This window comes from Nansenia antarctica, assembly GCF_963989245.1.
Source record: "Nansenia antarctica genome assembly, chromosome: 11".
In the NCBI taxonomy this organism is placed as follows: Eukaryota; Metazoa; Chordata; class Actinopteri; order Argentiniformes; family Microstomatidae; genus Nansenia; species Nansenia antarctica.
In genome coordinates this window covers 21846263-21918351 of record NC_137681.1, presented here as the reverse complement: position 1 = coordinate 21918351, position 72089 = coordinate 21846263, and the positions used below count along the sequence as shown (strand labels likewise).

Here is a 72089-nt window from a genome sequence, read left to right as displayed (position 1 = left end):
GGGGCCAGGCAGAGGGTTGCTAGGGCCAGGCAGAGGGTTGCTGGGGCCAGGCAGAGGGTTGCTAGGGCCAGGCAGAGGGTTGCTGGAGCCAGGCCTGGCTCTCTTGCGGTTTGGTTGGACCACTGGTCCATCTACCCAGTCCCTGCCTCTCGTGTGTTGGTTGGGCCGAGCACTGCTGGGGCCAGGCTGAGGGTTGCTGGGGCCAGGCAGAGGGTCCGCTCTAGGTCGATCTGAGAGAGAAAGTTCAGAGAGCCGGGATAGAAGAAGGGTGATCTCCAAAAGCAAATGGTCTCTCTGGCTGCTAGCAGGGCTCCCTACTCTTGGCCCAGCAGGAGAGAAGCCCCAAGCTGCAGACCAAACAGGACAGGCATGTAGAGTATGAATAATTTGCTTACACAAACAAAACCAAATAACAAAGATTAGCAGATAAGGGAGAAAATAAAGGTTAGCCCTTACCTGATAAGTCGTCAGAGTCAGAGTCACTTTGGGGCTCCTCGCCACTGGCAACAGTGGAGTAGAGGCCTGAAAGAGCAGTCTGAGACTTGTAGAACTGGAAGGCGTTGGAATTCATAGTATTGCACGACTGCATTTCACCAGCAAGGTTTGTGGTTTGAATGTAACTTTTCTGTCTTTCCTGAAAAGAACACAGTTGGAGTTGAAGTTTCAGTGCAATGACTTTCATCATTGAAGGTTGTTTTCAAAAACTTAAAAGATGCACTTTGTCTATGAAATATTGTTTTAGCAACCACCCATTCCATCAGCATGATGACCATATAAGGCAAAGAATGTATGTCACAATTTTAAAAATAAATAAATAGCGGAATTTCAATCCCCTCTGTAATGCAGGTTATAATATAATATAATTATATATGATATTATAATTATGAACAAATAATATAATTTGTTATGTCTGTTGAAGTATATCCTATTAAAAAAAACATGTTATTAGTGTTAATTGTCCAAATCCCCTCTGTTAAAAAACAAACATATCAGCAAGCCTTAACACTAGACGCGCAATGTTTCTTTACCTACTTTTAGCGCGACGAGGTGTCGAATCACACGACCACTCTTCACAATTATTATGAAAAAAATAAATTATAATATTGACCTCATACAGGGCCGGCCAGGGACAGCCATACCATACAATGCCCAGGTCTGTATTAACCCTTCCTTGATATACATACAAAATCAGGGGTTGTCATTTATGTTATTCGTAAGCAATTAGACCTAATGTTATTTAGACGCAGGATGGAATTGAATTGGTGTCGGCCAATTCTTATTTTATTATTACTTTATACTTTTATTTGTATAGCACTTTTCCTGCAAACGTTGCAGCTCAAAGTGCCTTAATCATTATAATCATAATTTCATTATTTAGTCATTTAAAGGCAATATTAAAAATATTTTTTGGGGAGAAGGTTTTTTGTCTTAACTTATTGAAATTTGCTGAGGTTGCATCCCTAATGTAAACTGGCAGTGCATTGGCAGAATGCAGCCTCACCAAATCTTCTTCTTTTGTACATGTGGTACACAGAGCAAGCCAGCATCAGAAGACCTGAGAGCTCTATTGGGCTGATATACTAGCAAAAGGTCTTTCAGATATTCTGGTGCTGTGCCAGTGAGAGCTTTATAAACAAGCAGAAGGATCTTAACATCTATTCTGAACTTAACAGGAAGCCAGTGTAGAGTCTCTAAAATAGGAGTTATACGAGCTCTTCTGCTTGTTTTGGTTAAACTCTCGCTGCTGCATTTTGGACTAATTGCAGCTGGCCAATAGTTTTCTATGGAAGACCAGAAAGGAGACCGTTACAATAGTCCAAACGGGTAATAACAAAAGCATGTATCTCGAGGGGGACGAGGCGGCGTACAGGGATGAGGTAGAGCAACTGAGCAAGCTGTGCAAGGTTAACAACCTGCTGCTAAACAAGTCAAAGACCCAGGAATTCATCGTAGACTTCAGGAGGAAAAAGTCCGAGATCCAGCCCCTGCTCATCGACGGAGAGAGCGTGGAGAGAGTCTCAACCCTCCGATTCCTGGGACATCACATGCGGGATGACCTGGCCTGGAAGGACAACACAAAAGGCACCATCAAGAGGGCACAACAGCGGCTATACACCCTGAGATGCCTCAGGAAAGAACACAACAAGCAGGAGATACTGGTGGCCTTCTACCGCGGCGCAGTGGAGAGCATCCTCACCTACGGCATCTGCAACTGGTTCTACAGCTGCACAACAGCGGAGAGAAACGCGCTACAGAGAGTCGTGAGAACAGCACAGAAGATCACCGGCGCCCCCCTCCCCTCTCTGGAAGAGCTGTACAACACACGCTGTCTCAGGAAGGCCTCCAAGATCTCCAGGGACCCGACCCACCCTGGGCACGTACACTTTATCAGGCTGCCCTCGAAAAGGAGGTACAGGACCCCGGCCACTAAGACAAACAGACTGAAGAACTGCTTCTACCACAGGGCCGTCAAGGCCCTGAACACAGCAAAGGCCTAAGTTCTGGGCCCAGGACAGTCTGGACGGATTGTATGGCAGCTAGTGCTGAGGCACAAACATGTAAATTTCAAGCCTGCAAACTGTGACACTTTAAATAACGTGAAAAAATACTTTTGTGCAATATGACAACCCTAGTTGACTATCTGTGCAGTATAGTACAGTGGATTGTGTACATAGCCTTTATTTATGTAAACCAGCTCCTTACCTTCTTGTGATTTTATTCTTTTTCTAAAAGTTTTTTTTTTTTTTTTTCCTTTCCTAACACCAGGGGAGCCACCCCTCCTAAATTTCGTTGTTTGGTACCTGTACTGTAGCAATGACAATAAAGTCCATTCATTCATGCATTAACCCTTCTGCATCAGCTTACCTTTACTTATCAAATGTACATTTTGTGATATAAAAGCAGTGCACACACACCGACAATGCATGTCTAGCATAGGCACGGCACATCGCCATAATAGCGATCTATGATGCATTGAAATGACTATGATGCATTGAAATGACATTAAACTAAGATAATAAGATGGTTATCATAATTTTTCAAATCTTTATTAATAAGTTATTACAGAAACAGTAAGTGACATTTTCCGAGAGCGAAATCTGTTGTGGTATTTAAAAATGGCGGTTGAGGATGAACTCTGAACATGGAATGACGATGTTGTGACGATTTTCATTGACCAATCAACAATCTGCAGCGTCACACGTCACACACAGCCTGGCAAAAAGTACCTCTCGCTACCCCTCTGAAACGAGAACTAAAACGGCTCGGCCCTGCTCGGTTGGCAGTGGAGAAAGCAAAACAAACCGGTACGGCACGGGTCGGCACGGTAGTGGAAAAGCGCCATAACATAGTCACGCACGCACATACGTAAATTGAAAATAAAATTGTCGCCTTCAAAATAAAAGCAATGCAATTGTTCTGGACGCATTGCCTACACTTATTTACGTTATTTCTATTATTATGAAAACACTTTTTTTTTTACCTCACACAGAGCCAGCCAGGGACAGCCATAGGGCCGCATGCAATGCCTAGGTCTAGGCTAGATGGTCAGTCAACTTGATTGATTGATTGAAAACTTTATTAGAAGATTTGCAGAAGTAGGTACATGAAAGTACATAATACATACAAGGTCAACTAACAGGATAAAACCCCAAGAAAGCCACTGGCTTATTTCAATTGGGGTCCTTGATTCTCAATTCATCGTTACATGTAAGACAGACAAAAAAACTAGAACTATCTACAAGATAATACAGACAAATAACTAGTACTATCTACAAGATAAACATACATCCATCATGGGAAGAACAATACAACAAAACATAAGGTATGTACAGCGGGTAGGACAGGTGGGGACATACACCACAGGTGGGGGCGGGGGACAAAACACAAAGTATGTACAGTGGGTAGTTCGGGTCTTTTAATCTGATTTTTGATTTAGAGGGTCCAGTTACGGATTGCAGCCTCCTGTAAATGTTTTTTGAGAGTGGTTTTGAAGGTGGGCAGTGTTTTGCACTCCTTTAAGATTATAGGAAGGGCGTTCCACATTTTTACTGCATAGTTTGCAAACGAGTTTAACCCCTTGTTTGTGGTGCAACGCGGTTGAACGTGGTTCGTGGAGCTTCCTCTGGTATTGTATGTGTGGACGTTGTTCACTTTTTGGAAGTATGTTGACAGGTACTTGGGTGTCTTTGTGGTGTAGCGTATCTTGAAGACCAGGCCCAGTGCAAGCTGCTGCACTCTGTCAACTACTCGTAGCCAATCAAGGCTCAAAAAATGAGCAGCGGTTAGATGTGTCCTAGGGTTGAGGCCTAGCAGAAGCCTAACCAGTTTATTTTGGGCTGTCTGGAGTCTTGTTTTTTGGGCCTTTGTGGTTCTATAGTACCATGATGTTACGGCATAGTCGAAGTGACATTGAATGAGAGCTCCTGATAGGGTCCTCAGTGTGTTTTTACTGACAAGTGAGGATATCCTGTACAAGAATCTAGTTCTATGGTTCACTTTTTTGATTACTTTTGCTGCCATTTTATCTCCGGAAAGATTTGCCTCTAAGATGGAGCCCAGGTATGTAATATCCTCTTTTCTTGTGATATTAATGTTACCCACTTTTATTTTGAAATGTACAGCCTTTCTGAGTTTAGATGGGGATCCGTATAGGATGGTTTCAGTTTTACCTAGGTGTATTGATAGTTTATTGTCAGCTAGCCAGATGCAGATTCTACTCAGTTCAGTGCTTAGCGCTTTTTCCACCTGCAATATGTCCCTGTCAGAGACCAGCAGAGCCGAGTCATCCGCGAACAGGAACAAATTGCAATCACATGCTGATGACATGTCATTCACATATATTAGGAACAGTAAAGGTCCCAATATGCTTCCTTGTGGAACGCCGCAGGTCACTGGGAGGGGGGGGGACAGTGTTCCGTTCACACTAACCACCTGTTCCCTCCCCTCTAAGTAGGATTGCATCCAGCTCACCGATGTTCTATCGAACCCAATTGCTTTCAGTTTATCTAACAATATGTGGTGATCTACTGTGTCGAAGGCCTTCTGGAGGTCCAGCATGACCATGCCGCAGTACTTGCCCGAGTCCACCTCATGGTTGATGTGGTCGTTCAAATAGAGAAGGCATGTGTCAGTGGAATGGGATGTTCTGAATCCTGATTGAAATTCATACATCAGATTTTTTTCGGTAAGGTACCTATCAACCTGTTCATAAACTATTTTTTCCATAAGTTTCGAGATGGAATTAAGAATAGAAACAGGTCGGTAGTTGCCTGGGTCTAATTTGCTTCCTTTTTTATACAGTGGGGTTACCCTTGCTATTTTAAAGTCAAGGGGGACGTGTCCCTGTTTGATGGAGAGGTTTATTATGTGGGTGATGATTGGGGTAATGGAGGCAGCTGAGTCTTTTAGAAATCTGGCTGGAATATTGTCATGGCCCGTGGCCTTTTCTGAGTGTAGAGCGCCCAGTTTTTTAAACACCTCATCGTTTGACACCATGGAGAGTTTAAAATCATCTTTGCGTACACCCAGTTTATTGTAGAACGCACGGATGTGCTCTACACCATAACGCCCTGAGTGGGGTGGTAGATTGTTAACTAATTTAGTGGCTATGGTTGTAAAGAAAGTGTTTAAGCACTTAGCCACATCCAGCTTGTCTGTAAAGAGAGAATCTCCAGATTTTATGCTGATGTTTGTACACCTGGTTTTGAGTTTTTGACTGCAACCTAGTTGGCTATTAAGTAGCTTCCAAAGGTCACGTGGTTTGTTTAAGTTTTCTTCGATTTTGTTATCGAGGTATCGAGGTACGATTACATGCGTAATTAGTGCAGAGGCAACTGTAGCGCTTACTAACGTAAGACAATGAGGGAAAGCAGCATCCACCAGCAGTGAATGAAATGTAAATGTATTTGACCTTTACATTATGTGATCTTCATAACTGAATTAAGTATTTAAGCAACAGTAAGTGCTCCCTCGTCTTTTTATGGGTAAAATTACTTAATTGAAATATTATAGTTTATAATAGTATAATTTAAGCAAAAAATACTTAAGGGTAAGTGGGAATAAAATGGAGTGTCCTACTCATTGACTCACAAATGTCACCTTTTTTGTATCTGGTAGCTTCCTCTTCAAATCGTGTGCATATGCAGAAACACAACAGCTAATGTCTGACAATGCAAGTCTATTATAATATTATGTATAATTACTTTTGGGAGGAAGTTGTTGTTTGGAACTTCAAAATGAATTTCGCCGCACGGCCAGAGGGGGCAGTGTTCCAACAAAGTTACGCCTTGCTCCTTTAAATAGCAGAATTTCAATCCCCTCTGTAATGCAGGTTATAATATAATATAATTATATATTATATTATAATTATGAACAAATAATATTATTTGTTATGTCTGTTGAAATATATCCTATAAAAAACACGTTATTAGTAGTTGTCCATACTCCCCTCTGCTAAAAAACAAACATATCAGCAAGCCTTACGTGGAGAACATATTCGTTTTACTATGTCATGTGTGGAGTACGGCACTATCGATGTGCAATTCCATATTGCAAGACGCTTGTGACACTCACTCAATACAAAATAATATTACACTATACAGCACTTCAAATTAGACATTCCGAACTTATAGAAAATATGTGTAATTCAGGTTTTCCACAGCAATATAGATAGATGGATTTTTATGAATTAATACACTTGTTTATTGGTGTTTGCTTTACCTGAGTGCCTACTGAAATAGCTGAATTTAGCAAAGTTATCTAGTTGAACTGCAGTCAATTAGCACCGTTTCTATCTAAAGGATGTTGACTGAAGAGTTATTCTGCATAATGAGACACACAGTAAGGTATTAAAATGACAATCTCCTCAGAGAAACTTCAAATACAGTTTAGTAGCGGCTATTAGGCTAGGGCTGCACAATATATTGTATGACTATCGATATTGCAATCTCAATAATACAAAAAGTAATGGACACAGTACATTATGTAACAAAAACAGCAGTCAGTGATCATTTAAAATGTTTATTTAGAATTCAAACATTACATTTATAACACTACTTTAAAATACTACAACAAATACTTACTTATGTTTCTAAAAGAGCCAACACAAAGTCAATAATATTGCAATTTAAATATAACAAATTAATTCTTAAATTAAATTGAATGATACATTGAAAGATAAATGGGATGTTTAAGTCCTCATGTCCTAATTGAGTTCTTGAGACATGGGGCCCTATTATGCACTTCATCAATAAGACGAGGCGGTAGATCTAAACTTAAGACGTGGAGGCGTGGTCAAGGCCACTTTGCTATTATGCGTGCTGTAGTGGGCACCTAAAACCCGGCGCTAAGCAAAGAAATTAGTCATGGGTGTGTTTTGGGCGTCTTCTCAATCAACCCAATCAGCGTGCCAGGTGCCATTCCCTTTAAGAACCGGCTGCGTTGAGTCATTAGCGCTATGCTATTATGGAAGTCCTAATAATAGGGCCCATGGTCTCATATCCTGAGTAGCTTGCAGTTTGGGTGGACCACTGGTCCGTCTCCCCGGTCCCTGCCTATCTTTTTGTGGTTGGGAAGAGGGTTGCTGGGGCCAGGCAGAGGGTTGCTGGGGCCAGGCAGAGGGTTGCTAGGGCCAGGCAGAGGGTTGCTGGGGCCAGGCAGAGGGTTGCTAGGGCCAGGCAGAGGGTTGCTGGGGCCAGGCAGAGGGTTGCTGGGGCCAGGCCTGGCTCTCTTGCGGTTTGGTTGGACCACTGGTCCGTCTCCCCGGTCCCTGCCTCTCTTGTTGTGGTTGGGAAGAGGGTTGCTGGGGCCAGGCAGAGGGTTGCTAGGGCCAGGCAGAGGGTTGCTGGGGCCAGGCCTGGCTCTTTTGCGGTTTGGGTGGACCACTGGTCCGTCTCCCCGGTCCCTGCCTCTCTTGTTGTGGTTGGGAAGAGGGTTGCTGGGGCCAGGCAGAGGGTTGCTAGGGCCAGGCAGAGGGTTGCTGGGGCCAGGCAGAGGGTTGCTAGGGCCAGGCAGAGGGTTGCTGGAGCCAGGCCTGGCTCTCTTGCGGTTTGGTTGGACCACTGGTCCATCTACCCAGTCCCTGCCTCTCGTGTGTTGGTTGGGCCGAGCACTGCTGGGGCCAGGCTGAGGGTTGCTGGGGCCAGGCAGAGGGTCCGCTCTAGGTCGATCTGAGAGAGAAAGTTCAGAGAGCCGGGATAGAAGAAGGGTGATCTCCAAAAGCAAATGGTCTCTCTGGCTGCTAGCAGGGCTCCCTACTCTTGGCCCAGCAGGAGAGAAGCCCCAAGCTGCAGACCAAACAGGACAGGCATGTAGAGTATGAATAATTTGCTTACACAAACAAAACCAAATAACAAAGATTAGCAGATAAGGGAGAAAATAAAGGTTAGCCCTTACCTGATAAGTCGTCAGAGTCAGAGTCACTTTGGGGCTCCTCGCCACTGGCAACAGTGGAGTAGAGGCCTGAAAGAGCAGTCTGAGACTTGTAGAACTGGAAGGCGTTGGAATTCATAGTATTGCACGACTGCATTTCACCAGCAAGGTTTGTGGTTTGAATGTAACTTTTCTGTCTTTCCTGAAAAGAACACAGTTGGAGTTGAAGTTTCAGTGCAATGACTTTCATCATTGAAGGTTGTTTTCAAAAACTTAAAAGATGCACTTTGTCTATGAAATATTGTTTTAGCAACCACCCATTCCATCAGCATGATGACCATATAAGGCAAAGAATGTATGTCACAATTTTAAAAATAAATAAATAGCGGAATTTCAATCCCCTCTGTAATGCAGGTTATAATATAATATAATTATATATGATATTATAATTATGAACAAATAATATAATTTGTTATGTCTGTTGAAGTATATCCTATTAAAAAAAACATGTTATTAGTGTTAATTGTCCAAATCCCCTCTGTTAAAAAACAAACATATCAGCAAGCCTTAACACTAGACGCGCAATGTTTCTTTACCTACTTTTAGCGCGACGAGGTGTCGAATCACACGACCACTCTTCACAATTATTATGAAAAAAATAAATTATAATATTGACCTCATACAGGGCCGGCCAGGGACAGCCATACCATACAATGCCCAGGTCTGTATTAACCCTTCCTTGATATACATACAAAATCAGGGGTTGTCATTTATGTTATTCGTAAGCAATTAGACCTAATGTTATTTAGACGCAGGATGGAATTGAATTGGTGTCGGCCAATTCTTATTTTATTATTACTTTATACTTTTATTTGTATAGCACTTTTCCTGCAAACGTTGCAGCTCAAAGTGCCTTAATCATTATAATCACAATTTCATTATTTAGTCATTTAAAGGCAATATTAAAAATATTTTTTGGGGAGAAGGTTTTTTGTCTTAACTTATTGAAATTTGCTGAGGTTGCATCCCTAATGTAAACTGGCAGTGCATTGGCAGAATGCAGCCTCACCAAATCTTCTTCTTTTGTACATGTGGTACACAGAGCAAGCCAGCATCAGAAGACCTGAGAGCTCTATTGGGCTGATATACTAGCAAAAGGTCTTTCAGATATTCTGGTGCTGTGCCAGTGAGAGCTTTATAAACAAGCAGAAGGATCTTAACATCTATTCTGAACTTAACAGGAAGCCAGTGTAGAGTCTCTAAAATAGGAGTTATACGAGCTCTTCTGCTTGTTTTGGTTAAACTCTCGCTGCTGCATTTTGGACTAATTGCAGCTGGCCAATAGTTTTCTATGGAAGACCAGAAAGGAGACCGTTACAATAGTCCAAACGGGTAATAACAAAAGCATGTATCTCGAGGGGGACGAGGCGGCGTACAGGGATGAGGTAGAGCAACTGAGCAAGCTGTGCAAGGTTAACAACCTGCTGCTAAACAAGTCAAAGACCCAGGAATTCATCGTAGACTTCAGGAGGAAAAAGTCCGAGATCCAGCCCCTGCTCATCGACGGAGAGAGCGTGGAGAGAGTCTCAACCCTCCGATTCCTGGGACATCACATGCGGGATGACCTGGCCTGGAAGGACAACACAAAAGGCACCATCAAGAGGGCACAACAGCGGCTATACACCCTGAGATGCCTCAGGAAAGAACACAACAAGCAGGAGATACTGGTGGCCTTCTACCGCGGCGCAGTGGAGAGCATCCTCACCTACGGCATCTGCAACTGGTTCTACAGCTGCACAACAGCGGAGAGAAACGCGCTACAGAGAGTCGTGAGAACAGCACAGAAGATCACCGGCGCCCCCCTCCCCTCTCTGGAAGAGCTGTACAACACACGCTGTCTCAGGAAGGCCTCCAAGATCTCCAGGGACCCGACCCACCCTGGGCACGTACACTTTATCAGGCTGCCCTCGAAAAGGAGGTACAGGACCCCGGCCGCTAAGACAAACAGACTGAAGAACTGCTTCTACCACAGGGCCGTCAAGGCCCTGAACACAGCAAAGGCCTAAGTTCTGGGCCCAGGACAGTCTGGACGGATTGTATGGCAGCTAGTGCTGAGGCACAAACATGTAAATTTCAAGCCTGCAAACTGTGACACTTTAAATAACGTGAAAAAATACTTTTGTGCAATATGACAACCCTAGTTGACTATCTGTGCAGTATAGTACAGTGGATTGTGTACATAGCCTTTATTTATGTAAACCAGCTCCTTACCTTCTTGTGATTTTATTCTTTTTCTAAAAGTTTTTTTTTTTTTTTTTTCCTTTCCTAACACCAGGGGAGCCACCCCTCCTAAATTTCGTTGTTTGGTACCTGTACTGTAGCAATGACAATAAAGTCCATTCATTCATGCATTAACCCTTCTGCATCAGCTTGCCGGGGGGAATGTCTAACTTTTGCAATAATCCGTAGATGATAAAAAGCATTTCGAGGGATAGATTTGATGTGAGGCTCAAAGCTTAAGTCAGAATCTATAATCACACCTAGATTCTTAGCTTCATGTTTGCAGTTTGAAAACAAGTAGAAAAACAACAACTTGAAAGCAAGTTTGATGTAGTGCAAGCTACCATTGATTGATTGATTGAAAACCTTTATTGTCCCCAATGGGGAAATTTTGTTGTCAAACAGCTCAGTTAGGGCAGAAAACATTCAATACAGAAAACAGAAAACATTCAATAAAATACATAAAACAGTGCAGGCTCAATAAGTAAAAAGTTCCAAAAGTTCCAGCTCCAGGTCTTCCCCCACCCTGCAGGGCCTGGTTGTAGAGTCATCTGTCAATCCAAAACTCTGCTACCCCCGTTGACGAAACATCCATCAATGAAAATATCTGCTAGTACTCACCCCCTGCCCCCCTGTCGATTAAATAACCGTCAATCAAAAACTGAGCTAGCACTGCACCCCCGCCCCATCGCCGAAACGTCGCAATGGGGGGCCACAATAAAAACCAAAGTCAAAAAAGAAAGGCATTTTGATTGAGGAGTAAACAAAACACATCCTTCCTACTATACTACTATACTATACAATAAAACACTGTGCTGTACACTAAGCTATGCTATAAATATCCTAACTTTTCCTATATCTGAACCTTATGTACACATGGGTTGTCATATTGCACATAATATTTGTTGCACATTCATTAAAGTGTCGCAGTTAGCAGGTTTAGAATGTTCACAGTTGTATTACAATATTGCACTTTTGTTTACAATCTAGTAGCTGCCATCAAATTGTCTAGATTGTCTAGATTGTCCAGGGCCTAGAACCTAGGTCTTTGCTGTGTTCAGGGCCTGAATGGCCCTAGGGTAGAAGCTGAGCTTCAGTCTGTTTGTCCGTGCGAACATGGTCCTGAACCGCCTGCCTGAGCGCAGCCGAACAACATATCTAGTATGAGTAGTATGCTAGTACGCTATTCCGAACACAGCCTGTGACGTGACTACCACTTGTGTTACAGTCAGCACCTGTCGGGGAGGAACTTAAGTTGCAGCGTACCATTTTAACAACAGGTTTATGAAATGACTTGTATATTTATTTATTTTTTGGGAAGGGGAAATAAATTATAATTCCAAATCTTTCCACGTACCCCCTGCAATCCCCTCACGTACCCCTAGGGGTCCGCGTACCCCCGGTTGGGAACCACTGCTACATGACTGTGTGTTGTGTTTATGGTCCTCTACATGGCTGTGTGTTGTGTTTATGGTTTATGGTCCTCTATGTTTATGATATTTTTCAAGATGGCGGCGCGTTCGCACGCGAGGCTGGGAGAGCTCCCGACGTTGGTGCTTTTTAGCGTTTTTAAGTACATTTGTATGTACATTTTTATTTTAGTACTTATAGGGAACTGTTGTGTAAATAGTACCTACAGCAGACTAGACTTACTAGAAGTTGGTGCGCAAAACGAGAAGACAGTAACAGCGGAGTTCCTGAAGCAACAAAGGATCCCACACGACATTGCTCGGTCACCGGGAGAACAATGGTACACAATCCCAACCCTGAGACGCAAACGACGGCGTCGAGACCGTAAGCAACGCCGAGGCCGCAGAGGAGGCCTGCTAGCTAGGCTAAAGAGGAGCCCGGATAAGCCAGCTTTGCCGAGTATATTCCTCTCTAACGTAAGATCCCTAGCTAACAAGATGGACGAACTGAGACTGCAGGTTGCTTCCAACAACACCGTGGGGGATAGCTGTGTGATTATTCTCACAGAAACCTGGCTCAGCGCTTCCATTATCGACTCTGCGGTCGCGCTACAAGGCCGCACTTTACACCGTGCAGACAGGACTTTGCTTAGCGAGAAGACGCGCTGAGGCGGCCTGATCATATCTATGAAGGACAGCTGGTGCTTAAACACAAAAACTGTAAGTAGCCACTGCTCCCCAGACCTGGAATATTTGACTGTTAAATGCCGACCCACATACCTCCCGAGGGAATTCAACACAGTGTACATAACAGCTGTTTACATTGCACCAAGCGCAGATGCTAGCTTAGCGCTAGCCCGGCTACATGACATCATCAGTGGTGGACAGAGCGCAGATCCTCAAGCAGTACACATCATCGCGGGGATTTCAATCATGCTGACCTGAAGCTAGTACTACCCAAGTTCTATCAGCATGTTAAATGTGCAACAAGAGGAGATAACACACTGGACAAGGTATACACCAACATCAAGCTTGCCTACAAGGCTAGACCGCTAGCTCATCTAGGCATGTCTGACCACGTGTCCATCCTCCTGATCCCAGCCTACACTCCCATGAGGAAAAGTGCTCACATCACCACTAAGACTGTCAGAACCTGGCCAGCAGGGTCCACTCCACTGCAGATCTGCCTGAATGACACCTCATGGCAGGAATATGAGCATGAGGACCTGGAACAGTTCACGTCGTCGGTTCTGAACCACATAGTGAACTGCACCAACTCAGCCACCGTGGACAAACGTGTCCGGGTCTACCCCAACACGAAGCCATGGATGACTGAGAAGGTCCGAAAACTGCTCAAGGAGAGGGACAACGCCTTCTCAGCGAAGGACACACTGCTGTACAGCACCAACAGGGCTAACCTAAACCGTGGCATCCGGGAGGCCAAGGCAGACCACAGAGAGAAGATTGAGGAATGCTTCCTGAGCAACGACTCCAGGCGGGTGTGGCAGGGGGTTCAGCACATAACAAACTTCAGAGCCAACAGGCTCACAGCCGCGGAGGACGACCCCCTGCTGGCGGAAGAGCTGAACTCCTTCTACGCCCGGTTCGACGAGGGGCGAACGGAGGTAACCATAACACAAACACCACTCTCTCCAGCTCTCAGCAGCCTCACCCTCACAGAGCATGAAGTGAGACGCGTGCTGAAGGCGGTGGACCCCAGAAAAGCCTCAGGGCCGGATGGCGTCCTGGGACGGGTGCTGAGGGACTGCGCCGACCAGCTGGCCGGGGTTTTCACCAACATCTTCAACCAGTCCCTGTCCCAGGCCACCATCCCACCCAGCCTGAAAACCTCAACAATCATCCCAGTCCAGAAGAAAAGCACGGTGAGCTGCCTAAACGACTACCGCCCGGTGGCACTCACACCAATCATCATGAAGTGCTTCGAGAAACTGGTCCGGGCCCACATAGTCACACGCCTCCCGCCCAACCTGGATCCATACCAGTTCGCCTACAGAGCCCACAGGTCCACAGAGGACGCCATCGCGACGACTCTCCACTCCACTCTATCCCACCTGGAGAGGGGGAACAGCTACGCGAGACTGCTCTTTGTGGACTTCAGCTCTGCCTTCAACACCATCCTTCCAGACAGGCTAGTGACCAAACTACTAGACCTGGGACTATCACACTCCATCTATGCATGGATCAAGGACTTCCTGTCTGACCGCCCCCAGAGGGTGCGGGTGGGCTCCCACACCTCCACAGCCCTCAGACTCAGCACTGGGTCCCCCCAGGGCTGCGTGCTAAGCTTCATCCTCTACAACCTCTACACCTACGACTTCACCCCCGTCCACCCCAACAACTCCATCATAAAGTTTGCAGACGACACCACCGTGGTGGGCTGCATCTCGGCGGGGGGGAGGCGGCGTACAGGGATGAGGTGGAGCAGCTGGGGAAGCTGTGCAAGGTTAACAACCTGCTGCTGAACCAGTCAAAGACCCAGGAAATCATCGTGGACTTCAGGAGGAAAAAATCTGAGGTCCAGCCCCTGCTCGTCGATGGAGGGAGCGTGGAGAGAGTCTCAACCCTCCGATTCCTGGGGGTGCACATACAGGATGACCTGTCCTGGAAGACCAACACAGCAGCCTTCATCAAGAACCCACAACAGCGGCTCTACTTCCTGAGAGTCCTCAGGAAATACCACCTCAAACAGGAGCTGCTTGTGACCTTCTACCGCTGCACAGTGGAGAGCATCCTCACCTACTGCATCTGCGTGTGGTTCTCCAGCTGCACAGCCGCAGAGAGGAAAGCGCTACAGAGAGTCGTGAGATCGGCCCAGAAGATCATCGGCGCCCCCCTCCCCTCTCTGGAAGAGCTGTACAACACACGCTGCCTCAGGAAGGCCTCCAAGATCTCCAGAGACCCATCCCACCCTGGGAACGAACACTTTGTTCGGCTGCCCTCGGGCAGGCGGTTCAGGACCATGTCCGCAAGGACAAATAGACTGAAGCTCAGCTTCTACCCTAGGGCCATTCAGGCCCTGAACACAGCAAAGACCTAGGTTCTAGGCCCTGGACAATCTAGACAATTTGATGGCAGCTACTAGATTGTAATCAAGTGCAATACTGAAACACAACTGTGAACATTTCAAACCTGCAAACTGCGACACTTTAAATGAATGTGCAATAATACTATGTGCAATATGACAACCCTCGGGTACATAAGGTTCAGAATAGGAAATGTTAGGATATTTATAGCATAGCATAGAGTACAGCACAGTGTTTTATTTGTATAGGCTAGTATAGTATAGTGGATAGTGGATTTTATTTATGTAAACGAGCTCTTTTCCCTTCTTGTTTTTAGTATTTTTTTCCTAGCACCAGGGGAGCCCCCCCTCCCAAATTTCGTTGTATGGTACCTGTACTATATTCATGACAATAAAGACCATTCATTCATACATGGCTCTGTGTTGTGTTTATGATCCTCTACATGGCTGTGTGTTGTGTGCCAGCCCCCATCACCATCAAGGGGGTGGAAGTCGAGAGGGTGGACTCCTACAGGTACCTGGGAGTACACATTAATAACAAACTGGACTGGACAGACAACACCGAGGCTCTTCTCAGGAAAGGGCAGAGCAGACTGTTTTTCCTGAGAAGGCTGAGGTCTTTCGGCGTCTGCAACAAGCTGCTGCAAATGTTTTACCAGTCGGTGGTCGCCAGCGTTCTGTTCTTCGCCTTGGCCTGCTGGGGTGGAAACATCTGTGCCAGGGATGCTGCGAAGCTGAACAAACTGGTGAAGAAGGCCAGCTCTGTGGTGGGGACCGGGCTGGACAGCCTAGAGGTGGTGGCAGAACAGAGGATGGGGAAAAAACTGGCGGCCATGCTGGCCAATCCCTCCCACCCGATGTACTGCGAGCTGGCGGGGATGAGGAGCAAGTTCAGCCACAGATTTGTTCTCCCCCGTCAAAGTACAAAAAGATTTGGACAGTCCTTTATTCCAGCTGCACTCCGACTCTACAACCAGGCCTTGCAGGGTGGGGGAGACCTGGAGCTGAGAGGCCGTTAAGACTGCTACTTGGACTATACATGCACTTGATCACTTTATCTTGCACTGTTTACTTATTGAGCCTGCACTGTTTTATTTATTTATTTATTGAATGTTTTCTGTCTGCCCTACTAAGCTGTTTGACAACAAAAATGTCCCCATTGGGGACAATAAAGGTTTTCATTCATTCATTCGTTGTGTATGGTCCTCTACATGGCTACGCGCGCATAAAGTGACCACCCCGCCACTAATGTGAAAAATCCTAGAGGAAACACTGTTGGTCTACTGGACGTCTCCAGTATGGGGTTGGTGTTGGTCTACTGGACGTCTCCAGTATGGGGTTGGTGTTGGTCTACTGGCCCGTCTCCAGTATGGGGTTGGTGTTGGTCTACTGGACGTCTCCAGTATGGGATTGGTGTTGGTCTACTGGCCCGTCTCCAGTATGAGGTTGGTGTTGGTCTACTGGCCCGTCTCAGTATGGGGTTGGTGTTGGTCTACTGGCCCGTCTCAGTATGGGGTTGGTGTTGGTCTACTGGACGTCTCAGTATGGGGTTGGTGTTGGTCTACTGGCCCGTCTCAGTATGGGGTTGGTGTTGGTCTACTGGCCCGTCTCAGTATGGGGTTGGTGTTGGTCTACTGGACGTCTCAGTATGGGGTTGGTGTTGGTCTACTGGACGTCTCAGTATGGGGTTGGTGTTGGTCTACTGGACGTCTCCAGTATGGGGTTGGTGTTGGTCTACTGGCCCGTCTCCAGTATGGGGTTGGTGTTGGTCTACTGGCCCGTCTCCAGTATGGGGTTGGTGTTGGTCTACTGGACGTCTCCAGTATGGGGTTGGTGTTGGTCTACTGGCCCGTCTCCAGTATGAGGTTGGTGTTGTTGGCCCTGCCTTGACCTGGTTCACGTCCTACCTCAGCTATAGAAGCTTCTCTGTCTACATAGCTAACTCTGCCTCTCCCCCAGCCAGTCTCTCATGTGGGGTCCCACAGGGTTCCATTCTAGGTCCCATTCTGTTTCCATTTACATGCTTTACCCTGGACAAAAACAGCTACCGCAGCAAAGTAATTGCAGTAGCCTACATTTGATTTTGTCTGTAATCATCAACGAATTGTCATGCAACATGGAAATACAATTATATTTATAATACAGTATATAATGTAATGACGTGTATTTTCACTGCTGATAATGTATTTGATAATGTATTTGATAATGTATTTGATAATGTATTTGCGGTTTCCGCTGCCAGATAAGCGATGCGCTGTAATTGCCCACCTACATAAATGTGTTGTGCATGTGTGTGTGTGTGTGTGTGTGTGTGTGTGTGTGTGTGTGTGTTGCTTGTGTTGCAAAGTCAAAGAAATCAAAGTCACGAGAAATGACGTGTCGTTGGCACATGCAACATGCTCAGTAACTATGAAGCGCATATTGCATTGTGCAGCACTGTCGTTCAGAGAACACAGCTACACCCCCAGTGCCGTCCACTGCCCACCTACATACATTTGTTATTTTTTATTGCTAAAGTTGATTGCATTCTTACATCAATGTCCGGGTACACAGATAGGGAGGGAGTTACTGTCTGCCTGGGAAGGCGTCTGAGGGCCTTGAAGCCAGGTGTAGCAGGATACTCCTTTTTCAGTTCTCACGTCAAACACAAGACAACACTCCATTCATAGTTTTAGAACATTCTAATCGGCCATTCAGCTCTTACATCATGGAAGGACTCTGTTCTTTCTAAAAGTATATAATGTATTGTAAACGGAAGAAGAAACACCCTTCCTCTGAGATTGACTCAGGGTTGGGTCCAGCTGCTGCAGCACTGTTTTGTACTCCACGTGTCATTTTCAATAAATATACCACTTGTGCAATAGAGAACATCTCTCCTCTTTCTTGGAGCAGTCAACAAAAGAACCGATCTGATTTTATTCTAACACTCTTCAGTACTGCAAGTTGTGCCTTGTCTTTTGACCTTATCTTGACAGGTGGCCTACTGAACAGTGGCAACTTAGTCTTTGGAAGTGTTCGCGTGACAGGTGTTGTACAATCAAAAATGTATTTACTACAACATTTCGGTACTATGACTCTTATTCTGAAACTTGCTTTGAAACCAGTAATAAAAAGACTAATAACAGACCTACAGAATTATTTTGATCAGCGCTGCCATAGCTAGCTAGCAAACTCATTCCCGGCTATAATCAAATTCAATGTCTTTGAATGTTACAGTTAGGAACTAAGGTTTTACTCAAGTGTACTAATTATTGTCTGTTCATAGTAAGTCAGTTTACCTGTTGGGATATTTCTGTCAGAGGTGCTCTCCGTCTCGTGCATACTGCACTCATCACGTAGCCTACTTCTACCGACTTCTACTCTACTGGCGTTAGCTTCTGGTGCCCTAGAGGGCCATCTGCTGATAACGCTGTGCTTAGCAGGAATAAATAAAATAACCACACATCCCAGTAAATATAATAATAAAATAACTAATAACTGAATAATGAAGGTCAGTAAAAAAGTAATTGAAGTATGTTTTCGAGTTAGTAAATCAAATAGAACAGTATCACCAAATGAATGGGCATCCCTAACTTAGTTGGAAATGACACCTTAAGTGTTTTTCTACTCTGTTTGGTTCCAAAATTAAGCATGTTTGAACATTAGACACGGTGGACTGGCGGCCATGTTGAATTTGATCTCTCCCGGGCCTCTGGGGTCGAATCTGACTTCCCTCCACATCTGAAAATAAACCTTATGGTATGTACTAACTATGGTAGAAATGTCATGCTTTCTTCAAAAAGTGCACAATTTCTCTTAATATGACAGCTTAGCCGCTGTACTATGATCTCTCTAGACGTTATTTTGGTTGATTATTCCTCCCCTTTAATAATACCAATTGGTATTGTATTTTATATCGTTGGAAAGCCTGATTAGTCACCTTTACAACGAGGTACACCTTGTAAGGATCATGCATTCGCGGAATGAGTAAAACAGCTAAACGTGTGGGTAGCGGCCCCCCAAAATATGCCAAAATCCCCTGCAATATTCTTCTGTTGGTATTCACTCTTGTTTTGAGCTTCAAGTGCTGGCAGGTGTATGTCAGTCACAGGTGTGTGACTGGCACCTGAATGGCACCTAATTGACAGGAATGATATTCTGGGGCCAGTGGCGATCCCATATCTCCAGAATCTGGGACCTAACTCCATCCTCCAGGATGACAATGCTCGCCCCCACAGAGCCAGGATCATCACAGAGTACCTCCAGAATTTGGGAGTGGAGAGGGTGGAATGGCCTGCAGTGAGTCCAGACCTCAACCCAATTGAACACTTGTGGGATCAGCTTGGGCGTGCTGTACGTGCCAGAGTGACCAACGCAACCATGTTGGCTGACTTGCGGCAAATCCTGGTTGAGGAATGGGATGCCATCCCACAGCAGGCTGGTGACCAGGATGAGGAGGAGGTGCCAAGCTGTTGTGACTGCGTATGGATCTTCCACACGCTGCTGGGGTCCCTGACAGTGTAAAATTAATAAAGTGTAAAAATGGCCAATATGTGTAGTTTTTTCCTTATTACTGTGGGAGAGTGCAATCATCCAATCCACCAAGCAACTCAAAACGAGAGTGAATACCAACAGAAGAATATAGGAAGAAGAATACTCTTCATTAAGCCCACACACACACACAGCCAGGCTCTCCCCCCCCCGTCCCCCCTACCCCCGCCCCACTGGGCGCTCAGGCGTCACCAGGCAGGGCCAGACAGACACATCCTCAGGGTAGCAATGACCCTTCAACCTTCACAACTGACCCTTTACCCTTCACCCCCCACTCCTCACCCATCACCCCCCACCCTTCACCCTTCACCCCCCCACACCTCCACCCCACACCCCAACCAAAACATACACAAGCCACCCCCCTTTGCCCACAGTGCCCCTTTCCCCAAGACCCCCAAACCGTGGTCTAGGTTTGATTTTAGTGTCAATGCAGTTCTCTCTGTCTGGACACACACAGGTAGAAGGGGCACGCTGGTGTGAAAGGTGTTGACTGAGGTGATTCTGAAGCCCTCAGAGAGGCAGAGGGACTTGTGCTGTCTGTGTGTCAGAGGGACTTGTGTTGTCTGTGTGTCAGAGGGACTTGTGTTGTCTGTGTGTCAGAGGGACCTGTGTTGTCTGTGTGTCAGAGGGACCTGTGTTGTCTGTGTGTCAGAGGGACTGGTGTTGTCTGTGTGTCAGAGGGACTGGTGTTGTCTGGGTGCCATTTACATCTACGTTTTTGACAATTAGCAGATGCCTTATTCCAAAGCGACTTACAACAATACATTTGCATTTGCATTAAGTAAGTTAATCATCTACCCTCCAGTCATAGCAAGACAAAGTAATCTATGCCAGGGGCCATTGGCAGCATAATGCTTGCATAATGCTTGTTGATGAGCACAGATTGTCCAATAAGGTATTCAGGCGAAATGATCTCGGCCACGGGTTTAGACGGGGTAATTACCAAATCAGAGGAGTCAGCGTAATCCATTGTTTTGGAGTAATTGTTTTTCTGTTTTTCTGAAGGGGGAGTGTGGGGATGAGGGTGGGTGTGTCTGTGTGTGTGTGGGGGGGGGGGATCCTGAAAGTGTGTATCACAGGCTTTTGTTCCACTCTGGCAGTAACACACCAGATTGAATTTATGAACAAATAATAATCAACCATCAAGACTTTGATTAGTTGGATTAGATGTGTTATTGCTTACACTACACACACTGACCTACACACACACACATTCACACACACACACACACACACACACACACACACACATACACTCATACACTCTTACATGCACTCATAAACACACACACACACACACACACATACACTCTTACATACACTCATAAACACACACACTCACTGTGGGGGATTACTTTATGCACAGCATTATCATTTCAATATGAGGGATTTGGATTGGGCATATGCTACACTAACACCCCTGGGTCACGCAACCAGCAGATGGAGACGAGGTTGCATGACAGAGAGACACTGGTGGATAGAGAGAGACACTGGTGGGTAGAGAGAGAGACACTGGTGGGTAGAGAGAGAGACACTGGTGGGTAGAGAGAGAGACACTGGTGGGTAGAGAGAGACACTGGTGGGTAGAGAGAGAGACACTGGTGGGTAGAGAGAGAGACACTGGTGGTGGGTAGAGAGAGAGACTGGTGGGTTGAGAGAGACACTGGTGGGTAGAGAGAGAGACACTGGTGGTGGGTAGAGAGAGAGACTGGTGGGTTGAGAGAGACACTGGTGGGTAGAGAGAGAGACACTGGTGGGTAGAGAGAGAGACACTGGTGGGTAGAGAGAGACACTGGTGGGTAGAGAGAGACACTGGTGGGTAGAGAGAGAGACACAGGTGGGTAGTGAGAGACACTGGTAGGTAGAGAGAGACACTGGTGGGTAGAGAGAGACACTGGTGGGTAGAGAGAGACACTGGTGGGTAGAGAGAGACACTGGTAGGTAGAGAGAGACACTGGTGGGTAGAGAGAGAGACACTGGTGGGTAGAGAGAGACACTGGTGGGTAGAGAGAGACACTGGTGGGTAGAGAGAGAGACACTGGTGGGTAGTGAGAGACACTGGTGGGTAGAGAGTTTAAAGTTTAAAGTTGAAGTTTATTGTATTGTTACAAGTGAGAGAGTAAAATTCTTAGGCTTCGATTCCTGTAATTGCAGCACAAGACAATAAGGCAATAGGCATAATCCAAGATAATAAAAAGGTGACTAGAACAAGACATAAGTGGCAAATAAGATTATATACAATTGCAGTATCTTGCAATTTGTAGACAATAAGGCACTAGGCATAATTCAATAAAACGTGTCAATAGTACAGGGCAAAAGTGACAGTGGTAAAGTGACTGTGTGCTTGTGGATGATTCATGAGCCTGATCGCCTGGGGGAAGTAGCTGTTGGTTAGTCTTTGAGTTTTGGCCCTGAGGCTCCGGAAGAGGCCTCGCCTTTTGGACGGCATCGGTTCAAACAGACTGTGGTTGGGATGGCTGGGATCTTTGATGATCCTCCGGGCTTTGCAGACACACCGTTTGTTGTATATGTCCTGGATGGAGGGAAGGTCACGTCCACTGATGCGCTCGGCTGTCCGCACCACCCTCTGAAGCGCTTTGTGCAGTTGCCGTGCCAGTCAGTGATACACCCAGTCAGAAGGCTCTCAGCGGTGCCTCGGTATAGAAGGCAATGGGGACTAGGCTAGTGGGCCTTTCAGGAAGGTTCCAGCTGTATATATATATATCCCATTTACTAACAACTATAAATAATCCTAGGTGTCCTTTCTTGTTTCCAGTGTCTGTTGATCCGTATTGAATATCACCGTTAACACATTACTGAGGCCACCATTTAGAAAAAAAATGTTTTTCTCTTCCAAACATTAATGATTGCCTTTGTCCAACTCCCTCCATCTCCCATCGACCCCCCTTAACCCCCCTCTCTACTCCCTCAGCTACGCCCAGTGCCTTTCCAATAAATCGCAAATAATATTCATTCAATCATCACTAATGCCAACAACCCCCCCCCCCCCCCCTCAACACACACACACACACACACACCTCAGGCCAGTGCCGTGAACCGATGACAGCGGATCAGGGGTGGTGGGCGGTCCAGTCCTAATCTGGCCCCCGTATAAGAGGCCCCCTCAGGCCCGTCCGGCCCCAGCACAGACATCCACACGTCGGTGCGCTCAACGCACAACCACTCCTCTGGCTGTCCTGCACCCAAACAGCCGGTGAGTACCCCCATTCCCACATATTTGGCCATGAGAGGGATGTTGTTATTGTAGTGGGGGGGGGGGGCTATGGATTGGTGACATGAAGAATATTATTTTGGATTTATGGGAGGCGCAGAGAGCAGGAAGGTTCTTTGGAGGTTTTGATGCCGGACATTGTATGACATCAGTATGATTTAATTGCAATAGAGATTGATAGCAGAAGAGTTGGCATCTGTAGAGGGAGATGAGCTTTGGTTGGTTATGTAGAGAATTAGCATGTACTGTGTCTGCAGTGAGGAACTCTTTTGCGGTGTTCTTTCACGGATAACTTTTAAAAAAATATTTCTGTACGAAAAAGTTGTTAATGTTTTGAAATAGTTTAGGTTTTATGGAGAGAACTACAATAAGAAAATAGTAACTATTTAATATCTAATATAATATGACTAGGTATTTTGAGTAATATTTCAGTTGTCATTGTCATTCTCTCAACACTCACTCAAACATGTATTTTTGTTTTTTATATATATATATATATGTATATATTATTATTATATTTATTTATATATATATATATTTATTTATTTTCAACAAATTCTATTTCTGGACAAGAAAGTCGTTAATGTTTTTGAAATAGTTAGGGCTAGAGTTAGGGTTATATACAGTCATCAAAACTGACTCAACTGACTCAATATAAACTCAAAACATATTTCCTCAGTTCCAATATGAAACATTATTGGAGGATGTTTTGTTTTAGTTTTTTTCATTGTTGGAAGATGAGATGACGGATTGAGCACTCAGACCCAATATTCCTAGTCAGCATATTCTCTGTGTGTCCTTGCTCTAATGGGATTAGCCCGTGTGGACCGCTGGCCTTCACATGGGAGGGTGGAGGCACTGCTTATTAACTTGAGCTGGGGATTACTGAAACTGGGTCATCGTTGTAGCACGCTTATCGAAGTAGTCCATCTCCGACATAGAGTTGCCATGAAATATGTATGTAATGTACTATACTGTATTAATCCTCTTGAGTTTCTCATCAGATCTCTAAGAGGATTAGCTTGGTCAGGCAATGGCGAGAGAGACCGTTCTGATAAGTGGCCTATGAAATACATGTTGAAATAGCTGCCATTGTGTATCGGGACACCTGGGATGCAATAAAACATCAAATGTACATATGTAGCGCTTTTCTAAAACCCAAAGACGATGTTTGTTATGAGCTGAGCTGAATAGTCGATGAGCTGTTATGTTGAGGATGAGTAAAGGGGTAGCACGTTTCATTTTCTTTTTTTATGTTAGTCTGTGACCATGTGACTAGATGATCAAGTGTGTATGAAGGACGCATCTCATTAATATAAATCAGCTTGTCTGTCTCCTTCCCCAGTTGTACAGATTTCATCAAGTCAACGAGAATTCAAAGAGGGGTTTAACTGAGCTACCAACCAGCAGTCAACCATGAATCTTGAGGTCCCAAAGATGTCTGCCACCCGCGTGACCGGAGGCCCTGCCTCTCCCCGCAAGGGACCCCCCAAGTTCAAGCAGAGGCAGACTCGCCAGTTCAAGAGCAAGCCCCCCAAGAAGGGAGTCCAAGGGTGAGTCTGACAGGACGTAGCATCAACAGATCATGTTCAATGGGCTCCTTTAGTTCAGTCACAGGCAGCTTACTGCACACACAAGGTGACGGGTCATGAGGTCTAACTGTTCTGTTTGATGACAGGTCATGAGGTCTAATCGTTCTGTTTGATCCCCCCTATAGCTTTGGTGATGATATCCCAGGAATGGAAGGCTTAGGCACTGGTAAGTTCAACATAACATTGTCTCTCTCTCTCTGTTTCTCTCTCTCTCTCTCTCTCTCTCTCTCTCTCTCTCTCTCTCTCTCTCTCTCTGTTTCTCTCTCTCTCACTCTCTCTCTCTCTAGTATGTCCCCCTTTCAAAATGGTTTAAGATTTGGCTTATTTATGGTATAAATGAAGGCCGATACTCAGACCACACTCTTACACTATCTAGAACCGGTGTGTCCTATTATCCATTACTGTCATCTAACTTGGCCTGATTGAATGACTAATGACACATCCTGTCTGGGTTTCCTCTGCAGACATCACCGTCATCTGCCCCTGGGAGGCATTCAACCACTTGGAGCTGCACGAGCTGGCCCAGTACGGTATCATCTGAGGCCTCCCTCGCCGACACGTGACCCTCTCTTCAGTCCAGCCCTCCTCCTCCTCCTACCATGCTTCCAACTATCTGCCTCGTCCTCCACCCCAGTCGCTGGGTTTGAATGGAACTATCCAAGACAAACCAAGACGAAGAACCGCCCACAACACCCAAAACGCACAAAGTCTGTCTGTCTATCCTGACCCATTGGCTCTTTTCTTCTGTGTCTGCTTCCAAAGTTCACATCCAACATCAACACAACAACTGCTCATGTTTAGGACTGTTGTTTACATCTATCATCTGACCATCTCATTTTATCAGGTCTGCTCTGGTATCCTAGACAACCAGCCACCATCTTCCCCTCCCTCCTCCCTCTTCCTCATACTCTTCTCCTCTTCCTCGCTCTCTTTTTTTTATTTTATTATTTTTTACTCATCCTCTTCTTCTGTTACGTAACCTGTAACCTGTAACTGACCAAAGAAAGGCAGCCTCAAAGTGAGTAAATGTGGGGAGCATGCGGCGTCTGGCCTGTAGCTCCCTCTACAGGCCAGACGCTGCATGCTCCCAACAGTAAACAAGTGAATAAACCCGTGAAATGCGTGGGTTCTCGCTTTCACGCGCCTCAGTGCTTCTGTTGTCATCTCAGAAGCCCAAACATCCATGCTGAACATAACACCTCTAACATCTCCTGAGTCCTGTAGAGACGGGACAGCCGCTGACCATTGCTGAGCGTAGTTTTTTCGCTGGGGGAGTATGGGTGAAACCCTCCTCCCCTTCCTCTCCTTCTGTCTCATCCCTTCTTTTACTGGTACATACATTCAACTTGAACAGGACATCATCCCCTTTTTCGACCAGTCATTCCTTCACATTCTTTTTTTCACTCCTTTTCTACGTTTTTGTATACATCAAACCATTTATTTATTTATCCTAAAACATGAAATTCAGTTCTAACTAAGTACTCTCAGGGATAAGAGCGCGTTTGATGGCTTTGGAAGGACCTTGTCATTGGCCGCTTTGGGCTCTTGTTGCCTTTAAGCCTCAAAAAGACATTAGGGATCATGAAGATGATCATATCATCTCAATTTCATTCCATCATTATCATGCTTTATTTACCATCATTATTTTTTGCTTGTGTTTGCACTGTAGTTTCATATCCATTCCACCATATTATTTCATGGACATCAATGTTCACATTGTGGCCAGCTCCATTTTGATATTGGCATACATTGTCTCTTGTCATTTGTCTCTGTTTGCTTTCTTTTGTCTGTTTATTCTTTGTTTCTTCTTCGTCTGCCATCGCATGTTGGCAATGTGGTTGTGTTTGTGTTTGTGTTGCATGCTTAACTCATTACTACCATCCTACCATCATGTCATCTTTCTTTTCTCTTTCATCTTTCTTTTCTTTTTCATCTTTCGTTTCTTTTTCATCTGTCTTTTATTTTCATCATCGTTTTGAGTCCATGTCGTAGTCGTGTGTTGTGCTTTGTTGTGTGATGTAGAACACCATCATCGTCTCTCCTCTCATTAATCATTCATAGTGACATTATCATCATCATCGTTATGTTGATCTTTCCTTTCATCATTTTCTAGATAGAACATCGCCCCTCACAATCCCAACCAGCCTGCAGTAATATTAATGACATACATATGTGAGATCTATGCACATTTGTGACACTGTTTTGCAAATTGAAGAATTACATACGCTATATTTCTTTCTTCCTAACCTTTTTCTTGACTCCAATTCTTCTTTAATCTCCTGACCTGATAATTGAGGCCATGGATACAGCAGGGTATCTTTGCAGGATGTCAATGTTGTCTCTTGTGAATGTAGCAGTGAATGAATGGTAAAAGAGAGGCCTCCAGTCTTCAGCCCTCAGTCTCACGTCATCAGATGTCAAATGGTTGAGCGCTGTCCACTCTACAGGATGAAATCTAAATAAAGCTTGAAAAAAAGGAAACAATTTGCCTGATGTATTTTGTATTCAAATAAATACAGCTGAATGTGGTGCGATTTGAATGCCCATCTGCCCATCCATTTGAATACAGGCCTATAATGGAAACCCAAACAACAAGATAGTTCAAGTAACAAGTACGCTACAGTATTACACATTGCTATTATTGCACTATGCGTTCTGTGTAGGCTCTGCTAGTGAGCAGTCTTGCACATAACTGCACATTACACACTTATAATGAGGCATACAGTATTTGCTACTGAATCCGTTGTCTATCTTGTCTCATTTCAGTGAGAGTGACCATGCTGGAAATGAATTAAAGGACCTTGTGTTGTGCAATGACAGGCCTTTACCGACAGTGGACGATTGGTTTTGATGAAGGGCAACAAAATAACTGCCACAACACAAAAGCCACCATCAAGAAGGCACAACAGCGGCTATACATCCTGAGAGTCCTCAGGAAGGAACACAGCAAGCAGGAGATACTGGTGACCTTCTACCGCGGCGCAGTGGAGAGCATCCTCACCTACGGCATCTGCAACTGGTTCTCCAGCTGCACAACCGCGGAGAGAAATGCGCTACAGAGAGTCGTGAGAACAGCCCAGAAGATCACCGGCGCCCCCCTCCCCTCTCTGGAAGAGCTGTACAACACACGCTGTCTCAGGAAGGCCTCCAAGATCTCCAGGGACCCAACCCACCCTGGGTACGAACACTTTACCCGGCTGCCCTCGAAAAGGCGGTTCAGGACCATGGCCGCAAGGACAAACAGACTGAAGAACAGCTTCTACCCCAGGGCCGTCCAGGCCCTGAACACAGCAAAGACCTAGGTTCTGGGCCCTGGACAGTCTGGACGGATTGATGGCAGCTGCTGGACTGAAAAAATCAGGTGTAGTGCTGAGGCACAAATATGTACATTTCAAGCCTGCAAACTGCGACACTTTAAATAAATGTGCAATAACACTATGTGCAATATGACAACCCTAGTCGTCTATCTGTACAGTATAGTATAGTGGATAGTGTACATAGCCTTTATTTATGTAAACCAGCTCCTTCCCTTCTTGTTTTTTTTTCTTTCCTAACACCAGGGGAGCCACCCCCCCTAAATTTCGTTGTTTGGTACCTGTACTGTAGCAATGACAATAAAGACCATTCATTCATTCATCATTCATTCATTCATTCATAACTGGGCAATATTTCAGGGCAATGACTGAAGATGTTAGTCACTTGTCATGAATAACAAGCGAGTGATGTTTTGTACCTATGGTGCAAAACAAGATTTTTGAAATGAATTACATTTTAAATACAGAAATACCTCATGTACATAAGTATTCAGAAACTTTGCTATGACACTCTTAAAATCATCAACAAATCACTTATAAATCATAAGTTGAATTGAGTATAATAGTGCATGTCATTTTGGAATTAATATCTTTGTTTATAGGGTCTCTGATTTGCATAGGAATCAATTACACACTGTGTGGATCAGGTTGAGCAACAAACTGAGCAAATGGGGACAGTGTGTGTCCAAGGCACATTTTGTTCTTGTGACGAGTCCTGGAATATAGCCCTGATGAACAAGCAAGTGTGATAAAGAGTGGGGTGTAGTTGCCCTTGGTCTTGGGTCAGTTTTGTATTGTCAAACGAACTGTTATAGTTATATAACTCTAGTGTTATAATTAGGGGAATGCAGCAGGGGCAATAATTCAAGCCGGCCATCCCAACCCGGAACGATGTGTTTCATAGCGATGGTTGTTTCCCTCGGGATGAACTGAGGAGACAACACGGCGATGACACGGACGGACTTGTTAGCCTGTGACACGCGGTGTTTGAGTTGTGCGATGGAGTTTCGTTGACTCCAGATCCTGTCAGTACATTTTGTAATCGCTGAAACCGTTGTTACTCTTGTTACTCGGTGAGACGCAGAGGGAGCAAGGCACCCGAGCGCCATGGCGGAAAATATTGTAAGTATGACAACAGCTTGAATTGCTGATAAAGAGCTGAGGATTTGAGCCTAGTGAACGTCAGCTACCTGTGTCTGTGCGGAGTGATGAGGCAGCAGAATCAGCCTGTTAGCCTGTTAGCTCTGTTAGCCTGTTACCCTGTTAGCTCTGTTAGCCTGTTAGCTCCGCGTTAGCAGCAGAATGAGCCTGTTAGCCTGTTAGCTCCGCGTTAGCAGCAGAATCAGCCTGTTAGCCTGTTAGCTCCGCGTTAGCAGCGCAGAACGACAGGGCCTCGGTAGCATAGCTAGGTAGCATAGCTAGGTAGCATGGCTAGGTAGCATGGCTAGGTAGCGGTGGCTCAGTTGCTAGCTCACTGTTAGCTGAGTCAGAAGACAGAAAGAAGGCAGTGCAGAGGGTGGTTGAGTGGACATTGTATTATCTTTCCTTGTGTGTCATATCTGAGCAGAGTTCTCATAACATCTGTGTTGGTTGTGATAAACGCGTGGCTGCTGGGCTGAGCTGTCAGATGGTCTGGCTGACAAAGGGACGTGGAGGTCTGGTGACTTTGTGCCAGACGATCAGGCTAACCTGGCATTACAACACAGCTGCTGCTTCCAAACCCCAAACCCCTCAACATATGTACATCTAAAAGCTAAATAACCTTTAATGTTTCGCAGCTGCAGTTGTACAATTAAACACAAACACTTCTATCAATGTAATGTGTTGTATCCATAAACTATTGTCTTGTGTTTTGATCTATTTTACTTCTTATGTTTGCTTTTATTCATTGTCATTTGTATGTTCTTACTACTCTGCTCCTCTTGCTGTGTGTTTAATGCTGTATGTATGTAAATTACTTTGAATCCCCTGACAGCTGGGGCTCATTTAGTTCATATATGTCCTTTTACTCTTTAGCTCATATTGAAAGTTATATAGGTGATATAGACCAAAGTCAACGTTCTGTCATGTTAGCTAGCTTACATAAACTACTGACTTGTTAGTGAACTGCAGTTAATGTTGTTAGGCTAGCTGGTTACTCATGACTTGCAAAACTACTTAAGCCAGCTAGTAAATAAAGCTGTCATCATGAATGCACTGGCAACACTCAACACTTATGTCACTCTCGTATGTTTAATGCACCTTGTGAAGGTGTGTGGTGAATAATGACTGTCATTAGCTATGCGTATGGCAGGTGCCAGTCCCCACCCCCCTCCTCCCTCTCCCACACACACCCACATTTTATTTTATTTTTGCACCGTCACGGACCTGGCATGCACAATGTGACAGGTGTAGCAGAGAACAATCGAGTTTCCATTAGTACCCCCAGTGTTAGTCAGTTTGCTGTCAGCGGGGGGGGGGGGCAAGAAATGTCAGCCAGTTTTGGCTTTATCAAATCAGCGTGCTAACCTTTGAGGTTCACTTTTAAACAAAGCCTTCTTACAAGAGCTGGTTTGTGTAGAGCGTGATTTGTACTTTCATTTTCCACTTTACAGATCATCCGGGTTCAGTCTCCGGATGGGATGAAGAAAATCCCCTCCACCAAGAGGGAGACAGCAGCTGCTTTCATCAAGAAGGTATGATGATGATGATGATGATGATGATGATGATGTGGGCATAAATAACACAAAAATGGTGGAGAGTTACAGACAACAAAAACAAAAGAATCACACCCTCCTTCCCTTTGCTCGCTAACCTAAATACATCACTCCATCTCCTGTCAGACTCTACAATCAGAGAGGGAGGTAGCCTAGGGGTTAGAGAGGCCGGCCAGCAATCGGTAGGTCATTGGTTTGATCCCCACCCCAGGAGGGAGCCGGATGTGAGCTGGTGACTGGAGGGTTGCTGGCATCATATCTAAGGTGCCGACCACTGCTGTTGTGCCCTTGAGCAAGGCACTTAACCCCTAACTGCTCCAGGGGCGCCGAAGATGGCTGACCCTGTGCCCTGAGCCCAGAGCTCTGTTCTCCCTGGGGGGAGACGTGTGCATGAACTACATTTGGTTGTCTCAGTACTTGTGCTCTGTTCAATGACGATAAAGTTTAATTTGATCTTAATTCAAACATCACGCTGCTTTTTCTGTGGCTATTCTTGGACCATACTCAACAACAGCACATTCATTCTTTCTGTCATGCCATATTTCTATATGCCCAGTGGAGAGCTAGAGAGAGAGAGAGTGAGTGAGCGAGAGTGAGCGAGAGTGAGTGAGTGGGTGAGAGTGAGTGAGTGGGTGAGAGTGAGTGAGTGAGTGAGAGTGAGTGAGTGAGAGTGAGTGAGCGAGAGTGAGTGAGAGTGAGCGAGAGAGAGCAAGAGAGAGAGTGAGTGGGTGAGAGTGAGTGAGCGAGCGAGAGTGAGTGAGAGTGAGCGAGAGTGAGTGAGAGTGAGCGAGAGAGAGCAAGAGAGAGAGTGAGTGAGCGAGCGAGAGTGAGTGTGCGAGAGTGAGTGTGAGTGAGCGAGCGAGAGTGAGTGTGAGCGAGAGTGAGTGAGAGTGAGTGAGAGTGAGTGAGAGTGAGTGAGAGTGAGTGAGAGTGAGTGAGAGTGAGTGAGAGTGAGTGAGAGTGAGAGTGAGTGAGAGTGAGTGAGAGTGAGTGAGAGTGAGTGAGAGTGAGCGAGAGTGAGCGAGAGTGAGCGAGAGTGAGCGAGAGAGCGTGAGAGAGAGAGAGCGAGAGAGAGACAGACAGACAGCCACCCAGTATGGTGTGGCTGGCCCAGCAGAGAGCTGTGTGTGTGTGTGTGTGTGTGTGTGTGTGTGTGGAGAGAGACAGCCAGCCAGCCGGGGGCAATGTCTTCGAACGGTGGTTATAAATATCTCCACCAACCACAGCAGCAGCTCGCCAGGTACCCAGGGATAGAAGATCCCGTGGGAGGACCACCCAGTAAAGGCTGTCCGCTCGCTTATCGTAGCATCCTGGTCCCCTGTGGCTCAGTTGGAAGAGCACTGCACTAACAACGCTTAGGTTGTGGGTTCTCTTCCCGCTGGGAACACTATATTTAGGCCTGCTGAAAAATGAATGTGCTCACTGCGATGTAAGTCGCTTTGGATAAAAGCGTCAGCGACATGGCATATATTATTATTATTATTATTATTGTATTGTATTAGCATTGTGTTGCTAACCAATTTCAGCTAGGCCAAATTGCATTTGGATGAAATGGATATCTGAAACCGAATGTCTCACTGGCTATGCATAGGGAGGAACACTGAAATACTGGGTCTTGGTTTCTCTCTGGCGCAATTGGGCCCCTTACAGATGTCGTTATGTCGGGGGTCAATGAGATAAGTAGGAGCAGTATTTCCCACAGGATTTAATTAATGGGAAACACTGTGGGAGGTGAATTCCCACTCACAGTCGGACGCTGAAACCCGGTAGAAGAGGAGTGTTGCCGCAGCGCTGAGCCCCATTAAATATTCATGTGTTTCTGTTAAAGCAGGACTGTGCCACGGATCAGAGGAGAGAGAGTTCCTCCGTCTCCGTCTGAGGGGGAGATGGGGAGAGACGAGGGAAGAGACAGGGGGAGACAGGAAGACATGGGACTGAGGCACTGTGAGCCATATAGACAGAGAGACAGGTGGTCAGGGAGACGCAGGCATACAGAGAGACAGACGGGCGGATAGAGAGACAGACAGGCGGACAGAGACAGATGTACGTACAGACAGGCAGACAGAAACAGACATACAAAGAGATGGGGGTACAGAGGCAGGCAGACAGACATACAGGCTTACAGAGACAGACAGACAGACAGACAGGAAGGTAGGTAGGCAGGTAGGCAGAGAGAGAGAGAGAGGGAGGGTGAAAATAGGGAATAGGGTGTAATTTGTTGTTGCTCAGTAAAGTCAAATTTAGCAGGCTAGACTTGAGACCGATGTCTCTCTGACATGAATGATATCCAGTAGACAGTGTTTCCCACAGGAGACTGTGAGACTGGTGGGTAGACCACGTATAAACGTTATTATTATTATTTTTTACGAATGTTTTGTTCGTTATGAAACGGGCCGCCACACTCTCGGTAATTAAAGGGGAAACGCTGCAGTAGGCCCTGGAGTGCACGGTGTCGTGTCTGGATAGAATATTTATGTCTTCTTCCTCAAGCACATCTGCAGGCTTGTGCCTCTTGAATTTTGGATGAACAGAATCAGGGAGGTATTCCATTGACGTCGCTAAAGGACAATCCAGACTTATTTTGATAAATCTTACCAGATTTACAAAGAAATCAACAACAACTCTCGCGAGACTTTACTCAAATAAGCCTGGATTTTCCTTTAGCAACGTTGATGGAATACCCCCCCAGCTCCGACAGGGTTGACCTTCAATGGCTGACCTTCAACGTGTGTCAATGCAGAGGAACTGAGCCTACCACACTCGGTCGATAACGCTGCTGACAAAAAGCCCTGTGTCAATGACACTGATGATGTCACCCTCCATGGAGGTGTTTGGCAGTATGGTTCCAACGCCTGGAAATAATGGAGCCATACTTCGGTGGTGGTGGTGGTTGTTGTTTTTGTTGTTCTTGTTGTTGTTGTGGCGAAGCCTATGTCAGAGTTGGTTTTGTTTGTGAGTCTGGGATATGATGAGGTGGTATCCGACTGTGTTGTGGAACGCTGTCTCTCCTTTTGTCCTTTCTCTGTCTCTCTGTCTCTATTTGTCTATCTCTCTCTCTCTGTCTCTATATGCCTCTGTCTCTCTCTCTCTGTCGCTCTCTGTCTCTATTTGCCTCTGTCTTTCTCTCTCTCTGTCTCTCTCCCTCTCTCTGTTTCTCTCTCTCTGTCTCTGTGTGTACAGTTCTACCCAGAGTGCTCCAAACAGCTCAGATTGGCTCCCTCTGTGATAATGACCTTACAGCTGACAGCTCTTCTCTCTATGGTGCCAGGCTGTTTGATGAACCTTTGACAGGTTCATTGGCACCGAGTGTTTTTGTGGAGTGTAGATTTTCTTCGCGTGGGCACACACACACTCACACTCTTCATTGGCACATTTACAGTACATTCACTTTGATGTGATGACTCGTGGTAAAAGCAGTGTTCAAGGTGGCATGAAATCTTCATAACCAGCCAGATTGGTATGCTATTTAACATTATTTTAGAATACCCCCCCCCAACACACACACACACACCAGCACTCTGTAGAGTTCTCATTCATGACGGTCTTGCTCAAAGACAGCCAGCTGGGTATAAGCACCTACATTCTCAATCCTCTCACAGCATATATCTCTCTCTCTCTTTTCTCTCTCTCAGGTGGGCAAAGAGTTTGGCTTCAACGCCAACGGCTTCTCCATCTACCAGAATCGTAACAAGACGGGAGAGATCCAGTCACAGAGCAAGACTCTGGGCCTGCTGAAGATCAAGTGAGCGTGGGACCCCTGGCCTGGCTCTGTGCTACACCACAGACAGGCTTGATGACATGTACTTGTTACTCATATACCCTCCTCTCACATTGCCTGTGTTCATGTTGATTTCCTTATACTGGACATTCTCTCTTCCCCTCTCTTTCTTTCTCTCTCTCTCCCTCCCTCCCTCTCTTTCTCTCCCCACCCTCCCCCCTCTCTTTCTCTCTCCCTCCCTCCCTCTCTTTCTCTCCCCACCCTCCCCCCTCTCTCCCTCCGTCTCTCACCCTCCCTCCCTCTTTTTCTCTCTTTCCTTTTATCTTCCCTCCCCTCCTCTCTGTCTCTCCCTCCCTCCCTCTTTCTCTCTCTCCTTCTCTTTCTCCTCCTTCTCTCTCTCTCCCTCCATCCCTCCTTCTCTCTGTCTCTCTCTACCTCCCTTTCCTTTTCTCTCCCCTCCTTTTCTCCCCCTCTCTCCCCCCCTCTCTCACTCTCCCTCCTTCCCTCTCTCTCCCCACCCCCCTCTCTCTCTCTCTCTTTCCTTCTCTTTCTTCTCCTTCTCCCCTCTCTCTTTCCCTCCCTCCCTCTTTCTCTCTTTCCTTCTCTCTCCCCTCCTTTTCCTTGTCCCCTCCCTTCCTTCTTCCTCTCTCTCTCTCTCTCCCTTCCTTCCCCCTCTCTTCCTCTCTCTCTCTCCCTCCTTCTTCCTCTCCCTCTTTCTCTCTCTTTCCTTCTCTCTCCCTTCTCTCTCTCTCTCCCCCTCTCTCTCTCCCTCCCTCTCTCTCTCCAGACATGGAGACATGATCTACCTGTATCCCTCGGGTCTCCCTGGTATCTCAGGCGAGGTCATGGACGTCGCTACGCCTCACTCTTCATCATCACTACCCTCCACATCCTCCTCCTCCTCATCGTCCATGTCCATGTCCCGCTCCCACTCGACGCCCCAGGTCCCGGAGGACGAGATCGACCAGTACCTGGCCAAGCAAGACGGCAAGATCTACAGGAACAAAGACCCACAGCTGTAAGACGGGGGGCGCCTTTAATTCTGTCTCCCAAACACCCCCCCCCCCCCCCATATGGATTTAAATCTCAAACTGCCAAAGAGTTCCGAACATTCACCACCTAGAGTGCTAAAGTGTTTTATGTGGTATTTACCTAGCAACAATACGTTTTGTTTGTTGTTGATTGAAATAGCCGTATTTCAAAACGAAGCGTCATCATTTTTGGTGAATAAAGTCACCCGTGTGTTGTTGACCATTTGGGCGACTTTATTCCCACCTTTCGGCACTGAATGAGTTAAAGCTAAGTTACGGCGTGGGGGTAAGCCAGGGTCGGAGCAGTCTCCTCCTCCACACATCCCTCCCTTTTAAACCCATACCAGGGTTCCTCCCAGGACGCCTGAGCAGCGTGGCGCTGGGTTGCGTCATCAAAACAAATTTATTTCAAAACGCGCCAAAAACACCAGCTAAAACGTTGAATCCACTGAGGAACATCATACGGTAACGCTTTCACTTTCACTGTTAACAAGCGCCACTCTGACATCCTCTGAGGAGAACCCTGCAGGTGACATCCTCTGAGGAGAACCCTGCAGGTGACAGCCTCTGAGGAGAACCCTGCAGGTGACATCCTCTGAGGAGAAACCTGCAGGTGACATCCTCTGAGGAGAACCCTGCAGGTGACAGCCTCTGAGGAGAACCCTGCAGGTGACAGCCTCTGAGGAGAACCCTGCAGGTGACAGCCTCTGAGGAGAACCCTGCAGGTGACAGCCTCTGAGGAGAAACCTGCAGGTGACATCCTCTGAGGAGAACCCTGCAGGTGACAGCCTCTGAGGAGAACCCTGCAGGTGACAGCCTCTGAGGAGAAACCTGCAGGTGACAGCCTCTGAGGAGAACCCTGCAGGTGACATCCTCTGAGGAGAACCCTGCAGGCGACAGCCTCTGAGGAGAACCCTGCAGGTGACATCCTCTGAGGAGAACCCTGCAGGTGACAGCCTCTGAGGAGAACCCTGCAGGTGACATCCTCTGAGGAGAACCCTGCAGGTGACAGCCTCTGAGGAGAACCCTGCAGGCGACAGCCTCTGAGGAGAACCCTGCAGGTGGGGGATGGAACAACTTCAGAGAGGCGGGTGGAGCATCGGGACGCCACAACAGACTCCTCCTATATATTAATGTATGCCATGTAGCTGATGCTTTTAGCCAAGTCGTTGAGCCCACGTTCAGTTGTTTGCGTTGATTTGAAGCCACAACCTAACTTAGTGCCCTGCTCTACCAACTGCTGCTGTAGCTGTTGTTGTTTTTGTTGTTGTTGTTGTTGTGAAACGTACGTCAGTCAGGCCAGTGGGTTGACGGAGCTCTTCCCCTGTCCCAGGTGTCGACACGGCTCGATGGGGAAGTGTGTCCACTGTGTCCCTCTAGAGGTAAGAGTCTGCTGCTCTGTGTCTGTGGCTGGTTTAACAGTCACTCGATGATGATGATGATGATGGTGATGATGGTGCGTCTGCAGGGTTCGGCTACATGGGTGACTGTGAGACTGTAAGGTTAATAGTTTGTGATAATCTGAGACTGTGAGGTTAATAGTTTGTGATGTCATATCTGTGCGCCAGCCTTTTGACGAGGACTACCTGAACCACCTCGACCCGCCCGTCAAACACATGTCATTCCACGCCTACATCCGCAAGCAGATGGGAGGAGCCGACAAGTGAGTGGCACCAGACGTGTGTGTGTGTGTGCGTGTGTGTGTGTGTGCGCTGAGAGAGACAGCCGTCCTTGAGGTTGGCGTGCCTTCCCTAACCGTCTCCCCCCCACGCAGAGGGAAGTTCGTGGCCCTGGAGAACATCAGCTGTAAGATCAAGTCGGGCTGCGAGGGTCACCCCCCCTGGCCAGAGGGCATCTGCACTAAGTGCCAGCCCAGCGCCATCACCCTCAACAGACAGGTACTTTAACCTTTACACCATGACCTTTAACCTTTACACCATGACCTTTAACCTTTACACCATGACCTTTAACCTTTACACCATGACCTTTAACCTTTACACCATGACCTTTAACCTTTACACCATGACCTTTAACCTTTACACCAGGACCTTTAACCTTTACCCTTTACACCGTGACCTTTAACCTTTACACCAGGACCTTTACCCTTTACACCATGACCTTTAACTTTTACACCAGGACCTTTAACCTTTACACCATGACCTTTAACCTTTACACCATGACCTTTACCCTTTACACTAGGGGTGTAACGGATTACCTAACTCACGGATCGGATCGTGTCACGGTTTTTGAGTCACGGATCGGATAATTTTTCCGGGGTTGCAGCAGTGAATCACTGGGCTCTTTAAAGCAGACAAATAAACATGTTTTATGCCACTTTTAACTAAATAAAGTGAAACCTGGTATGAAAAAAATGCCGACATTATCAGAAGTTGTCATGCTACCTTTTTCGTGCCTCCCGTCAACACACCAGGGTGATGTCGCGGCAAATGTGTGGCCATGCTTGTACGACTTTCTCGTTGCACATTACTTACACACCGTAACTTTTTTAGCGACCACACTTCGTCCGTCATTGTTATAATTGACAGAGAAGCCAAAGTGCTCCCATACATGGGATTTAAATGACGAGGGAGGCATTTCGAGTTCTTCTCTGCCGGCAACATTACCAGCACTACTCTACTCGCCATGATACACCTGGGCCGCGTTCGTAAATTTGCTCTCAGAGCGTCGGAGAGCACACTGGGTCAGACATCATAAAGGGACCAATTCATTTGATTGGACAAGAGGCGTTCCATGAATGCTGATCAGATTCCAGAGCGAATTTACGAATGCATCCTTGTTGTTGTGGATTCCCAGCTTCACGTGTAGTGAGCAAACAACAGATCTTTTTTTTCTGTTGCATTATCAACCTATCATTGCGCTTTAGAGTAAAACAAAGCACGCAACTGTTGCGTCTATCTTTTCATGGCAACTCTACATTGTGATTTACAAGGGATATTAAGTAATATAATTACTTGGTTACATTTTGCAAGTGATCCGCAGACCGCAGTACACATGCATGCCGAACCGCGGGGGGCGATCCGTACGGATCACCCCTACTTTACACCATGACCTTTAACCTTTACCCTTTACACCATGACCTTTAACCTTTACCCTTTATACCAGGACCTTTAACGTTTACACCATGACCTTTAAACCTTTACACCAGGACCTTTAACCTTTACACCATGACCTTTACCCTTTACACCAGGACCTTTAATTTTTATTTATTATTTTATTTAACCTTTATTTAACCAGGCAAACATGTAAGAACAAATTCTTATTTACAAATGCAGCCTGTAACGTTTACACCATGACCTTTAATCTTTATACCATGACCTTTAACCTTTACCCTTTACACCATAACCTTTAACCTATACACCCAGGTCCTTTAACCTTTACACCATGACCTTTAACCTATACACCCAGGTCCTTTAACCTTTACACCATGACCTTTAACCTATACACCCAGGTCCTTTAACCTATACACCATGACCTTTAACCTATACACCCAGGTTCTTTAACCTTTACACCATGACCTTTAACCTATACACCCAGGTCCTTTAACCTTTACACCATGACCTTTAACCTTTACACCAGGACCTAACGTTTAAACCCAGAACCTCTACTCACGCCCTACCTCTACTACTACCTCTCTATCTCTTCTCTACTCTATATCTCTACTCCTTCTATCTCTACTTCATCTCCATGGGAAAATGTCTCGTATGATTTAGCCTGATAGGTCATATCACATTCGTAGCGTTGGTGATGCTGATTCTCCCATCCCCCGCCCTCCCCACCTCCCTCCCCCACCACAGAAGTACAGACACGTGGACAACATCATGTTTGAGAACCACACCATAGCCGACCGCTTCCTGGACTTCTGGAGGAAGACGGGCAGCCAGAGGATGGGCTACCTGTACGGCAGGTACACGGAGCACAAGGACATCCCCCTGGGCATCCGTGCCGAGGTGGCCGCCATCTACGAGCCCCCACAGGTGAGGCTCCTCCCCCTGAGGGGAGACCCGTCACAGCACCTCGCTCGGGGAGGGCGCAGTAAGGTCGTTTAGCCACCGGGGGCCAGTATGCTCTTTGAGTTACAGATGGGGTTTCTGTGGTGTGAATAAGAGCTGTAGGCACATTTTTAAATAACAGACCAGTGTGTTAATGTCTATCATATTATTTGCACTTCTGAAAGTAAGTGTGTGTGTGTGTGTGTGTGTGTGTGTGTTGCTTATTATGAATTGTATATTAGAGAGAGAGAGATCTTTAGTTTCTTGTTTCCTCTACCGCTGTTGAAGAGGTGTGTTTTTAGCTGACCGCATGACCTCTGACCCCCTGCAGATCGCCACCCAGAACAGCCTGGAGCTGGTGGAGGACCCCAAAGCCGCGGCCGTGGAGGAGATCGCCGCCAAGCTGGGCCTATGCAAGGTGACCCTAACCCCCTAACCCTTCACCCTCACGCCTCTTTACACTCCTGGCTGGCTGCCTGGACCCAGATTAAGACTCAGGTCAGCTGACTGACTGCCTGCCTGTTCCCTCTGTGCTGTGTCTGTGTAGGTGGGGTGGATCTTCACTGACCTGCTCTCTGAGGACACCAGGATAGGGACTGTCAAATACACCAGGAATAAGGTGAGAACGAACGAACACACACACACAGGTCCACACTGAGACTGAGCCTATAGAGAGGTCGGGATCACACTTTGAACCGGTGACATCTTCATCACAGTTTGGCGGAGTGACCAATCATCACACAGCTTCAAACGCTGGAACTCTGTGACTTATGTACCGGTATGCGTTAATTTCCACTTCCTGTGTAGGACTCGTACTTCCTGAGTGCGGAGGAGTGCATCACGGCCGGCCACTTCCAGAACCAGGAGTCCAACCCCTGCAGACTCTCCCCCGACGGACATTTTGGCTCCAAGTTCTTCTCAGTGGTGGCCACAGGTACGGCTGGGACTGCCTGAGGCTCACCTGAGATGGATTTACTTTGTTTGCATTACTGTGTGTGTGTGTGTGTGTGTGTACGTACACGTGTGTTAGTATTTCTGTAGAGTCTGTGTCCTTCGGGGTCCTGATATCTCTCTCTTTCCGCCCACCCCCCCTCTCTACCAGGTGGTCCAGACAACCAGGTTCATTTTGAGGGTTACCAGGTGTCTAACCAGTGCATGGCCCTGGTGCGGGACGAGTGTCTGCTGCCCTGCAGGGACGCCCCGGAGCTGGGCTACGCTAAAGAGTCCAGCACGGAGCAGTACGTCCCAGACGTCTTCTACAAGGTACCGTACACACCGGGCCGAGGGGGGGGGGGGGGGGGGGGGAGTGGCTGTGGGGGTCTGTACCCTTGTACCCCTATACCGTGACTCACTACGTGGGTAAGGGTAGGTTAGCTACCGTAGTTTCTGGAACAGTTCTGTCGTGTGTAACTGAAGCCACACACACTCACCCTTGACTGACACACACACACAGACACCAAACTCACACACCCCCTTCACTGACACACACACACACACACACCAAACTCCCTGGGACACTCCCTTTATCGCTCACGGACGTTCAGTGCATTTGTCTAGAAGTATTTCTGGAGAATGACATTTTTACCTGGTGGGTTAATCAGTTATGGAGCCAGTCCCAGCCTGCCCAACGCTCCATCAGTGCGGACCTGAGGCTTGTGTTGAGGAGTCTGGGGTGTTACCTCACAACGGACTGACAAGGGTGTGTGTGAGTGCGAGTGTGCACTCCAGGGTGGGATATCTGTCCAAGAAGGACAGGATGACAGATTGAATGCGGCCCACGTTCACTCCCCCTGCCCCCCCCCCCGCCCTCCCCACGCCCAGGGCATCAACAACCTCCTCCATCACAGCTGACAAGCCTAGTGTTACTGCAGAGGGAGGGAGGGAGGGATGGACGGACTGACTGACGGACACAGTTAGTTCTGCCTATTGAAGGTGATGACATCACACGCTCTCTGACACTGATGGTGTTCTCTTCCTTCTTCAACAGGACAAAGACAAGTTTGGCAACGACATCACATATCTAGCCCGGCCCCTGCCTGTGGAGTACCTCATCATCGATGTGAGTATGATCTGAAAAGTGTGTGTGTATGTGTGTATGTGTGTATGTGTGTATGTGTGTATGTGTGTATGTGTGTATGTGTGTATGTGTGTATGTGTGTATGTGTGTGTGTGTGTGTGTGTGTGTGTGTGTGTGTGTGTGTGTGTGTGTGTGTGTGTGTGTGTGTGTGTGTGCGTGTGTGTGTGTGCGTGTGTGTGTGTGCGTGTGTGCGTGTTAAAAGGAGGAGAAGTGTGTTATGGTCTGATGGATGTTGTGCACCCTCGGGGGCTGACAGTAAGCCTCTCTCTGTCAACATCACTGTCAGAGTCGCCACGCTTTCCAACAACAGCAACAACATGTGTTTACACGTCCGGCTTTGGAAGCGTTCCTTCACCGCTTCCTTTATGACGAGCAGCAGGATGACCAGCCTGGAGCTGTGTCCTGATGAGGTCACAGGCTTTGGAGTTCTTCCCCTCTCCACTATTAACACTCCTGCTCGGACCATGCCAAGACCATGTGGCAAAGCACCATAACTCCACCAACTACACCTATAGGTGCTATCCAATGGGCCAGTGATGATGATGATGATGATGATGATGATAAAGAATATTCAATATAAACAAAAAGATCAAGGGGGATAACAAGCTGACTGGCAGCTGTCTGGGAACAGTTGTTGTGTTATATTATCAGCAGTATGTTATATCCCTCTGGTGTACTTATGGTATATCAGAAGTATGTTATATCCCTCTGGTGTACTTATGGTATATCAGAAGTATGTTATATCCCTCTGGTGTACTTATGGTATATCAGAAGTATGTTATATCCCTCTGGTGTACTTATGGTATATCAGAAGTATGTTATATCCCTCTGGTGTACTTATGGTATATCAGAAGTATGTTATATCCCTCTGGTGTACTTATGGTATATCAGAAGTATGTTATATCCCTCTGGTGTACTTATGGTATATCAGAAGTATGTTATATTCCTGGGATCACTTGTTATGTTATATCAGAAGTATATAATATCCCTCTGGTGTAGCTTTCCGTTGACATCAACTTCCTTGGCTCTCTGTGCCTTGTGATGTAATAGTGGGCGGAGCTCCAAGAGTTTCCTGCTCCTTTGTTTAGTTATCCCCATCGGAGGACCTAAGTACTTAGTTGTATACGTTTTAACAGTTATTACAAATATATTGTATCTACTAGGTACTTTTTTAATATATGCACTCACAAAGCACTTTATTGGGGACACCTGTACACCGTGTCCCGTTCTATCACATCCCATAGGTGTGGGGGAATGTTTTCTTGGCACACTTTGGTGCCGTTAATACCAGTCAAGTCTCATGATTCACAGCTTGAAAGTGCACCTGAACAATCTGCTGGAATTGCGTGATGCAATCATGTCATCATGGACCTGAATCTCAAAGGAATGTTTCCAACATCTTGTTGGAATCAATGCAGTGAAGAATTGAGGCTCTTTTGAGAGCAAAGGGCGGCACCTACCTAGTATTACTATAGTAATATCTATAATCCTAATAAAGAGTTCGGTGAGCGTATATATCTATAAAAACAGCAAAAAGAGGTCCTCGCTCCTTCCGAACTCTGACTCTTCTCTTTCTTCTGCATCCCCCCTCTAGATCACCACCACGTTCCCCAAGGACCCCCAGTACACCTTCTCCTCCACACAACGCTTCCCCATAGAGAACCGCGACATCCTGGGAGAAACACAGGTACCGTGTTTCTCTCTCTCACACACACACACAAGCGTATCCTGTCTCACACACACACGCACACACACACAGGTAACCCGTCACACGCACACACACACACACACACTTATAGAGGTACCCGTTGTAAATGCGTGCAAGACACCCAGCTGTCTTTGTTCCCTGAGCTCCAGCCTTTCATGCTTTACTGGTCATGCTGTCTGTCTGTCTGTCTGTCAGTCTGTCTCTGTCACGGGGCTCAGTAGACACATCTCTGCAGGGTTCCACCCTGACTGATCAGCCAGGTGGCTGGGGGGGGGTCATAGGAAGGAAGTTATCGGCCTGTTTTGATCATATTGTGTGTGTGTGTGTGTGTGTGTAGGACTTCCACAGTTTAGCCACGTACCTGTCCCAGTGCACCCCCACCACCAGTGGGTTCCTGGACGTGGTGTCTGATTTCCACCTGCTGCTGTTCCTGGTCACCAACGAGGTCATGCCCCTCAGAGTGAGTTCCCCTAGGACACACACACACACACACACACACACACACACTCTCTCTCTCTCTCTCTCTCTCCCGCACACACACTGCATCACTGTATCCCATTCTCACATACACACACTCTGTATCACTCTCTTTCACTCACTCACACACACACACACACACACGCGCGCGCTCGCCCAGTCTCTCACGCACGCACGCACGCATGCACGCACACAGACACACACTCTGTATCCCTGGACGCGTCTCCCTCACACACACACACACACACACACACACACACACACCCGAAACTCTTTGTTTTCTGTTGTCCTACTGCAAGTAAGCAGCAGATCATTGCCATGTGTTTCCACCAGTATGGAAGTGGTTAGTGTCACCTCCAGGTCTCTGTTCCTCCTCACATCTCTCCCTGTTCTCATTACGCCTCGCAAACTTCTAACGTTACCTCAGAAAAACACGCAGAAATGTTTTCCCTGTTTTTGATTTTTTTTGGGTTACCTTGGCAACGATAAAACCCTTTTCACGGTATGTTATGTGATGTAATGTTCTTTTCATTTGCCCTGATGGGTCGTGTAATGAACACAAGGTGTGTGTGGGAGGGGGGTTTAGAGGCGCCCTGCCTGTCCCCCCCCCCCCCCCCCCCCTTGACCATAACCCCCTCTATGATGTCACCACATAGGGATCTGAGGCCCACAGAGAGCTGGCTGGCTCTGGTTAGGATAGATTAGATTCAACCTTTGTCATTGCACAGAGTCCAATGAAATGTATTTTTCTGCTCTAGGCACAGGGTCAGCCATAGCCAGGGCCCCTGGAGCAATTAGGGGCTAAGTGTCTTGCTCAAGGGCACAATGGCAGTGGTAGGCACATTAGATATGATGCCAGCCTTTCTATTTATTGACTTAACGAAGGCCATGTTTGATGCGTTGGTCCGTCTGGCCATTTGGGCTCTGGGTGTGTTTTCTCACGGCTCCCCCCCCCCCCCCCCCCACCCCAGGACAGCATCGGGCTCCTGCTGGAGGCCGTGAAGACCTCCAACGAGGAGCTGGCCCAGACCTGGAAGAAGGCTGAACAGTGGGCCACCATCGAGCAGCTGTGCAGTAAGTCTCCCCCCTGTCACCCTGTCCCCCTGTCCTCCTCCCTGTCTCCCCTGTCACCCTGTCCCCCGTTCCCCTGTCACCCTGTCCCCCTGTCCTCCTCCCTGTCTCCCCTGTCACCCTGTCCCCCCTGTCACCCTGTCCCCTGTCCCCCGTCACCCTGTCCTCCAGGCCTGTCCTCCTCCCTGTCTCCCCTGTCACCCTGTCCCCCCTCTCACCCTGTCTCCCCTGTCACCCTGTCCCCTCTGTCCTCCAGGCCTGTCCTCCTCCCTGTCCCCCCTCTCACCCTGTCCCCCCTCTCACACTGTCCCCCCTCTCACCCTGTCCTCCAGGCCTGTCGTCCCTCTCACCCTGTCCTCCCTGTCACCCTGTCCTCCAGGCCTGTCCACCCTGTCCCCCTGTCCTCCCTGTCACCCCTAGGCTTAATCTGTGTCTGGGAAACCACCCCTAAATCTGTTAAATTAAAACAAATATTTGTTTATATATATACATACATACACACACAGTATACGATTTGAACTTATCTGATGTTTGATATGCAGTATTGATGCAAAGTGTCTTCACTCTATCTCTCCCCCCCCCCCCCCACCCAGTTACGGTGGGCGGCCAGCCGCCAGGCCCCCAGGAGTACGGGGCGACGGGCGGGGGCGCCTCTGCGTCGGCGTCCTCCTCAGCCATGTGGTCCTGCCTCCACTGCACCTTCATGAACCAGCCCGGCACCGAGCTCTGCGAGATGTGCAGCCTGCCTCGGGGCTAAAGCCCATCTGAGGCCCCCCCGGCCCCTATACCCCGGCCCCTACACACACCTCTCTGCCCCGCTGCCTATCTTCTTGAACCGCCGGTCCCTCCTATCCAGCCCGGCCTCTTTCGCACGCCCCGCTGACATCATCGCACCGGGATCAGCTGCGACATCGGGTGTCTGTATCCTCCTCTTTTGCCACCACCCACCGTGCCCCCCCCCACCCTCCCTCTACCCCCCCCCCCCCTCACAGACTTCTTCGGGGGGGTCATATCAAAACGCAGACGACATGCACTCGTTTACACCAAAACCCAGTGATGTAAAACTGATGACTGTGCGGTCACCCCCACCCCCCCCCCCCTCTCTCTCTTTCTCTGTCTCTGTCCGAGCCAGCCACGGACACGTTTAGGTAAAGCACTTTGGTGACGCTCCCTCTCCCCCCCACCGAGTTTAACCTCCTTCAATTCTCCTTCTAATAAACGTCGCTGTGACTCAGGACAACAGCAAAGAATGACTCTACAATTTGGACGTTCCTTCTCACACCAGTGCCCCTCTCTCTCTCTCTCTCACTCTCTCTCTGTCACTCCCTCTCTCTCTCTCTCACTCTCTCTCTCTCTCACTCCCCCTCTCTCTCACTCCCCCTCTCTCTCTCTCTCTCTCTCTCACTCCCCCTCTCTCTCTCACTCTCTCACACAACTCTTTTTGGAAACCTGTTGATGTGTAAATATAGACATTTTTGAGGAGTGATTCTGTTATTTAATTTGCAGGTGAAGCTTTTCTTTTCTTTTCTTTTTTGATCGTCGCTATATATGGTTACATTGGGACTTTTCTTTCTTTTAATTGAATCTCAATTTGGTCCTGTTCTGCTGCCATTTTTTTCGACCTCCTTTACAGTTAAATTCCCACATGTTTTTATGAGAATTTGAAAATAAGAGTGTGTCATTAGGAATTAGGTTTTTAGATCCAGACCGATCACGTCGGTCACATCATGTTCCTCCCAGACCTGCGCAGGTGCGATTGATGAGTTCTCAGTGACCCAGGCTCCCCCCCAGGGCTATTTATGCCCTGTTGGATTGATGCCCTGTCTCAATGTGTGGTTCACATGATCCTGTTATTAATGAAGCCATGGCCTTTGGCTTGGGAGACCAGAATTAGAATTCCAACTGACATACTTTGGTATTCCGTTATCTTTGCTAATGTTGTTCTCCAGTGGAAGTTCGGGTACTGTACACCCACCTTACAATGTTGAAATGGCACTGTGTTACCTTTGCAATGCTTACTGGGCTCGGCTAGCGATGTCTGCCTGTCTGTTTCTCTCCCTCACACTCGGAGAATGGGTTTCCTCAGACGGGTCTCTATGGATTACCGCCATGTTGCCTTCAAAGACTTTGGCTCCAGGAATGCCCGAGGTCACAGGTCAATATTGGGGCAGATAAAGATGGAGCGTGCGTTTCATCAGTTCAATGTGCTGTGCACCTGGGAAGGGGGGAGCGAGGGAGGAAGAGAGAGAGAGAGTCGGTGGGGGGGGGGGGTGAAGACCTGGATGTGTTTTCTGGTTATAGACCACCAAAATCTCCCACTACACGAAAGCAGCTGTGAACTGAGCTCATTCCCATGGGAGTCATCTGGAGACACACACACTACTGCCCACATCTGCCACAAATGTTTCCTTACGTCTCATTTTTCAGAACTAACTTCTCCAAAACAGGTAATTCAAGTACAGTATGGTATGACTGAGTTGGCTCATAGACAAGCACTTATTCTGGGGTACCTCTTTGTCACCACCGGGGGGGTTGTGGGCCCCTTCACCTGAGCGGCTGACTGAGCTGATATATGACATAATTATGCTTGAAATAAAAGTCCTCAAACCTCCTACACCTCTAGTTATGATGGCATTTTGATTTAACTCACCAACTGCCAAAGAATTCCGTAACACTCACCACCTAGAGTGCCAAGTCTTCTATGTGGTGTTTACCTAGCAACAACACTTTGATTGGCTAAAATAAAATGAAGCATCGTCATTGATGCGTTTTTGGTGAATCAAGTCACCCTTGGCACTCTAGAATGTTGACCATCTGGGCGACTTTATTCACCCTCGGCACTGAATGAGTTAAGCTGGTTTGATTTGACAGTTCCACCCTGTCAGACGTTTACCTCAACTGTTTCCCAGCCTTCCCATATCCTGAAGAGGTGATTTGCTCGCTGATGTAGCAAAAAGCCCAAGCGACTGGGCCAGACACTTGAAGTTTCCCTCCATTTTGGGGGCCTGCTATTGGGGGGGGGGGGGGACTGTCTTTTTCAGTTGAGAGGGGAAGTGGGGTGGTCACATTGGTTGCAAATTATGCTATTTATGAGACGTGTGCTTTTTTTGTAAGAGCTTGAGAGTAATAATTCCATTGAAGAAGTGAGTATATATTTTTTAGTTGTAGATTGATTTGCGAATGGTTGAAAAGGTTGTTTTGCCCATTTCTATCCCCCCTTGCCCCCCCCCACCTCCCCTGTGTGACTTCTTGAGAACGATGATGTCATGATAAAGGATGGAAGAGCATTATTTCCCGACTTCCCACTCTGAGCTCAAGTTCTATGCTGTAGACTTGGATTTGAATTTTCGATTACAGAAATATCAGTAAATCAATAAAAAAAAAAAAAATCCTATCAATGGTGTCTGTTTTGTTGACCTGCCATGAAAACAAAAATACAGATGTTGCCTAACTACATTTCTTGTTTGTTTTTCTGAATTGCACATTTAAGATGGTTTCGCCTCATAGCAGAAGTAGCAGAGGCTACACACCACAAACTGTCCCCTTTTTGACTTAAGGTGGTTGCCTGGTTCTTGTCCCCTTTCTGTTTTCTTCCTTCGGGCGGTGGTAGCCTAGAGGTTAGAGAGGCCGGCTAGCAATCGGAAGGTCGCGTGTTCGAATCCCCGCCTCAGGAGAGAGCTGCTGGTGACTGGAGGGTTGCTGGCATCATATCTCAGGTACCTAATTGCTCCACGGGCGCTGACTATGGCTGACCCTGTGCCTAGAGCAAAACATGTTTTGTTGTACTCTGTGCAATGACAAAAGGGTTGAATCTAATCAATTCTTCTTGACTGGACCCCAGGTACCGGAGCTGTGTTCTTGACTGGACCCCTAGTAAAGGAGCTGTGTTCTTTTGGAGGTTTTCACTTTGAAGTGAGTAGAGACCATAATAATGATGGTTAACTTAATTCTGTCCTCCATGAGTACCGAGGAAAGCGCTATACAGAATAAACACATGATTAATTATTGTTATTTTTATTATTATTACTTGTGTGGTCCTTAAGCAGCTGTTTCTACCTTGCCGTTGCTTTTTAACAACATCTCTGGTCTTCACCTTCACTGTTATTCCGAGACCCATAATGTTAATGTCCAATGTCATTGCAGCGCCTTTCAAAAGCCACATCTGGGCAGGATATAAACTCTCCTCGCACCGATAATAAAAACGTCCACACCATGTCCCTGCACCTGCTTTCAATCCAGTCCACTGTGACGCACGCCTGCTTCTGCCTCGCCTGTCTGGATGGTTCTGGTTAGGAGGGTCCAGTGTTGTGTTATGGCTGATCTTCACAGACACCACGGTCCCTCCGCGGATCCAGATGGACCGCAGATGAAGTCTAGGAATGCTGAGAGGTGGAGAAGAGCTTTCACATCAAACACATGCCACCCTAGCCCCCAATGGACCACCCCCCCCCCCCGCTCCCAATGTTAACCTCAGCTCCTTCTACACACCTGTGTGGGGGGGGGGGGGGGGGTAGTAATGTGGGGTGGAGGGTTCTGAGGAGGAAGAGGCCAGGTGTACCCTAAAGAGATTGATCTTTAGTCTATGGCGGACGATACACTCTTATACTCTTACACAATGCAACTGTTCCCTCGAAGTGAGAACTTCGTTTATCCGTGGGGTTTCGACATGGGGTCAATAATAATTAATAATTTTGCCATTTAGCAGATGCTTTTAATCCAAAGCGATTTACAATTACGAATTACAGGGACATTCCCCCTGGAGTAACTGAGGGCTAAGTGCCTTACTCAAGGGCACACTAGTAGTGGTGTGGTTTCAGGCGGGATTTGAACTCACAACCTTCCGAACTCAAGGGCACACTAGTAGTGGTGTGGTTTCAGGCGGGATTTGAACTCACAACCTTCCGATCACAAGTCCAACTCACTATCCACTAGACCACCACTACCCCAGGTCAAGTTGGCGTTCATGCATGATGAGCAAGGGGAGGAATTCTGGGGAATGTGAGTGACCTGCTGACTTCTGCAGCGGATAACTATTAGTCTTATTTGTCATGGGCCATCGAGCAGGTCAGGGGTCACGTCAAACCCATCCACTTCCCTTATGTTCAAGTTAATCCGATTTGGGCTCTGAATTGTGTGTGTGCGTGTGTCTGTGTGTCTGCATGTAACAGTGGAGACTCGGACACACCCGCTTACACAAGCAACAAGGGGTTGAGCTGAGGGGCCATGCAGTATAAAAGCAGGTTCTGCTCTTCTCTCTCACAGAAGTGTGTTTCAGTACCGCAGTGGGATTATCACATCTTGTATTCCTGATCTAGTGCAGCAGGTATGTATTCTACAGGGCGAGTATGAGGACATTTAATATTTTTGGCAAAGGAAGGATCTTTGCAGCTGTATGGAAAAAAAGTGATTGCTAAATCAATCATTATGATAACGTTATCCTTTGCACATGCGTGTGGATACAGTGCCTTCTGCCAATGCTAATGTGCTTGTCTTCACGTCGGTGCCTGTGTGTGTTTGGTGAGGTGAGGATGAAGAGTGTGGTGACTCTGCTGTGCCTGGTGGCGGCGTGTGTGGGGCAGAAGAGGAGGACGCAGCCAGACACGGCATGGGACTACAGGTCTGAGGGTGAGAGACGGACCCCTGTAATGCCATGACATTAGCTAGTCTTCCTGGGGTCTGACACAAAAAACATATATTGTATACATACATACATAATAAGTGACATGAGTGACTTTATTCACCAAAAATGCATAAAGGATGATGCTTCTTTTTATACCCAGTCAAAGTTTTGTTGCTAGGTGAATGCCGCATAAAACACATGGTGTGTTTTATACTGAGGCTGTGTTCGAAATGGCATACTAGCATACTACTCATACTAGATATGACGTAGATTTGAGTATGCGAGTGCGTTCACACTGTACAGTATGCAACATTTGAATATGCGAGAGATCTAGTATAGGTACTAGTGTCGATGCAATCGATGCATGCTATTCCTACTCAACATCCCCAAAATGCACTGCAGGTCTCTTCAGTCTCGTCAAACTGCGTCACACAAACTCGTCATACAGCTGTTGTTTACAATGGTCCAAGAGCCTGGAGACCAAAAGCTCGCAATAAATATTGTTTTTTGCACAGATTTGTGTGTGCAGTTGCTGCTTTTCTGCACTCTATTTGATACTTGACTACGTCATCATGATTACAAAGATGCCACTTCCAAATGTGTTCGTCTTACACACGTTCACCTAGTATTTGACTGCCTGTAGCCCAGTCACGAATGGTAGCATCAGATGGAACAAGTTGGGTTGTATTGTGCTTGCTGTAGCAAGCCCACAATGTTATTGCTCATATATATTTATTTTAATCCTGTTCTTTTACCAACTGCTAAGACAACAATACATTAAGCTAGTTACTTTAGCTAGCTAAAGTTATTGGCCCCCAAATCATTTTACAACTTGTTTAGCTATTATGTTACGATGTTTCTGTCGAAGGTATCTAAGCAACGTAATGTAGCTAGCGAACAAGAAGTGGGAAAAAAAACATCCGATCAGATATATAAACAGGTTATTTTGATAAACTGCACACATTTTGGGACTATATATGCTTAGTTTCTCGCCTGAAAACATATTAAAAATACTATTAGTCCTACAGTAGGACACAAAAGAAATGTGCAAGAGATTCACTTTTCTATACTCTTTTCTCCATCCCTCCTGCAGCAGAGAAAGTGAACACCAGAGGATGCGCCAACCTCACCCTGGTGTTGGACAACTGGAAGTTTGCCATCATGACCCAAGTCAAAGACCTGCTTCTCAATGACCACAGCACTGTGCTGCCAGACTACGCCAGGTGGGTACATCGGGTCTGCCTGGACCTGTCAGGTAATCTGGGACATTGGGTAATGTGGAACACCTAAGCTCCAGTGGTGTGTTTATTTCCTGTTCTAATCAAATCTAGTCAACAGGACCTTTTCTATAGGTTTAGCATGGATGTCTGAAATTTCAAGTAGATTTTGAGCAGAAAATAAACACACAGGTGTCCCACATGTCCCAAATATCTTGTCTTTAAATATTGTTTTATAGTTTTTGTGTGTACATTTTCCTGTCAATGACATGTCGTTGCTGGAAAAAACAACCAAAGTTCCCGTAAGAGAAAAATAAAGTTATTAATTGTTCTCTAGAGGACACAAACAACATATAAACCATTTCACAGTTTCAAAAAGGCCCAGATTAAATTAAGCCATGAGAAGAATATTCCTTAATCTAGGAATATCTTATTATAATCTTATTTTTGCTAAATCTTTTTCACTCTCCCCTCCCCTTGTCTTCTTCCACCGCCCCGTTCTCCAGGATCTCTCCTCTGTCAGATGCGCTGGGAGACCTGTACAATGAGTTCAACGCCCTGAAGGAGCGTCTGGGGGAGCTGACCAACAAGTTTGAGGGGGTGGAGGCCTTCGTGGATGACGTGAGGGCCGGGAGAAGTCCTGCGCCCCCCAGAGCAGAGCGCCCCCCGGTGGCTGAGGAGGAGAACACCGCCCTGGCCGGGCAGGGCGTCAGACCGCAGGGACGCAGGAACCGCGTCTTGGTCCGAAGAGTCAAGAAACCAGAGGGGTCTCAGGCCTAGGACTTGTCCGGTACGCTCTGCTACTTCGGACTGATGTTCTCCAAAACACGTTAAAGGGTGTTGTAGAAAGCGCATTTCATGCAAAAGTAGTGACATTTGTACTATATTTTTTCTGCCTGTTTCTAATTTCTCTGAGGGTGTTACTCTCCCCCACTCATATTAGGAGTTGTAAATATTTTGTTCTTAATATGTTTCTTGCTTTCTTTCATATTTTTTACATCATATAATATTATCAAATATTATATGATTATAATCATATCATATTATTTTACCTTTGGTGCTTTCCAACTCTTTGGTGCCTGGACTACCGCTAGATGGCGCCACTTGACCTTCCAGGACCTTCCACAAACAGCTCTGTGAATGACTAACTAACTAACGTCACCTCTCACACACACACCACGCAATCATATTATTTTACCTTTGGTGCTTTCCAACTCTTTGGTGCCTGGACTACCGCTAGATGGCGCCACAATGACTCCAATGACAATCTCATCTGACTCATCTGAAGATGTTTTTGTTGTAAGGGTTAAAAACATCAGGCGTCTTTGTGAAGACTTCACAATGTTTTAGATGATACGACTATTAAATATGTTATTTTCATCTGATGTTTGTTTCCTTTGTGTATGTTGAACTATTGAAAATACAACTTTCACAACGACATCTATTCAGGCTCTCTTCATGTTCATGATGTTGATATAATTTGTTTGCGGTACCTTTTCTCTCAATGGGTTTAATCTATCGACGGCCTGCCTCACAAGGTCTCACTTCATCCAAAACGCACAGAGATGCGTTTAGTAAGAAATGAAACCCGAAAGGTTAAGAATGGGGGAGAGTCAAAAAATCACATTGTAGATGTCTAAACGCAGATTATTCTTAATAAGTCTTAATATTATTAATAGGTAATTTCTCGATGAATTATGTACATTTCAAAAACGTGAAAACTCAAATCATAATTAATGACAGAAAGTCAAAGAGGGTCTATTTTTTTGTGTCAAACAAAGAGTTGTACTTGGGTACAGAAGTAGAACAGGGTCCTGCCACTACAGAGGACATATCACAGTATGATTGGCTGTGATGACATAACACATTATGATTGGTTGCAGAGCCGTAAACGTGATGACGTAACACATTATGATTGGCTGCAGAGCTGTAAACGGAAGCCATCTGAGTTACAGGAGCGGGCTAGTTCGCTAATGTTAGCAAATAATGTCAGTGTGAACCCAACCCCAACCCTAACCCTAACACTAACCTTAACCTTAACCCTAACGACATTAGCAAACTAGCCCGCTCCTGTAACCCAAATGGCTTCCGTTTACAGCTCTGCAGCCAATCATAATGTGTAACGTCATCACAGCCAATCATACTGTGATACGTTATAATGTGTAACGTTATCACAGCCAATCATACTGTGATACGTCATCTGTAGTGACAGGACCCTGTCCTACTTCTGTACCTGTCCCCCTTCTGTACCCACACCGCCATCTGCTGGTCGATTGTTGACAACACAATTTTCATTGTTTTAATTCAGTCGATTACAAGGGCCTGCTATATTGGCCGTGATGATGGCGTCCTCTTGTGTCCATCAGTTAGTATTGCAGTGCATTTCTGTACATTAAGTATCCAATAGATTGTTTGGATCTCAAATCATTTCAAGGATTTTTTTTTGTCTTCTTCTCTCCTCGTCTCCTTGTCTCCTTGTCTCCTAGTCTCCTCATCTCCTAGTCTCCTCATCTCCTTGTCTCCTCATCTCCTTGTCTCCTAGTCTCCTAGTCTCATCATCTCCTTGTCTGCTTGTCTTCTCATCTCCAAGTTGCCTCCTAGTCTCCTAGTCTCTTCCTCCTATTCTCTCTGCTTCCTAGTCTCTGCCTCCTAGACTCCTACCCTCCTCATCAGAGGCGGATTTAGGATTGTAGGAGATCCGGGGCTTAGCCCAGAGGGAGAATATAATGTGCGCGCAGAGCGCGCCGGAAAAATTCGCCTTCAACCTTCAACTTACCACCACCTTAAAGCGGACAAAAGGCTGTATTACAAAATAGACAGTAAACACACACACACACACACACACACACACACACACACACACACGTCAGTCACCATCATTTATATTTGTATAGAATTACAGAATTGATGGGCTGAGGCTAGTTATGTTACAGTATGTATATCAGGGCAGACTCTGTGCTCACCACTTATATTGTATTGATTGTCTTGTCCTGTGTTATATGACGATATATTACATGTATTGTTGGCCTGTGTATAGTACTGTGAAATCAAATCCCCCCTGGGACATTAAACAAACTTAGTTAGTTAGCGTTACATCTTAGGATAGATTTGAGTCATGTTCTGTATACATACATACTACCATAAGGGCATACTTAATGTGGTTACTCCATGTTTACTAGCTGTAACATTAACGTTACATCATTCTTTTTCACTTGTTACTCAGTCAACCAGAGTGCAGATATCAAAGACTATCAGCCTGTTATTCACTTTATTTGTATAAGTATTATCCTTTGTTTGATTTCTTACCATGTACCGTAACAGTACCTTGCTATGTTTCATTTTCATTATAACATAACGTTATGTTATGATAGCCAGCTAGCATTAGCAAACAGGAAAAGTAGTGTCAGTGAGTCAGTCACCTTTCTAATAAGATTCACAAACCTGAAACATCATCTATGTCATCACTGCTGGTGACGTCATTGTTGTCAGCTGCTGATACGGCTGCTGCAACAGTTCTTGGCGCTTGTTTTGTTTAAAAAAACTTTCGTATATCCATCCTTACAATTTTGCAAGTCAGGCACTGATTGAGATCACTTCTTCTTCAGGGCAGGGCAGGGCAGGCTACGCAGTACGCAGGCTAATGTCGCGCAGCTGCTGCCTCTCTGTTGAACTCCGGTACTGCACGTTACTCACGAGAGTTTTTATTTTTTTATTTTTTTAAGTAAAACATTCGGGGCTTTTCAGAAAACATCCGGGGCTTGAGCCCAAGTAGCCACCCCCTAGCGCCGCCCCTGCTCCTCATCCCCTAGTCTCCTACTCTCCTAGTCTCCTCATCTCCTAGTCTCCTCATCTCCTAGTCTCCTCATCTCCTAGTCTCATTGTTTCCTAGTCTCCTTGTCTCCTAGTCTCCTCCTTGTCTCCTAGTCTGCTTGTCTTCATCTCCTAGTCTTCACCTCCTAGTCTCCTCCTAGTCTCATCATCTCCTAGTCTCCTTGTCTGCTTGTCTCCTAGTCTCCTCATCTCCTTGTCTACTTGTCTCATAGTCTCCTAGTCTCATCTCCTCGTCTCCTAGACTCCTACCCTTCTCATCCCCTAGTCTCATTGTCTCCTTGAGGACCCACGCCACCCTGGCAACAAACACTTCATACGGCTGCGCTCAGGCAGGCGCTTCAGTATCATGCCCACCCAGACTAACAGACTAAAGTTCAGTTTCTTCCCCAGGAGCCGGTTGCACCACGTCTTACTAAGTACAAACTAACCCTAGTTATAGCGTAAGTATTTACTAAATTAAGATTTGGTTTGCTTGCACCAACCACACTAGTTATGACGTAGACCTTAGTAACTACTAAATATTTATACATACCCCTAAGGTGGTTACCTTAACCTTAACTTAAACCCTTAAGTTATAATTAACTCGTAGCTAACCGTAGTTACCTCAGCTGAGATAAAGTAGCCTGCCGAAGCCGGGGAAAACCAGCCTATGCAAGATAGCGATTCAGTGCCTGTATTTCTACATTTATTTAGTTTGTACAATAAAAAGACACATGAGCCGTAGTTATGTGTGATATCCTGGTTAGACTACCTGTAGTACCACCCCACGCCAGTAGGGGAACCCCAGAGGTGTTGGGCTGGAGTTACCTGTTATATAGCCGGGGTACCAGAGTAAGCCAGGCAGTGCCCGGAGTACCACGTTGTACACACCTGTTCTTGAATAAAAGGTTAACTTGAATCCTGGATGGCATTCCCATTATTCATTAGTTAGGTTACCACATTATGACAAATTAAATTGTTTATTAATACAATTTATTCAATTTTGGCTTGTAGTTCCACGCTTATGGTAGGATCACAATCACAAAGTAAAATGTAAATGACGAGTGATGGCCACATCAGACTTTTATTCTGAAATTAAAATCTTCTGACTTTTATTCTGAAATGTTATTTTTCTGACTTTTATTCTTTAAAAAAAATCTGACTTTTATTCAGAAATTTTATTTTTCGGACTTTTATTCAGAAATTTTATTTTTCAGACATTTATTCTGAAATATTTTAAGTGGACATAAGTGCAATACGAGAAACTACTGTGCAATAACCAAGGGAATAGTACAATGTTCTATAACCGTGCAATATGTTTACATTCTTGTGTTTAGTTTTACATACACTGTATATCAGTGGAGGCTGGTGACTTCCAGAATTGAGGAGGCCAATTTTTTTCCGCTTGGAAAAAATTGAAGAATATTAAATTGACTTGTAATAAAAACGAAATCGACTACATTAAAAATAAAACTTCAATAAATCCTAAATGTTGTCTGCCTATTCGATGTATAAATCGCGCCAGAATCTCGCCGACTTCCTTGCTTCCATTGCCAAATGAGCTATTATTTTCAGGGATAATAGCCATGGGTGTTCTAGACGTGTCCTGCAAAGGACAAGTTGATAGGACACTCGTAGCCACTATGGCGAGTGTTTCTTTGACTGAAATGACTGGCGAATTCTCAAAATGGCTTCATGTGATTGGACGAACAAAATGTCAATCTTTCAGCCCTGGACTCAATGCATGGTGGAATGGAATGGAATGGAATGGACTTTATTTGTCATTGCTACAGTACAGGTACCAAACAACGAAATTTAGGAGGGGTGGCTCCCCTGGTGTTAGGAAAGGGGAAAAAAAAACATTTTAGAAAAAGCATAAAAGCATAAAATCACAAGAAGGTAAGGAGCTGGTTTACATCAATAAAGGCTATGTACACAATCCACTGTACTATACTGCACAGATAGTCAACTAGGGTTGTCATATTGCACAAAGAGTATTTTTTCACATTATTTTAAAGTGTCACAGTTTGCAGGCTTGAAAATGTACATGTTTGTGCCTCAGCACTAGCTGCCATACAATCCGTCCGGCCAGGCCTCCCTTGCCCACCCATTTTCAGTGATTTGAACATAATATTGCCATGAAAAAAATTGCATTACATTGACTTCTACGAGAAACCACTTTCCTGGGGAGGCCTGGCCTCCCTCAATACAAACGGATAGGGATTCTGGCCTGTAGGTGCTTTACAATTGCAATATTGGGTTTTAGCCATGGAAAAATTCAGATTTATGAACAAAACAGAAATAATATTAAATAATAAATAATAATAAACAATTAAATAAACAATTAAAATATGTTTTTTGTTAAATAAATAAATATAATTATTGCTTTTTTAAATCTCTCTCTCTTCTCTCAAATTATTGACCCCTATACTTTCTTTTATTTATTTTGTATGTTTCTTTTTATTATTACTACTCGATCTTTTCAGTTTGTAAAGCGTCTTTGAGTGCGACATGTGCTGCTGATGATGTCACAATAGCAATCTGACCAGAGCTCTGACCCACTGCTCTGGTTCTGTTACCGAGGACGATGACATAACTTGATTGTGATGTCATAGAGGTGTATATGTATTTATATACATGCAGTAGCTTTATACGCCACAAACAGTGTAGTACCAGACCACGAACCTGACAGTTACCAGAAAACGAATTGCAGTGAGATGGATATTCCACAAGATCTGGGCTATCCTTCTCTGGATCTCAACACATACGATGTTCTGTTGAGATCTTTATCAAAGGAAAACCTCTGCAGCTTCTTGACTCATTACTTGATAGAAGCTCAGAACCAGAACCAGGCGCAGGGACAAGGTCTCTACCTGAGTGCACAGAACCAGGCCCAGGGACAAGGTCATCTGAACAGACCTAGCCTCCGTGCTGCTAGTGAGTACATTTCTTAAAGGTCCACTATACATATATATATATATATATATATACTGTATGCCTTGCCACATAAAGCTCTTCAGCATTTACTGATTAATACAGTTTATATATTCATTTTATTTGTGTATCACACTCTAGCCTTCAAGTTCCGGCCACAGAACCAGGCCCAGGGTCAAGGTAATCTGAGTCCACAGAACCAGGCGCAGGGACAAGGACTCAATCTGAGTCCACAGAACCAGGCCCAGGGACAAGCACTCCATCTGAGTCCACAGAACCAGGCGCAGGGACAAGGACTCCACCTGAGTCCACAGAACCAGGCCCAGGGACAAGGTAATCTGAGTCTACAGAACCAGGCCCAGGGACAAGGACTCCATCTGAGTCCACAGAACCAGGCGCAGGGACAAGGTAATCTGAACAGACCTATCCTCCGTGCTGCTGGTGAGTACATTTCTTAAAGGTCCACTATATATATATATATATATATATATATATATATATATATATATATATATATATATATATATATATATATATATATACTGTATGCCTTGCCACATAAAGCTCTTCAGCATTTACTGATTAATACAGTTTATATAAATTCATTTTATTTGTGTTTCACACTCTAGCCTCCAGCCGTGGACACGAGTTCAAGTTCAAGTTCAAGTGGACACGAGTCCAGCGAGCTGTACCCACAGTCTCTGCTGCTGGTGAGTACATTTCTTAAAGATGCACTATATAAATATAATGGAATTTGTATTATTTAGACTTATGAATGCATATGATATGTTGTGTCTAGGACTCTGCACTGTGTACTGGATGTAAGCGCTTCCACATTAAGTCCAGTGTATCTGCCACATTGTTTCACTCTACTATATAACTTGCCACATGAAGATCTGAGTCCACAGAACCAGGCCCAGGGACAAGGACTCCATCTGAGTGCACAGAACCAGGCCCAGGGACAAGGTAATCTGAGTCCACAGAACCAGGCCCAGGGACAAGGTAAGCTGAACAGACCTATCCTCCGTGCTGCTGGTGAGTACATTTCTTAAAGGTCCACTACTGTATACACTGTATGCCTTGCCACATAAAGCTCTTCAGCAGGGACAAGGACTCAATCTGAGTCCACAGAACCAGGCCCAGGGACAAGGTAATCTGAGTCCACAGAACCAGGCCCAGGGACAAGGTAATCTGAACAGACCTACAGTTTATTTAAATTCGTTTTATTTGTATTTCACACTCTAGCTTTCCTGCCTGCCTCCAGCCGTGGACACGGTCCCGACTCCTTCATGGACTGGACTGCAGCACCTCAGCTGAGAGCTTCCCCAACAGTCTCTGCTGCTGGTGAGGACATTTCTTAAAGGTCCACAATATATATATATTATTGTGTATATATATAATAGTTTATTTAAACTAATTTTATTTGTATTTCACACTCTAGCCTTCTCGCCTGCCTCCAGCCGTGGACACGATGCTGACTCCTTCATGGATTGGAGTCTCATCTGACACACAATACAGGCAGACAAACACAATACGATACAATAAACCTTTTTGCAAATTACAAAAGTATCTCCTGATTGAAATACTTTGACTTGAATCTTGATGGTTCAACATAATTATAACATGTTAAATGTCACTTGGCTAAGAAGAATCTGATTGTCTCTTTAAAAGTCATCAAGGCTATAGGGTTACCCATCCCCATTATCTGCAGACAGCATCACAAGAGACTTCAGAACAGTCAAGTTACATTTGTGAAAGCATGTAACATGTAACTACAGTATATAGCTGAGGCAAAAATATAATTAATTACTCATATTTTCATCCTCCCTTTTATGATGTTTTCCATGGAGACAGTGTAGCGCCCATAGACATGATCATAGAGACTAGGTAGGTCCCTGGTTGGGTCTATAGACATGATCATAGAGACTAGGTAGGTCCCTGGTTGCGTCCTAACTATTCCCACCGTAGTTGGGGTAGACCACGCCAACTTCTGGAATAATAGGGGTGTTTTTTTTTTCTTTTCTCAAACACAAACACAATCACTGACACTAAGAATAGGCACGCGTTCCAGGGCCCACAGGGCAATGAGAGCCGCGGCCGTGCCCGCGGCGAACATTGACCGTTGGCCCGCGGCACACTCAGCGCCGCCGAGTTGCATACAGAGATGGGTAACCTATATCTAATCGTGCACCCCGTGTTACGCCACAAGCTAAAATCCAATGGGGTTGCGGAACGACCTGCGGGGCGGAAGAACAAGATACAGAGAACACCCCTACATATTCCAGAAGTTGGCGTGGCGTGGGCGTGGTGTGGGCGTGGTCTACCCCAACTACGGTGGGAATCGTTAGGACGCTCCCTGGTTGGGTCTATAGACATGATCATAGAGACTAGGTAGGTCCTGGTTGGGTCTATAGACATGATCATAGAGACTAGGTAGGTCCTGGTTGTGTCTATAGACATGATCATAGAGACTAGGTAGGTCCCTGGTTGGATCTATAGACATGATCAGAGTCTAGGTAGGTCCCTGGTTGGATCTATAGACATGATCATAGAGACTAGGTAGGTCCTGGTTGGGTCTATAGACATGATCATAGAGACTAGGTAGGTCCTGGTTGTGTCTATAGACATGATCATAGAGACTAGGTAGGTCCCTGGTTGGGTCTATAGACATGATCATAGAGACTAGGTAGGTCCCTGGTTGCATCCTAACTATTCCCACCGTAGTTGGGGTAGACCACGCCAACTTCTGGAATAATAGGGGTGTTTTTTTTTTCTTTTCTCAAACACAAACACAATCACTGACACTAAGAATAGGCACGCGTTCCAGGGCCCACAGGGCAATGAGAGCCGCGGCCGTGCCCGCGGCGAACATTGACCGTTGGCCCGCGGCACACTCAGCGCCGCCGAGTTGCATACAGAGATGGGTAACCTATATCTAATCGTGCACCCCGTGTTACGCCACAAGCTAAAATCCAATGGGGTTGCGGAACGACCTGCGGGGCGGAAGAACAAGATACAGAGAACACCCCTACATATTCCAGAAGTTGGCGTGGCGTGGGCGTGGTGTGGGCGTGGTCTACCCCAACTACGGTGGGAATCGTTAGGACGCTCCCTGGTTGTGTCTATAGACATGATCATAGAGACTAGGTAGGTCCTGGTTGGGTCTATAGACATGATCATAGAGACTAGGTAGGTCCTGGTTGGGTCTATAGACATGATCATAGAGACTAGGTAGGTCCCTGGTTGTGTCTATAGACATGATCATAGAGACTAGGTAGGTCCCTGGTTGTGTCTATAGACATGATCATAGAGACTAGGTAGGTCCCTGGTTGTGTCTATCATATCCACTAAGAGCCATCATATATACTACAGGAACACCTGTCATAGTTTGGACAGGAAGTCGTCTGCCAGGCCAGGAGGTTCTTATTTGGGCATGTCTAGATATGTTAGAAGAACAAGGCCTTTGAGCTATCCTGAAAGTACATCACATAGACTGAAAGCATGTATTGGATCTGTGTGTGTGTGTGTGTGTGTGTGTGTGTGTGTGTGTGTGTACCAGTGGAGGCTGGTGACTTCCAGAATTGAGGAGGCCAATTGTTTTTCCGCTTGCTCGCTTCACTCGCGATGGAATGTTCCCTGTTCTTCTTATCTGTCTTTGTTAAAAAGTATTAATTTGTGTTTGGCGGTACTGAAGGGATTGGGACACTCTCAGGATGGTGGATGAAGCAGCTTTTATTGCCTGCACAATGGGTCATCAAATAAACAAAACAATTGGCATGAATCTCTGGTCCGCCTGCAGCAGCTATTGTCCCTTCTGCTCAGGCTCACAACATTCACCACAACATACTACATACAATCAATGACATGTCAAAAGCACTCAAACACTATGTCAATCAGACACACAACATACAATTCAGAACAATACTTCATCCATTTCTAATATTTATCCTGCAGAACAGCACTCATACGCGTGTGGCGGAAAAAGGTACTACACGGAGGCCAGGCCCACCCATTTTCAGTGATTTGGCCAATCACATATTGCCATGAAAAAAAATGCATTATATTACATTGACTTCTATGAGAAACCACTTTCCGACAGGAGGCCTGGCCTCCGTGTAGTACCTTTTTCCGCCACACGCGTGTATGAGTGCTGTTCTGCAGGATAAATATTAGAAATGGATGAAGTATTGTTCTGAATTGTATGTTGTGTGTCTGATAAAATATATAATTATTGCTTTTTTAAATCTCTCTCTCTTCTCTCAAATTATTGGGGAGGCCAGGCCTCCTCCACCTCTATGGAGGAGCCTCCACTGCTGTATATACGTTACTAGTTAATATGTTTATATGTTTATAAAAGTACATAGTTACATGCTAACACCCCCCTGTCTATATACCCCCCTGTGAATAGACCATATAGTGTATATAAGTACCGTATATAAGTTTACATAATAGATATATTCTCAGATTCCTACCGATTACTTATCCCCCTATTTATGTCTCATTCTTGTTTTGTATTATCTTAAGACTGTGTTTTATCTTAGGACAGTGTTGATTGTTAGCACCTAGGGTTTGCATTTCAATTTCGTTGTACCCATACAATGACAATAACAAAACCTCAACTATCATCCCAGTCCCGAAGAAAAGCACGGTGAGCTGCCTAAACGACTACCGCCCGGTGGCACTCACACCAATCATCATGAAGTGCTTCGAGAAACTAGTCCGGGCCCACATAGTCACACGCCTCCCGCCCAACCTGGATCCATACCAGTTCGCCTACAGAGCCCACAGGTCCACAGAGGACGCCATCGCGACGACTCTCCACTCCACTCTATCCCACCTGGAGAGGGGAAACAGCTACGCGAGACTGCTCTTTGTGGACTTCAGCTCTGCCTTCAACACCATCCTTCCAGACAGGCTAGTGACCAAACTACTAGACCTGGGACTATCACACTCTATATGTGCATGGATCAAGGACTTCCTGTCCGACCGCCCCCAGAGGGTGCGGGTGGGCTCCCACACCTCCACAGCCCTCAGACTCAGCACTGGGTCCCCCCAGGGCTGCGTGCTAAGCCCCATCCTCTACAACCTCTACACCTACGACTTCACCCCCGTCCACCCCAGCAACTCCATCGTAAAGTTTTCAGACGACACCACCGTGGTGGGCTGCATCTCGGGGGGGGACGAGGCGGCGTACAGGGATGAGGTAGAGCAGCTGAGCAAGCTGTGCAAGGTTAACAACCTGCTGCTGAACCAGTCAAAGACCCAGGAAATCATCGTGGACTTCAGGAGGAAAAAATTTGAGGTCCAGCCCCTGCTCATCGACGGAGGGAGCGTGGAGAGAGTCTCAACCCTCCGATTCCTGGGGGTGCACATACAGGATGACCTGTCCTGGAAGAACAACACAGCAGCCACCATCAAGAAGGCACAACAGCGGCTCTTCTTCCTGTGAGTCCTCAGGAAGGACCACATCGGACAGGAGATGCTGGTGGCCTTCTACCGCTGCGCAGTGGAGAGCATCCTCACCTACTGCATCTGCAACTGGTTCTCCAGCTGCACAGCCGCAGAGAGGAATGCGCTACAGAGAGTCGTGAGAACGGCCCAGAAGATCACCGGCGCCCCCCTCCCCTCTCCTGAAGAGCTGTACAACACACGCTGCCTCAGGAAGGCCTCCAAGATCTCCAGAGACCCTTCCCACCCTGGGTACGAACACTTTGCTCGGCTGCCCTCGAACAGGCGGTACAGGACCATGTTCGCAAGGACAAACAGACTGAAGCTCAGCTTCTACCCCAGGGCCATCCAGGCCCTGAACACAGCAAAAACCTAGGTTCTGGGCCCTGGACAGTCTGGACGGATTGATGGCAGCTGCTGGATTGAAAATCAGGTGTAGTGCTGAGGCACAAATGTGTACATTTCAAGCCTGCAAACTGCGACACTTTAAATGAATGTGCAATAACACTATGTGCAATATGACAACCCTGGGGTACATAAGGTTGCAGAGAATAGGAAATGTTAGAATAGGTATAGCATAGCATAGAGTACAGCAATAGGTTAGAATAGGTATAGCATAGCATAGAGTACAGCACAGTGTTTTATTTGTACAGTATAGTATAGTGGATAGTGTACATAGCCTTTATTTATGTAAACCAGCTCCTTTCCCTTCTTGTTTTTTTTCATTTTTTTTTTCTTTCCTATCACCAGGGGAGCCCCCCCTCCCAAATTTCGTTGTTTGGTACCTGTACTATATCAATGACAATAAAGATAAAGACCAAGACCAAAGACTAATAATGATCATTCATTCAATGTTTCTCTCTATCGCACGCCTTGTATCGCGCGCTTTGCGCACACAGCTCCAAAAACAAGCTGAGGTTATTTGGAAATATGGATAGTAGTTTCCTCTGTTAAATACACTAATTTGTCATGTGTCCATTTGTGGTGCGCTAGAACCAGCACGCTGGGAGCCCAAGGCTGACCGTTAGCTGTAGTAGTTGCCTTCGAAAATAATCTCTCTCTATAACGCCATATTTGTTATAAATACTCATGTTATTACAGGCCAAATAATATTATTTCTAAAATAATAATTGAAAGCATAATAATTGTAAGACAGCACAAGCTGGCCTTTGGAAATGGCAATGGTTATTGGACTGCGCTTAGTTGGACTGCACATAGTTTCGGTATACACATTTCCATCCACAATACACAATGTTCTCCAGAAAGTCAGAAAACAACACTTTGATATAACTTTTGAACCAAACGCTACACACACTTAAAACAGTGAACTGAGAGACTCTCAGAACAGCTCTCTGAGAGTCTGAAAACAGCTCTCTAAGAGATTGTCAAAAGAGCTCTCTGAGAGAGTCTGAAAACAAAACGTTGATAACTTTTGAAAAAAACACTGCACACACGTAATTCAGTGAACTCTGATTGCAGTTACAACATGCCGGGGGTCCAGGGCCAGGTGGCCCCTGGCTTCCTGGCTGGGAAACCCCTCATCCAGGCGGTGAGAGACACCACAACACCATTTCCTGATGAGAAAAACCTAAACCGTTATCTGGCATGTCTGTCACATTTAGACATTTAGGTCTTGAGAATATACATCTGATTAGATTGATATTCAGTCTCATGCTTGTCTGGCATTGTGCAGGACACCTCAAAGTACCTGAACCGGCATCAACAAGACTTCTCAGTGGTCCTTGCAGAGGTCAGGAGCAAGATACCTCAGGTAAGCACAAATGCACTTCCTTTAGAGACTATATATAGAGAGAATATAATAATAATAATAATAATAATAATAATAATAATAATAATAATAATAATAATAACAATAATAACAATACATTAAACTTATATAGCGCTTTTCTAGACTCTCAAAGACGCTTTACAAACTACGGTAAATATATCATTTATCAGTTTTAAAGTATTGAATTCATACCCAGGCCAAACTGATTTAGTACCAGCCTGAGTATGCACACAGTCATGTCCCAGTGGGATTTGAAGGGGCCATTTTGTTCGAGGTCAAATTCCTTCACCCATGCCCCCCACCCACTCTCTGTTTCCATTCTGTGAGACTGGTCTCCCCTGCCCGACGCCTCTGAGCGCGCTCTGATAACAGCTGTTCTGTCTCTGGTCAGGAGCCACTGAAGGGCTCGGTGAGGAGTGCCGTGTGACGTGTTTGCGGTGGAGATCGGCCTGCGCTTCCTTGCGGAAGCCGCAAGACTCTCCTGACCTACCTGAAGGACTCCTTCAGGCTGGGCCCACAGATCTCCCCCAGTGTCACCACGGTAACAACAATCATAGATCTCCCCCAGTGTAGCCAAGGTAACAACAATCACAGATCTCCCCCAGTGTCACCACGGTAACAACAATCACAGATCTCCCCCAGTGTCACCACGGTAACAACAGTCACTTTCACTCCTATGGCAGGTCGCGGTAATTAACTCCACTGGTTCACTGAGATAGGGGGACTATGTATAAAAATGGTTGTAATTTCTAAACTATGAAACCAATCTGACAAAAGAAAATCTTGAATTAAAGAGGAGAATCCCTACTTACATTTTACATTTTTACCATTTTAGCAGATTACTGGGACAATCTCCCTGGAGTAATTTAGGGCTAAGGACCTTCCTCAAGGGCACACTAGTGGTGGTGTTCCCAGGTGGGATTTGAACTCATGACCTTCTGATCACCGGTCCAACTCACTATCCACCCTGGCCACCCTCCTGTTGTGCCACTACTTTATTCTCCCTGAATGAGTTCAGCATTTTATAGCGTCTTTTTTAATCTCCATTAAAAACGGGTTTCCATCATGGTTCAACCCCTCCGCTTTCTGTCTTTCTGTCCCAGGCGCTCGGGGAGAGCAGGCTGGAGTACAACTCCTCACCTGCTGGAGCACAGCACGTTCACCTGGCAACTCCTCACCTGCTGGAAGTCAGAGCTGATGGTGAGCAGAGAGCAGGTGAGTCACCATACCTCACATCCCCAATGACTCAGGTGTATGAAATCAGTTGGATGTCACATTCATAATCACAACTTAATCATAACAATAACTAATGTAATTATAATCAGCGTCTTTGAGCCTCGGAAAAGCGTTATATACAGTACATTTAATGAATTATTATTATTATTAATCAACATAATTGTTCATCCTAATGTGCTTTTTAAAAACGTTTAAAATGTACTTATCTATTCTTGTTCGCTCCATGAAATGTAGTGTCTGAGTACTGAGAAAAGCTCTATACAAAATAAATGTGTTTATTATAATTATTATAACTAGCCGCAATGGTGTGTGACATAATGATCCACAAACTACTGTCCGTAGTTTTAATAACATTAAAAGTTCTGTCAATACCCAAGCTCTCTGTGAAGCTCTGCGTTTATGACCACATTTAGTTTGTCATTGGGTCAACTCTTGCACCCAGCTGACCCCCTGATTGACCCCGGTGACCTCAGTGCCCAGCAGTCTCCCTGAGCCGTAAATCCAGGGAAAGTGTGCCGTTGGACACAGCAGGCATTGATGAAAAACAGTTGTTGATCCAAAAGAACAAACAATGACGTTCTGTTGTCCGATTGGCTTAACCAGCTCGCATGCATTTTACTAGCTACAGCATGATGTTTGATATCTATAATCTGACTCAGGGTCTGTTTTCATCCACAAATATGTCTGTCTGTGTGTCGTGGATTTAATCTGGTTTCTTCTCTATTGATATTGAATATTGAACACAAGGAGATTGATCAACTTAGCTTGAAGCCTTTTATTAATAAAGTTATATGACAGCAGTCTAGAGTTTGCTAAATCCAGAGACCCCCCTCCTTTTCTGAGCTCAGCCCTTATATACAAAGTCGACTCCCTTTATGAGATTACTAATCTTGGCAAACAAATGTGGTGACAGGAAACTAGAGTTTAGTAAGTGCGAGTTATTGGCAACTGTCCACAGGCAGACTGAATTGTTAGCTACGATTTTCCCTGAATGTAGAGATACAGACTTCAATTGTCAGTATATTTTATATAAAACTACAACAGTTGAATTAAAAAGCAGTTGTCACCTCCTCTTAAGCAGCTTAAGCTCTGACATTCGCTAGCTATGAAGTATATCATTTCTCTCTGATATTCATCGCACGTATATTGACTTTTTGTATTCATCCACTTATACTCACTGTAATACTGTATACTGTCATACCATGCCCTGTCTACATTATCATGTCTTGTGCACTATGACACTATTCTCACTATTCACACAATCTGGTTAGATGCCAAACTACGTTTCGTTGTCTTAGTACACTGTCAAAGACTATAAAGATGAGTCTAATCTGATCACAGACCAGCATTTAGCCCTACAGTCTGTCCTGATCTAGTGTCTGTTCCAGGATCCGTTCCAGAGACTCCCGTCGGAGTTCCGTGAGACGTTGTCAGAGGAGGAGAGGAGAGAGCTGAGGGGCCTCCTCACGGTCGCAGACATGGACACCTTCTCCCTGGAGCTGCACGAGGTCCTGCCACTGAAGACCAGCAACGTCTCTGCAGAACACAACTATCAACCACACTGGGAGTAAGAGACACTTCTTTAAAAAACAAACAAATAATAATAATAATAATAATAATAATAATAATAATGTTTTACTGGAGTAGTCCCACTCTTATATTTTTCATCCTTTATTGGATAGAGTGGGGAGACACAGCTAAGTAAGGAGGAGAGAGCATGTCAGCAGGACATGAACCCATAGGCATACGTGTGAACTGTAGGCCGTGGTGCTAGACCATGGGCCACCCCAGGCCGTGGTGCTAGACCACTGGACCACCCCAGACCATGGTGCTAGACCACTGGACCACCCCAGGCCGTGGTGCTAGACCATGGGCCACCCCAGACCGTGGTGCTAGACCACTGGACCACCCCGGCCATGGTGCTAGACCACTGGACCACCCCAGGCCGTGGTGCTAGACCAATGGACCACCCCAGACCGTGGTGCTAGACCATGGGCCATCCCAGGCTGTGGTACTAGATCACTGAACCACCCCATGCCGTGGTACTAGACCACTGGACCACCCCAGACCGTGGTGCTAGGCCACTGGACCACCCTGGCTGTGGTGCTAGACCACTGGACCACCGCATGCCGTGGTACTAAACCACTGGAGCACCCCAGACCGTGGTGCTAGGCCACTGGACCACCCTGGCTGTGGTGCTAGACCACTGGACCACTCCATGCCGTGGTACTAGACCACTGGACCACCCCAGGCCGTGGTACTAGAACACTGGACCACCCCAGGCCGTGGTACTAGACCACTGGACCAGCCCAGGCCGTGGTGCTAGACCACTGGACCACCCCAGGCCGTGGTGCTAGACCACTGGACCACCCCAGGCCGTGGTACTAGACGACTGGACCACCCCAGGCCGTGGTGCTAGACCACCGGACCACCCCAGGACACATCAGAGAGACACTTCTGAAAGTCTCTCTCTGTTATTGCCATCATCCCATGTTCCCTCCCTCTCCTCCTCGTTAACTGGAACTGGCCAAACTAACAAGTCCCCGCTGACCATTTGTGAGTGAATAGGATCTGCGGGGGCCAAATGCATCACACATGCCTAGAACACACTGTTGACACAGCATTTGCATTGGTTTGATTAGAAGGTGAGGCCTATTGCCCTTCCTCCATTGGTCAGGCATGGACTTGTTGATGTTGCTAGGACATTGCCATGATCTGGAAAAGAGATTAAAAAGAGAAAGAAAGAATGAAAGTGTGCCCCTTTACATTTCTGAGATCACCGGCATTCTGACACACTTTGATGTTGTAGTGGAGGAATCCCCTTCTCTATGGACCCTGTTCAATTCAATCCCAACAATGTGGGGTTCCCCTTAGACCTCTCGCACCCAGGGTGAGACACCCCCCTGGGATGAGGTGCCCTTTGACCCCTAGGGCCAGAGGGTGACCCCTGCAGGCGGCCATCTGTCAGGGGAATGGGGCTTAAGTGATATCCCCTCAGCCGGCACAGGCCAGCCCCTATTGAGCCGCCAGCTGGGCCTGAGGCTGAATAGGAATGCGTGTGGTGAGAACAATGGATTCCCAATGCTAACTGTTGCTCCCTCCCTCACTCCTCCTCCTTCTTCTCCCCCCCCCCTCCTCCTCCTCCTCCTCCTCCTCCTCTTCCTCCTCCTCCTCCTGCCCTGCTGTCCCTCCAACAGCGTCAGGTCCACTCTGGAGAACCATCTGGAGCAGAAGAAGATCTCCCAACCTCTGCCTGGGCTTGACCGGAGAACATGACAGAGAACATGACTCTGGACAAAGGGGCAGATATGTCGAGGATGGCTGTTGTTGAGTTCAGGAAAAGATAATATGAAGATGGTCATTTATTGCTTCTTTGTACTGTTTCTTGTAGTTTGATGATGAAAATGAGAGTGTATGTTGTTTTAATCCAATTGAACAAGGACCAACATATGATTATTCAATTTCCGATGGCTGCTATGCAATGTAGGCTAAGCCATCATTGAGGCCATATTCTCAGACTGCTGCTGCTTCTTGTCCAGGTCTCCCCTACAAAATAAACGTTGTCGTGATGGGCTTTTCCTGGTTAACTACGGCTTAATATAAGAGAGGCAGAGAAACGTTGTAATCAACATTCGGTAGGCTAGTCTAGTTTATAGTAGGCTATGATGTATGTGTACATCTACAATACAATGTTGTTTCCATATCTATTTCACTGTAATAATCTTGGAAATAAATCTTGAACTATAACTATAATAACTGTAAGGATCTGTTGTTGTTTTTGTAGACCCTGTCTAACCCTGTTTAGTTACACAATCCCATAGGCTGGGGAATAAAAATAAAAATACCATGAATTTCAATCAATCTATTTGTGACAACTGCTTTGAAAGAAAATCACACACACACACACACCCCCCTCTTGCAAAGTCAACCAAACGTTTCGTGGAGCCCCGCCCCTGTTAGCGCCATACACCTTTGACTGACATCTCTTCCCACTAATCAAATCATGAATTCGACGGGACATTGTGTCTCCACCGCCAATCAGAGTGGTCGATGGGAGGAGCTCTTGTGTTTTCTGGTTGCCACAGAGAGAAGAGGTGGCGTTATTATCATTATTACAGCAGTGTAGATGGAGTCAACGGACTGTTTCTGCCGAGCGGTGATAACTTGATGTTATCCGACGGTTTCTAGCTTCTTTCGGGAGTATTGCGGATAGATAAAATCACGTCGGTGGCGTCCAGTTACGGGTTCAAGTATTCGCTTTGGAGCATTTTGGACTTTTCTTCTCCTGGTGATGATGGGGAGACAGAAGGAGAGAGCTGGGGGACTTCAGGATGGATTCATTGTGAATTCAGCGGCTTGAGGTTAGCCAGCTAGCTAGGGTTCAGGTGTAGCCTACCTGCTTGTTAACAACGACATTGGATTTTTATTATTTTGACTGTATTTAGTGTGGTAACAAGCATTTTCTTGATTGCCAAGTTTGCAGGCTAAGATCTAAGCTAGCTAGTCAGCAGGATTGTGCGCCACAGATCCAGAGACCAGGAGGCTGCACAGCAAGAATCAAACCCAGACGTCTTAGAAACTGATTTCCAAGCTTCTTGTGAGCCTATCAACCACAAGGTAAGGAAGCTATAATGCTAGCCACTGTACTGCAGTTTTGACACAGCCTATGTGTTATTATTGTTGTTGTTGTTGTTGTTGTTGTTGTTGTTGTTGTTGTAAAACATTATTAGAACGTCATTAATTGCATCATCCTATGCATCAGTAACAACCCCCCCCCCTCCCTCCCTTCCTCCCTCGCCTTGCTTAGCACAACCGTGGCAAATGTTGCAATGCCCAAGAGACACAGTGATGCCCAAGAGACACAGTGATGCCCAAGAGAGACACAGTGATGCCCAAGAGACACACTGATGCCCAAGAGAGACACAGTGATGCCCAAGAGAGACACAGTGATGCCCAAGAGAGACACAGTGATGCCCAAGAGAGACACACTGATGCCCAAGAGAGACACAGTGATGCCCAAGAGAGACACACTGATGCCCAAGAGAGACACACTGATGCCCAAGAGAGACACACAGATGCACAAGAGAGACACAGTGATGCCCAAGAGAGACACAGTGATGCCCAAGAGACACAGTGATGCCCAAGAGACACACTGATGCCCACGAAACGTTGTAGCTAGCAAAGGATAGTCTGTTGTTGCAACAGTGTAACTACAGTGAGTGTCCTGTTGTTAGGCAGCTTGCTACAGTCTAACATCTAACGCCGAAATCTCAGCCGTGCCTGGCAATCATTTATTCATAACTCAGATATAAGTCAGCTAGGCCTACATCGTGTCGGAACTGGCAACCTTGAGTGATTTATATACAGTAGTTACATTATTGGAGCACGGGTGCCTACTGTTGTTGGAGTGTCTGTTCTGCGGTTTTGGTTGAATCCCCCTGAGGATTTCGACCCTGCGGGGAAAGTTGTGACTCTTA

General features: G+C 46.1%; 3 protein-coding genes across 4 annotated transcripts; all 3 read left to right on the top strand.

Moving 5' to 3' along the window:
• Positions 1-24280: 24280 nt before the first annotated feature.
• pde6gb (phosphodiesterase 6G, cGMP-specific, rod, gamma, paralog b) lies at positions 24281-24997 on the top strand (the record flags this gene model as incomplete). The annotated part of the gene is made up of 3 exons (XM_080542186.1): positions 24281-24417; positions 24582-24622; positions 24921-24997. 3 exons carry the CDS (start codon positions 24281-24283, stop codon positions 24995-24997), a joined length of 255 nt encoding a protein of 84 aa, XP_080398312.1.
• Positions 24998-28764: 3767 nt separating this feature from the next.
• Positions 28765-46769, top strand: nploc4 (NPL4 homolog, ubiquitin recognition factor). The gene is made up of 17 exons (XM_080541520.1): positions 28765-28892; positions 30365-30445; positions 34099-34208; positions 34972-35202; positions 36549-36597; positions 36784-36878; positions 36990-37113; positions 39031-39210; positions 39557-39643; positions 39773-39844; positions 40033-40159; positions 40328-40488; positions 41213-41284; positions 42897-42989; positions 43348-43470; positions 44459-44561; positions 45152-46769. The coding sequence occupies exons 1-17, from the start codon at positions 28878-28880 to the stop codon at positions 45313-45315; spliced, it is 1887 nt and encodes a 628-aa protein (XP_080397646.1). The 5' UTR covers positions 28765-28877; the 3' UTR covers positions 45316-46769.
• Positions 46770-50072: 3303 nt separating this feature from the next.
• LOC308167316 (uncharacterized protein) lies at positions 50073-52568 on the top strand. 2 transcript variants are annotated; one of them, XM_080541716.1, is made up of 4 exons: positions 50073-50183; positions 51272-51401; positions 51902-52185; positions 52490-52568. In XM_080541716.1, exons 1-3 carry the CDS (start codon positions 50087-50089, stop codon positions 52173-52175), a joined length of 501 nt encoding a protein of 166 aa, XP_080397842.1. In that variant the 5' UTR covers positions 50073-50086; the 3' UTR covers positions 52176-52185; positions 52490-52568. The 2 variants fall into 2 exon arrangements, with proteins under 2 accessions (XP_080397842.1, XP_080397841.1); XM_080541715.1 differs by lacking the exon at positions 52490-52568 and having other exon boundaries at positions 51902-52319.
• The last annotated feature ends 19521 nt before the right edge of the window (positions 52569-72089 follow it).

Excerpts from the sequence above, each read along its gene's own strand:
- nploc4 (XM_080541520.1), top strand. Across the intron at positions 39,211-39,556 it reads CCATCTACGAGCCCCCACAG|ATCGCCACCCAGAACAGCCT; the intron begins GTGAGGCTCCTC and ends GACCCCCTGCAG. Across the intron at positions 39,644-39,772 it reads CCAAGCTGGGCCTATGCAAG|GTGGGGTGGATCTTCACTGA; the intron begins GTGACCCTAACC and ends GTGTCTGTGTAG.
- LOC308167316 (XM_080541716.1), top strand. The coding sequence starts at position 50,087 with ATGAAGAGTGTGGTGACTCTGCTGTGCCTGGTGGCGGCGTGTGTGGGG. Across the intron at positions 50,184-51,271 it reads ATGGGACTACAGGTCTGAGG|CAGAGAAAGTGAACACCAGA; the intron begins GTGAGAGACGGA and ends TCCCTCCTGCAG. Across the intron at positions 51,402-51,901 it reads GTGCTGCCAGACTACGCCAG|GATCTCTCCTCTGTCAGATG; the intron begins GTGGGTACATCG and ends CCCGTTCTCCAG.